Genomic DNA, 59,066 nt, shown 5'->3' with positions numbered 1-59,066 from the left:
GTATAATAGAGATAGGGAAGGCTTCTGACAGGGACATCAGAAGGGGAGAGAAAGAGTGCCTCCTTGTTAATTTTTAGCAAGGCATTTTATGTCTGCTAGCAAGCTTCTAATCAGATAAAAGAAACACCTCAAGGCTGAGGAAGTTTCACCAGGCCCCTCTTCCACAATATGCATTTTTAAGATGGAATGGCACAAGGCGTGTCATCCCTGTCCATAAAATAATTGACATGAATTCTGGTTTGTTGAGCCATTATCACCCCCAAGGTTTGAGAAAAGAAAAAAGAAAAAGAAAAAACAAAACAAAACAAAAACAGTTAGCCTTAGGCAGAATCCATTGAAGAAAGGAAGATTCCAAAGTAAATACATAGTTTCATTACCATAGCTTAAGAAAAACATTTCTATAAGAAAAAAAAAAATTGGTTAGCTCAAGGTTTGAGAAAAGTTAAATTCAGGTGGAACCAGGTGTCCTCAAGAGAAAAGGGAAAAATGTCTTCCACTTGCAGTTTATTTCCTCTTTCTGCTTGGGGACCTCTGGCCTGCCTACTTAGGCTGTTAACACTCTCAGTAGGAGTGGGGAAAAAAAATCACTGGCTATACACTACTATATACCCTTAATCAGTCTATAACTTTATCAGTCTATAGCCTTTATCAGTCTATAACTTCAACAATGATACAACTCCTGAATCAGATGGGAGCAGTAACATGAGTGAGTCATGTTGAATATTATCAGAGCGGGCTTTTAAGAAAAGCTCAAACATTTTCTGCAATGTTTCCTCCTTCATCATCCTCTGTCCACTCCCTTCCCCTCAGCAAACATACATAAACAAAATCAACTTGTCTACATTTGAGGTTTAGTGATTTTGTAACTTTTCTGAGCACTGAATAACATGAAAGTTTGGGTTCTCTGAATAATCAATGCTATTTTTCTTTTTGAATTTTCCTTTTTTTACAAATATGTGTTCCGTAAGCCCCCTGAGTAACTCATGGAAGTCTAGAGGAATAGGCTTCCAGCACTTCCTCTCTAAAAAAATAAATCTTTCTGAAGATTTTTTTTTTTAAATAAAGACTTAATTTTCATAAAAATATTCTTATTTGTTGTAGGTACTCATTTCCTAAATATAATTTCTCCCTCCTGATTTGAGGCTTCTTTTCTTTCATTTCCTATTTTTCTCCATCTTTATGCTTGTTTCTGGTCAAAATACATCCTATCACAAATGAATATTATACTTGTATGTAATAAAATGGATCATTCCTAAAGTGTATAGTTGTATTCTATGCCCAAGTAAGGGTTCGTGACTTATAGGCATACTATTTTTTTTTTTTATCCTTGACTTTGTGTATAAATATTATTAACCTAAAAAATCCAAATGATTTTTTCTGATACAATGTTCATAGTAAAGTATTTAGAAACAGTAATAATAGTTAGCATTTATATAGCCTTTAACAAGTACTATGGAGACATCTAGGGATTTAACATTCAATAAAACAAACAGCCTTAAGAGGCAGACACTATTGGTATCCTCTGTTTCCATCAGATGAAATGATGTTGAGAGAGGTTTATTAAGTTGCCAAGGCCACCTGGATTGTACATAATGAAGTCAGGATTCCAACATAGGCAGCACAGCCCTTAAGCAAACATTACTCATCACTGTGCCATACTCTCTCTTCAAGGATATTTTGGATTTTAAATAGGAGCACACTGGATGAGAAATGTGTAGTCATTATTTGGTCCCCATAATTATCAAATCCCTTTATTGAGTGCTACCTAGCATTTTTAAAGTAACAATCACAAGCATGAAAAGTTTGGCTTAATTTTAAAAATTTGAAGAAAGAAAAAAGATGTCAGCAGAATAGCATAAGGTGGAGTTGCACAAAGAGTATAACAGATAGACTGGGAAGGATTCTAAGATCATCTAGTTCAATTCCTTTATTTTCTAATGAGCATACTGAGACAGACTTTCCATTACACTTAGAAAAGGACTCAAACCCATGCCTTCTCATACTAAGCTCAGATTTTCCCCTTCAGTATGGTGCTTACTGAAGTCCTATTTTTTAGCACTCTCAGTACTTATGGACTAAAAGTCACTATCTAGCTCATCCCAAGAGTTTTGAAAAAAATATTATCTGCTGATCTGTTGGTGTAATAGTTGACAACAGCTGTGAGTTAGACAGCTGAAATATTTTCTGAAATATTGCTATGTACCATATGTGGGTTAATAGCCATGGGACAGGTAAAGATTAAATGAAAATTAATTAAGAGATAGAGGTTGACATATACATACTATTGATACCATGTATAAAATAGATAACTAATTAGAACCGACTGTATATCACAGGGAACTGTACTCAATGCTCTGTGGTGACCTAAGTGGCAAGGAAATTCATAAAAGATGAAATTTATGTATACATATACCAAAGAAAAAGTAAAGAGCCTCTTGATGAAAGTGAAAGAGGAGTGAAAATTTTGGCTTAAAACTCAGCATTCAGAAAACTAAGATCACGGCATCTGGTCCCATCACTTCATGGCAAATATATGGGGAAACAATGGAAACAGTGAAAGACTTTTTTTTTTTTTTGCGGGGGCAGTCTCCAAAAATCACTGCAGATGGTGACTGCAGCCATGAAATTAAAAGATGCTTACTCCTTGGAAGTAAAGTTATGACCAACCTAGATGCCATATTCAAAAGCAGAGACATCACTTTTCCAACAAAGGTCTGTCTAGTCAAGGCTATGGTTTTTCCAGTGGTCATGTATGGATGAGAGAGTTGGACTATAAAGAAGGCTGAATGCCAAAGAAGTGATGCTTTTGAACTGTGATGTTGGAGAAGACTCTTGAGAGTCTCTTGGACTGCAAGGAGATCCAACCAGTCCGTCCTAAAGGAGATCAGTCCTGGGTGTTCATTGGAAGCACTGATGTTGAAGCTGAAGCTCCAATACTTTGGCCACCTCATGCGAAGAGTTGACTCATTGGAAAAGACCCTGATGCTGGGAAATATTGAGGGCAGGAGGAGAAGGGGATGATAAAGGATGAGATCGTTGGATGGCATCACCATCTTGATGGACATGGGTTTGGGTGGACTCTGGGAGTTGGTGATGGACAGGAAGGCCTGGCGTGCTGCAGTTCATGGGGTCTCAAAGAGTCGGACATGACTGAGTGACTGAACTGGACTGAATTGGATAATGAGTCATGTTGAGCATCTTTTCATGCACTTATTAGCCATCTATATGTCTTCTTTGGAGAAATTTTAGTTTAGGTTTTTTCCCACTTTTTGATTGAGTTGTTTGTTTTTCTGGTATTGAGTTGTATGAGCTGCTTGTATAGTTTGGCAATTAACCCTTTGTCAGTTGTTTCATTTGCTGTTATTTTCTCCCATTCTGAGTGTCATCCTTCACCTTGCCTAGAGTTTCCTTTACTGTGCAAAAGCTTTTAAGTTTAATCAGGTCCCACTTGTTTACTTTTGTTTTTATGTCTGTTACTCTAGGAGGTGGATCATAGAGTATTTGTTTTGATTTATGTCATCAAGTGTTCTGCTCTATGTTTTCCTCTAAGAGTTTTATAGTTTTTGGCCTTACATTTAGGTCTTTAATCTGTTTTGAGTTTATCTTTGTGTATGGTATTAGGAAGTGTTCTAACTTCATCTTTTTACATGTAGCTGTCCAGTTTTCCCAGCATCATTTATTGAAGAGGCTGTCTTTGCCCTATTGTATATTTTTGCCTCCTTTGTCAAGAATAAGTTACACATAGGTGCATGGTTTATTTCTGGCTTTTCTATCTTGTTCCATTGGCCTGTATATTTGTTTTTGTGCCAGTATCATACTGTCTTCATAACTGTAGCATTGTAATATAATCTGAAGTCAGGAAGGTTGCTTGCTTCATCTCCATTCTTACTTCTCAAGACTGCTTTAGCTGTTCAGGGTGGTTTGTGTTTCCATATGAATTGTGAAATCTTTTGTTCTAGTTCTGTGAAAAATGCCATTGGTAATTTGATAGGGATTGCATTAAATCTGTAGGTTGTATTTGGTAGTATAGTCATTTTCACGGTATTGATTCTTCCTAACCAGGAACATGGAATATCTCTCCATCCATTTAAGTCATCTTTGATTTCTTTCATCAGTGTCTTATAATTTTCTGTGTACAGTTATTTTTTCTCCTTAGGTAAGTTTATTCCTAGATACTTAATCCTTTTTGTTACAATGGTGAATGGTATCGATTCCTTAATTTCTCTTTCTGATTTTTCATTGTCAGTATATAGAAATACAAGTGATTTCTATGTATTGATTTTCTATCCTGTGACTTTCTAAATTCACTGATTAGCTCAAGTAACTTTCTGATAGTACCTTTAGGGTTTTCTATGTACAGTATTGAGAGGGTAACAGGCAGAAAGGCCAGGAGTCTCCAAACAGAGGAAATAGGCTGCAAGTGTCAGACATTTTTTTTTTTTCTCTCTCTCTTAAGCTTCAGGAGGAAACAAACAAGTGTTAGATTTTTCCCCCTTCTCTATACAAATTTAAAAATGGATTTCTCTTAAAATTCTGGGTTGCCATGACCACCCCTGGCTCCACCTAAACTTAACTTTTTTCATACCTTGGGCTAACCAATTTCTTTTTCTTATGGAAATGTTTGTCAAGCTATGTTAATGAACTATGTATTTACCCTAGACTCTGTCTTCAAGTCAGTTCAGCCTAAGACTCAGGTATAGATGTGAGAGTTGGACCGTAAAGAAAGCTGAGCACTGAAGAATTGATGCTTTTGAACTGTGGTGTTGGAGAAGACTCTTGAGAGTCCCTTGGACTGCAAGGAGATCCAACCAGTCCATCCTAAAGGAAATCAGTCCTGAATATTCACTGGATGCTGAAGCTAAAACTCAAATACTTTGGCTACTTGATGTGAAGAACTGACTTATTTGAAAAGATCCTGATGCTGGGAAAATTTCAAGGTGGGATGAGAAGGGGACGACAGAAGAATAGATTGTTGGATGGCATCACCAACTTGATGGGCATGAGTTTGAGCAAGCTCCGGGTGTTGGTGATGGACAGGGAAGCATAGCATACTGCATTCCATGGGGTCACAAAGAGTCGGACACGACTGAGCAACTGAACTGAACTGATATGTGTACATACAAATGATTCATTTTGTTGTATGGCAGAAACTAATACAATATTGCAAAGCAACTATACTCCAATTTAAAAAAAAAGATTAAATGAAGAAAATTACAGTTCCTTAAAAATCTGTTAATCAAAGAGTCAGACCAAGTAATTACTGTAGGAAAAATATGCTATTTAATTATCTATATTTGGTACAGTTCTTTGATAGAACCAATGAGATTCATGAAAATCAAACAGCGTTTGAGACATTAAGGATTGAATATCTAATAGTGGACTATCATAATATTAAGGGAGTTACTCCAAAAGTTATTTTTGGTGTTACATAAGTCATATTGTAATGGTACTCACTAAGAACACTACCAACTCAAAGGACTGGGTTGTGGTTTGTTGTCAGTATGTCAGTTTTGTTGTTGCTCAGTTGCTGAGTCTGATTCTTTCCAGCCCCATGGGTTGCAGCACACCAAGCTTCCTTATTCTTCACTATAGTTGATTGTCATTACCAGAGAGGAAATTTCTGGGGAGCAGAGATCTTTCACCAGTTTGTCATTGATGGCTTTTGTGCCAAGAACTGACATAATTTCAATAAAGTTCTATTAAATGTATGCTTGCCTGTTAGGCCTTTGATTACTCCTCTCTGTAGAAGATGCTCTAAGACATAGAGATATAACCTCTTGAAACCCCAACAGAATCATCTGAAAAATAACAGAATTCCCAAATGAAGTCTTCATGGGCTCATTGAAAGAACTCAGTAGATATTTACTATATGTGTTTTATGTGCAAACCACCATAGAAGATATAATGATGAAGATGTATTCCAAAATGTAACAGATATGTTTACAGTCCTGTTCACAATCTCAGTATAGGTCTGGTTCTCCTGAATTCTTATTTCTGAAACATTTGCTAAGTTGTGGCTGATTCTTTGTGAACCCATGGACTGTAGCCAGCTAGGCTCCTCTGTCCATAGGATTTTCTGGGCGAGAATACTGGAGTGGGCTGTCATTTCCTTCTGCAGGGATCTTCCCAACCCAGGGATTGAGCCTGTCTCCTGTGTCTAGTGTATTGATAAGTGGACTCTTTAATACTGAGCCACCTACAGAAGACTAAATGGAACATAGTAGCAAAGTAACAGAATTTATTCTCCTGGGTTTCACTCGGGATCCTGAGGGGCAAAATGCATTATTTGTTTTGTTTTTGTATATCTACCTTGTGACAATTGTGGGCGACTTGCTCATTATGGTGACTGTTTTTGCCAGCCCCTCTCTGGACTTCCCCATGTACTTCCTTGCTTATCTTTCACTCAGGGATACAGTTTATTCCACTACCATTTCACCCAAATTGATTATAGACTTAATCAGTGGTAAAAAAAAAAAAAAAACAATTTCCTTCCCAGTTTGCATGGGACAGCTCTTTCTAGAACACTTATTTGGAGGTTCTGAGGTTTTCCTTCTGGAGATGATGGCCTATGATCACTATGTGGCCATCTGTAAGCCATTGCACTACCTGACCATCATGAAGTGGCAGGTTTGTATCCTGCTGCTGGAGGTGGCTTGGGTGGGAGGTCTTGTGCCCTTGGTGGTTCAGCTCCTCTTTGTGTACGGACTCCCCTTCTGTGGTCCCAGTGTCACTGACTGCTTCATCTGTGACATTACCCATTGTTGGACCTTGTCTGTACTGACACTTACGTTGCAGGTCTCAGAGTGGTTGCTAACGGTGGCGCAATCTGTACAGTTATCTTTATCCTCCTGCTAGTGTCCTATGTGGTCATCTTAAATTCCCTTAGAGCTCACAGACAGGAAGGGAGGTGCAAAGCCCTATCTACCTGAAGTCCCACATCACAGTGGTGGTCCTCTTTTTCATTCCTGGTATTTTCATGGATATGAGACCTGTTTACAACTTTCGCATTGATAAATCAATAACTGTGCTGTGTACCATCGACACTCCCATGCTGAACCCTTTAATATATGCCTTGAGAAATTCAGAGGTGAAAAGTCTGGTATAAACTCTGGTATAAAAAAGTTAACTGTATATGGCAAAACTCTGGTACAAAAAGTTAACTGTAGGTAAAAATAAGAATGTGTCACCCACACTGATGTATTTGTTACTAATCCTAAAGCAATAAATGGGCAGTCAATTCTAACAATGGACGATTTAGTCAATTCAACAAACTCTACAAGAAGGTTTTTTTTTTTCATTTATACAAAAGCACCCCAAAATTAGAATCAGTCTAATAGAGAACCAACCTAATAGAGAAATTCTTTAAGATGAATAAAAGGCACAGGTGTTTTTGCCATTAGCAGAAAAAAATAAAGTTCACCTTGTAACTTAATTTTCTCAGTTTTTATTAAAATAACACTGTAGAAGAAAGAATTCTTTATTTTCAGAAGTAAAAAACAAGCTAATCTTGAAAATATATATATTTCCAAATTAATGGGGGAAAGTAATTTTGGCTAATAGTTAGAACATAGTTCTGAGGCAAAAAAAAAGTGTTTTTAAAATTTTAAAGTGTTAAAATTATTATTTCAGCACAGTAACTTTCTGTGGATGCATTATGCATTTGTATTTAAGAAAATTTTTATTCCTCAAGTCAATGTCTATGTGTTTGCAGTTCAGGATATTTAGACAGGAGAAGATGCTGTGTTTAGCTAAAGATATTTGTGTTTCTCCTTATTATATTACTTGATACAGGAAAACCCAAGATAACAATTGTGAAAAAAGGAAATTTGGATTCATTTATAGCTTCAGTGGGAATGCTTGTGGTATTCTTCTATAAAAATGTGCACATTAAATATTATAATCCCCACCTGTATGTCAGTGTCCTGACAGGAACAGATATTAGTCTTCAAAGAAACAGCTGAAAGCTATTGACAAAGTTTTCAAGATTAAGAGACTTTTAAAAATGATGATGTACTTACTGCTAGCAACAGTGCAAAGTCACTACTATCCAATCTATGAAGGGGCCAAAGGAGGATTTTTTTTTTTTTTTTTTTTTTAGAGGATGGTAATAGCTATAGCTAAAGAATAAGGGTCATTGACAGGAGCCTTGGCTTGACTAGAAAGGTATGATCATTCCAAATCATGCATCTTAAGGGAAAGTGCTAGGGGAATTAATATGTTGGTGATCTTAATTTTCACTCTCAGATCTCCTGTTTGCTCCCATGAGTGGGACCCAACCAACAGCTAAATGGAAAGTCTGCTTGACTGATACACTTAATAAGCAGCAAATTCCTAGGGCCCAGAATAATTTGCAAAGATTATAATTGCATCTTTAGGAGCAAATGTAGAATGTATCATTAATGGTCAATCCTTTTTGCTCTTATCATTCACATTTTGACTACTGGACAAGAGGTAAAACCCTGCCCCAAACATGAGGAATGTACAATTTCCTTTAACTTCCTTACCATCAAATAATTTCAACTCAGACATACTCACACCTCATATCTACATTGAAATATGAGCCATCAATGTTCTTCATATGCAGTAGCAGAAGAAAAAAAAGAAAAGTGGAAAGGGCTAAAGAAACAGATGGAATAGAACATGTTTCTGAGTGATAGGGAAACATAAGTTCAGTGAACTTCAGGATTATGGGCCCATTGCTTTGCTGTGATGCAATGTGAGATTGCATTTCTGTTTTATATATCACAGAGTATATGTGTCAATCCCAATCTTCCAATTTACCCCTCCCCAACTATACCCCTCCCTATAACCATAAGTTTATTGTCTACATCTGTAACTCAAATTCTGTTTTGTAGATAAGTTAACTTATAGTCTTTTTTAGATTCTACATATAAGTGATATATGATATTTTTCTTTCTCTATTTGGCTTACTTCCCTCAGTATGACAATCACTAGGCCCATACATACTGCACAAATGACATTTTGTTCATTTTATGGCTTAGTAATATTTCACTATGTATATACATCACATCTTCTTTATGAGTTCCTTTATTGATGAACAGTTTAGTTGCTTCCATGTTCTGGCTATTGGGAATACTGCTGCAATGAACATTGGGTGCATGTATTCTTTCAAATTACGATTTTCTTCAGATATATGCTTAGGAGTGGAATTGCAGTGTCATGTGGTAGCTTATATTGAAAATCAGAGACATTACTTTGCCAACAAAGGTCCGTCTAGTCAAGGCTATGGTTTTTCCAGTGGTTATGTATGGATGTGAGAGTTGGACTGTGAAGAAAGCTGAGTGTCAAAAAATTGATGCTCTTGAACTGTGGTGTTGGAGATGACTCTTGAAAGTCCCTTGGACTGCAAGGAGATCCAACCAGTCCATTCTAAAGGAGATCAGCCCTGGGATTTCTTTGGAAGGAATGATGCTAAAGCTGAAACTCCAGTACTTTGGCCACCTCATGCGAAGAGTTGGAAAAAACTCTGATGCTGGGAGGGATTGGGGGCAGGAGGAGAAGGGGACAACAGAGGATGAGATGGCTGGATGGCATCACTGACTCGATGGACGTGAGTCTGAGTGAACTCTGGGAGTTGGTGATAGACAGGGAGGCCTGGCGTGCTATGATTCATGAGGTCGCAAAGAGTAGAACACGCCTGAACGACTGAACTGAACTGAACTGAACTGATAGCCAGTTAACAATGTTGTAACAGTTTTAGGTGAACAGCGAAGGGATTCAGTCATACATATACATGTATCCATTCTTCCCCAAACTCCCCTCCCATCCAGGCTGCAACATAGCATTAAACAGAGTTCCATGCGCTATACAGATCTGTGTTGGTTATCCATTTAAATTATAGAAGTTTGTACACATCCATCCCAAACTCCCTAACTATCCCTCCCCTACATCCTTTCCCCTGGCATCCATAAGTTTGTTCTGTAAGTCTGAGAGTCTTTTTCTGTTTTGCAAGTTCATTTGCATCATTTCTTTGTCTATTCCACTTACAAGAGATGCCATATGGTATTTCTCCTTCTCTGTCTGACTTACTTGACTCAGTATGACAATCTCTTAGTCGATTCATGTTGCTGCAAGTGGATTATTTCATTCTTTTTAATGACTGAGTAATATTCCTTTGTATATATGTACCACATCATCTTTATCCATTCCTCTGTCATTGGACATTTAGGTTGCTTCCATTTCTTGGCTATTGTACACTAGATGGCCAAGAGGCATATGAAAACATGTTCAATCTTGTCAATTATTAGAGAAATGCAAATCAAAACTATAATGAGCTATTACCTCACACCAGTCAAAATGGCTATCATCAAAAAAAACCACAAACATTAAGTGCTGGAGAAGGTGTGGAGAAAAAGAAACACTCCTATATTATTGGTGGGAATGTAAATTGGTTACAGCCACTATGAAGAACAGTATGGAGATTCCTTATAAAACCAAAAATTGAGCTACCATCAGTTCAGTTCTGTTCAGTTCAGTCACTCAGTTGTGTCCAGCTCTTTGTGACCCCATGAATCTCAGCACTCCAGGCCTCCCTGTCCATCACCAACTCCCGGAGTTCACTCACACTCACATCCATCGAGTCGGTGATGCCATCCAGCCATCTCATCCTCTGTTGTCCCCTTCTCCTCCTGCCCCCAACCCCTTCCAGCATCAGAGTCTTTTCCAATGAGTCAACTCTTCGCATGAGGTGGCCAAAGTACTGGAGTTTCAGCTTTAGCATCATTCCTTCCAAAGAAATCCCAGGGCTGATCTCCTTTAGAATGGACTGGTTGGATCTCCTTGCAGTCCAAGGGACTCTCAAGAGTCATCTCCAACACCACAGTTCAAGAGCATCAATTTTTTGACACTCAGCTTTCTTCACAGTCCAACTCTCACATCCATACATAACCACTGGAAAAACCACAGCCTTGACTAGACGGACCTTTGTTGGCAAAGTAATGTCTCTGCTTCTGAATATGGTATCTAGATTGGTCATAACTTTCCTTCCAAGGAGTAAGCGTCTTTTAATTTCATGGCTGCAGTCACCATCTGCAGTGATTTTGGAGCCCCCAAAATAAAGTCTGACACTGTTTCCACTGTTTCCCCATCTATTTCCCATGAAGTGATGAGATTGGATGCCATGATCTTCGTTTTCTGAATGTTGAGTTTTAAGCCAAATTTTTCACTCTCCTCTTTCACCTTCATCAAGAGGCTTTTTAGTTCCTATTCACTTTCTGCCATAAGGGTGGTGTCATATGCATATCTGAGCCAAATACAAAATAAAAAGTTTTAAAAAATTAGTGTGATCAACTCTTTTAAATGATCATGGCTATGCGGTATCTTGGGATTGCTACTTCCCTCTTTTCTTCTCAGTACTCTCTGCAAGTTCTCTCACTCTCCTCTCAAGCTTGGACCATAAACTCCAGATTTCTCTTCTTGAATTTGATGCTTATTTACTTATTTAGAATCAGTTTTCAATTTGTTTATTCTCAGTGTCTCAGTTATGATAAAGTGTTAGTTATATGTGATCTTATTGCGTATTCAGCTGCACTGTTTGTTTTAATAGACCATGTGTAGAGAGATTCAGATTTAAGGACTTGCCATAGCTATATTAAAGACTCCTGTGTTTGGTTTCTATACTTTATTATAGTAATTTATAATAGTGTCTTTCAAATTGTAAGTTCTAGTTACCTATTTCTGCATTCCTTTTTTTTTTTTAATTTTATTTTATTTTTAAACTTTACATAATTGTATTAGTTTTGCCAAATATCAAAATGAATCCGCCACAGGCATACATGTGTTCCCCATCCTGAACCCTCCTCCCTCCTCCCTCCCCACACCATCCCTCTGGGTCGTCCCAGTACACCAGCCCCAAGCATCCAGTATTGCGCATCGAACCTGGACTGGCAACTCGTTTCTTACATGATATTCCACATGTTTCAATGTCACTGCATTCCTTTTTAAGAAAGATTATTTTCTTTTGGACAATGTTTGATTTGAAATTTTGCATGTGGATGTTATCTAAGTTAAATGGTACCTTTAGTCAATTGATTAGTGAGAATCTTATTAAATACATCTGTCATACACAAAGACAGACTTTTACTTTATTCCAGTGCCATCTTAGACTTGAGAGTTTCAAATATACACTGATTAACTTAAAATAAAGGATTCTTGTTTAAGCAACCATACTGCATGCATGTTAAGTCACTTCAGTCTTGTCCAGCTCTTTGCGACCCTATGGACTTTAGCCTGCCAGGCTCCCCTGTCCATGAGATTCCCCAGTCAAAAATACTGGAGTGGTTTGCCACGCCCTCCTCCAGAAGATATTCCCAACCCAAGGATGAAATCATCATCTCCTACATGTCCTGAATTGGCAGGTGGGTTCTTTACCACTAGCGCCACCTAGGAAGCCCAAATAAGAGGCTTATTCTTTGCTATTAGAAGGCTCTCTTTTCATTTAATTCCCCTAAAATGATTGGCCAGGAGAAGCCTCTGAAAATATACCATGCACTGAAAAACTCTCTCAGTCCTCTAGAGCATGATTCCTCAGTGAATTTAAACTTGAACAAACCTTCGGGACAAACTGTTTTTAATAACTCAATGAAGTGACTTATTCTTCATTGTTGATTAAGTGCCCATTCATATCTTCCCTTATCTGGGAGATTTCTCCTTGGGTATTAATGTCACCATCAGGATGTAAAATAAAATCTGTTAGTTCACTAGCCATGAACCATATTAAAATGGTCAAATAAGTGTTTTAAAATATCCTAAATAAAGTCAATTTATGTAATAATCCAGTGCTCTACAGTTTTGACTAAAACATTATTACAATTATTCAATTACTTTGTTCATGAAGTTTTAAATTTGTTCCTGATATATTTTCAATGACAGCTTTCAAATTCAGTGACATCAACTGTATAATTTTGAAGCCAGTTCTGAGCAATTCTACAATCCAGAGTGTAAAAACGTTATCAAAGTTGAACAAGATGTTCATGTCTTGTGCCAGCAGAGAGATGTATCCTATATAACAAAGCACTTTCAGTTGCAGGCACTAAGTGTGTCCTGATCTTTTCTCTGCACTCATTCCTGCCTCATCTTCCTCAAACTAACCACCCATTTTCAAGAACCAAAGATAAAATTGGAGAAGCCTGAATTTGGAACGAGAGACAAAAGAAGAAATAGAAAATCCAGGTAACACATTCATAAAAACCTTCCTTGCTATGAAAAGAGGGCAAAATAGAGTTATTTGAAATTAATCATGTATATTTCTTAAGGAGCTGTTTGATTTATCATTTGACATTAAGTATTTTATGCTAAAAGTTCCAGGAATAATATAGTATGTACATTTACTCCATTTTACAAAGTACTATTGGAATAAGTCCAATGACAATAATGTTCGCCAATATTTTGTATTGATTGTTTAAATTCAAACTGAAATAGAGTCTAAATATAACATAACAAAATATAACAGGACATGCATATGGTCTGCACAATAGTTTTTTACAATGTTTCATATAATTTAGAAAATCAAACAATTATTTATTTTCCATCTTCATATATTGAAGATATAGCCTTCTTCTGAAGATCGTGATAGCCTTTCCCTTCTCCAGGGCATCTTTCCAACTGAGGGACTTGAACCCAGATCTCCCACATTGCAGGCAGATTCTTTACCAGCTGAGCCACAAAGGAAACCAAAGAATACTGGACTGGATAGTCTATTCCTTCTCCAGCAGATCTTCCCAATCCAGGAATTGAACCAGGGTCTCCTGTATTGCAGGTTCTGAGCTCTCAGGGAAACCCAAAGATTATGATAGTTCTTTACAAACTGGTACCTTGTACACGGTATTTTTAATGTTATTGTTCTGTGTAGATATTTAACTCCTTTCCATAATATTTTTTTTTAGTTGTGGGAAAATATAAAAGAACATTCTTCATCTAACAGAGTTTTTTCATCATCTCAAACTGAAACTATGTGTAAAAAAGTAACTCCCTGTCTCCTCATCCCTCCAGTCCCTGTTGTACTGTTGTACTTTCCATCTCATTGAATTTGACTATGCTAGGTACCTTATAAAGGGGCAGAGAAGGAAATGGCACCCCACTCCAGTACTCTTGCCTGGAAAATCCCATATATGGGGGAGTCTGGTAGGCTGTAGTCCATGGGGTCGCAAAGAGTCGTACACGACTGAGTGACTTCCCTTTCACTTTTCACTTTCATGCATTGGAGAAGGAAATGGCAACCCACTCCAGTGTTCTTGCCTGGAGAATCCCAAGGATGGGGGAGCCTGGTGGGCTTCCGTCTATGGGGTTGCACAGAGTCGGACATGACTGAAGTGACTTAACAGCAGCAGTAGCAGCATAAAGGGGAGATCATAAAATATAAGTGTTTCTGTGTCTGGCTTATTGTGCTTAGCATAATTTCTTCAAGATTTATCTGATACTTTAATTTCTTCATCTGTTACTGTTAATTTCTTCCAGATTCATCTGATAGCATGTATCAGAATTTCCTTCCCATTTAAAGCTGTATGATTCCATTGTCTGTATATACCACAATTTGTTTGCACATTCACTAATTGATGACCATTAGAGTTGTCACCACCTTTTGTCTATTGTGAAAAATGTTTCTATGAACACTGGTATATAAATATTAAAGTCTCTGCTTCATATTCCTCTGTGTATAAACCTCAAATAACATTTTTATATGTAAATCAATAGCCTCTTGTTACAAAGTGAAGTGAAGTGTCCGACTCTTCGTGACCCCATGGACTGCAGCCCACCATGCTCCTCCATCCATGGGATTCTCCAGGCAAGAGTACTGGAGTAGGGTGTCATTGCCTTCTCCGTTATTACAAAAGGGAACTCAAAACTTGAAATGCAAAAACTTACATTCAGAGACATTTAGTTACTTGTTAGACTCATCAATTTGTATTTATACCTAGCTGGAGAGTGAATTTTAGTGTCTGTGGAAATACTATTTATGAATTGTTTTATATACAAGATCTGCTAAAGTCTTAGAGAAAATGTCAGCATCTATATCTTCAAGGGGTTAATGAACTGGATATTTTCTCATTTTTAGGGTCTTATGAATGTTGTGAATGAAACAAGACACATGACATTATGCAGTCAGTTGACCTCATAATTTATGGAAAGAAGATCCCTTGGATTAAATTTAAATTTATTGATACATTTCCAAGAAGAGAGTAAGATATGGAGAAAGACACAAAAGGGAATTTCCACACAATCATGTGAGTAGTAAAACTGAACATCTTCCAAAATTGCATATGATAATGACCCAGTCAATCTCTCCATCCTTCAGGAAAGCATCTTTAGATAGTTATATAAAAGAGTAGATTTTGAGAAAACTCAGGTAAAACTAATTATAGAGATGTGAAACTAAATATAAAAGGGGAAACAAAAGAATAATAAAACATATTTTGAACTTATTTCATGCCTATGATTTGCTATACAATTTTTGACAATTTTGAAAATCTTCATTTATATTATTCTATTTAAACCATAGTGTGTTAGATTCTATAATGTTTCAATACAGAGATTACATTGAATGATTTACACAGGTCACAAAGTTTGTAAGTACAGAAAGATATTTAGGCATGAATTGTGATCATACGTTTCAAAAGGATATGTACCAAACCAGAGTTTAAAACCTGAACTCTCAAAAAGTACATTGCAGGCATTCAGGGTCACAATATTTGTAAAACAAATTTTATATTTATAAAACAAAACAAAAGTTATAAAACTATATACAAGTTAAGCAATATGACATCTCTGATAGTTTTTTTGGTGTGTGTGTGTATTTGTTTCCAAAGTCTGTTCAGCCATACTCAGGGTTTAGAAGTAACACTTTTGTTATAAATAAACTGATTTGGAAAATGTGATATTTCTTTAAAATTTTTCTCTTTTTAACCTAATGAACTGGTTAGGCATTTTTTGAACCTCGAAATTGTTGCTGCATCATTTTAATTGTCACTTTACCTCATATGGGAAGCAGGTTTTACTATGACAGTGACAGTGTTAGTTTCTCAGTTGCAACCAACTCTTTGTGATCCTGTGGATGGCAGCCCACCAGGCTCCTCTGTCCATGGGATTTCCCCGGCAAGGACACTGGAGTGGGTTGCCAATCCCTTATCCAAGAGATTTTCCCAACCCAGGGATCAAACCCAGACCTCCTGCATTGCAGGCAGATTTTTTACTGACTGAGCTACAAGGGAAGCCCCAGGTTTTACTATATAGACAGTTAAATAGAAAGATATTTAGGCATGAATTGTGATCATACGTTTCAAAAGGATATGTACCAAAATTTCAGAAACTGAAATTTCAGTCCATAATTTCGAATATATTGCTGAATGAAAATGTTTCTCAGTATTTTACACTTTGTATACCACATAGATGTTTTGTTTTTCCCCCTTATGTTGTTGAATTTGTCATTGTGTAGACCTACTTAATTTATCTTATCTAATATATCATTGTGGAATAGTTATCATGGATTTAAATGTTCTGAGAATTCTTCAAAGATTTATTTATTCCATTGATTATATTAAGAAGTTTGAAGAATATCACAAATGTTTGAAGCAGATATATTTATTTTAATAAAATACAATATCGATAAAGTATAAAGTATAGAATTCTACACCTGTGCATCTCCTATGATGGTAATCATTTTACTCTTTGTTCCCTGTATATTTCTGTATGCCAGGCCAATCATGGCATTCAGTCCCATCAGTTCATGGCAAATAGATGGGGAAACAAAAGAAACAGTAATAGACTTTATTCTCTTGGGCTCCAAAATCACTGCAGATGGTGACTGCAGCCATGATTATTAAGAGATGCTTGCTCCTTAGAAGAAAAGCTATGACCAACATAGACAGCATATTAAAAACCAGAAACATTTGTTTGCCAAAAAGGTACATCTAGTCAAAGCTATAATTTTTCCAGTAGTCATGTATGGATGTGAGAGTTGGACTGTAAAGAAAGCTGAGCATGGAGGAATTGATACTTTCGAACTGTGGTGTTGGAAAAGACTCTTGAGAGTCCCTTGGACTGCAAGGATACCCATCCAGTCAGTCCTAAAGGAAATAAGTACTGAATATTCATTGGAAGGACTGATGCTGAAGCTGAAACTCCAACACCTTGGCCACCTGATGTGAAGAGCTGACTCAATTTAAAAGACCCTGATGTTGGGAAAGATTAAAGGCAGGAGAAGAAGGGGATGACAGACGATGAGATGGTTGGATGGCATCACTGACTCAATGGACATGAGTTTGGGGAAACTCCAGGAGTTGGTGATGGACAGGGAGGCCTGGCGTGCTGTGGTTCATGGGGTCACAAAGAGTCAGACACGACTGAGCAACTGAAGTGAACTTAACTCAACAGTCATCAAGACAGTATGATACTGGCATAAAAACAGAAATATAGACCAATGGAACAAAATAGAAATAAACCCATGTTCCTATGGGTACCTTATGTTTGACAAAGGAGGCAAGAATATACAATGGGGCAAAGACAACCTCTTCAATAAATGGTGCCAGGAAAACTGGACAGCTACATGTAAAATAATGAAATTAGAACACTTCCTAACACCATACACAAATATGAACTCAAAGTGGATTAAAGACCTAAATGTAAGATCAGAAACTATACAACTCTTAGAGGAAAACATAGGCAGAACACTCAATGACATAAGTCAAAGCAAGATCCTCTATGACCCACCCCTAAGAGTGATGGAAATAAAAGCAAAAGTAAACAAGTGGGACCTGATTAAACTTAAAAGTTTTGGCACAGTAAAGGAAACTATAAGCAAGGTGAAAAGACTACCCTCAGAATGGGACAAAATAATTGCAAATGAAACAACTGATGAAGGATTAATTCCAAACTATACAAGCAGATCATACACCTCAATGCCAGAAAAACAAACAACCCAATGAAAATATGGGAAAAAGACCTAAACAGACATTTCTCCAAAGAAGACATATAGATGGCTAACAAACACATGAAAAGACACTCATCATTGCTCATTATTAGAGAAATGCAAATCAAAACTACAATGAGATATCACCTCACACCAGTCAGAATGGCCGTCATCAAAAAGTCTACAAACAATAAATGCTGGAGAGGGTGTGGAGAAAATGGAGCACTCCTGCACTGTTGGTGGGAATGTAAATTGATACAGCCATTAGGAAAGACAGTATGGAGATTCTTTAAAAAACTAGACCGAAGCCACCATAGGACGCTGTTCATTGCAGCACAATTTACCATAGCTAGAACCTGGAGGCAATGTCATCAACAGATGTCCATTGACAGATGAATGGATAAAAAAGTCAGGTACATATACACAATGGGATAATACTCAGCCATCAAAAGGAACAACTTTGAGTCAGCTCTAGTGAGGCTGATGAACCTAGAACCTATCATACACAGTGAAGTGAGTCAGAAAGAGAAAGATACATATCATATTCTAATGCATATATATGGAATCTAGAAAAATGGTATTGAAGAATTTATTTTCAGGGCAGCAGTGGAGAAACAGATATAGAGAATAGACTTATGGACATGGGGAGAGGGGAGGAGAGGGTGAGATGTATGGAAAGAGTAACATGGAAACTTACATTACCATATGTAAAATAGATAGCCAATGGGAATTTGCTGTATGACTCAGGAAACTCAAATAGGGGCTCTGTATCAACCTAGAGGGGTGGGATGGGGCAGGAGATGGGAGGGAGGTTCACAAGGGAGGGGATATATGTATACCTATGGCTGATTCAGGTTGAGGTTTGACAGAAAACAACAAAATTCTGCAAAGCCATTATCCTTCAATTAATAAAAAAGAGAGAGAGAAAGATCACTAGAAGTCAGTAGAGCCCTGTCTTTTTATCCAAACACATAGCATATTGTAAAATACAAAGTTTGAATATCAAGTAATGAGGGAAAATATACATCTATATTATCTATTATACATTGATTATCTATTATACATCTACATATATATTATATACTATACATTTATATGTATATAATACATCCATAAAAATGGCCATTTTCAAAAACAATTAAAATTTAATCCCTACTTAATATCTTATACCAAAGTGAAGATGGGTCAAAATTTACATATAAAATATATTTTTAAAGACTTAAAAATTAAAAGTCTACAAATATGGGAGAACATTTTGCTAAAATTGTAATAGGGAAATTCTTTCTTAGCAAATCGTAAAAGAAATTAAAATATTGACAGATTTAAATACACAAATGTCAATATAATTCCACATGACCTAGGATATTCTGCATCCTATGGATATAAATCAAATCAAACAAAGCATAAACTGAAAAAATAATAATGCAACACACATGGTAAATGGGATAATTTCCTTGGTATTTAATTAAATCATAAGAACAGTATGGAAAAAGATCAGCAGTCAAATAAAACATGTGAAATCCATTCACAAGCAAATCACAAAAAGGAATTTCCATGATTTTAAGATGTGAAGAAATGCCAAAATTTAAATCTATGTATTTGTATTTAAAGCATAAAAATGAAACACAATAGCATTTTTAAGACTGTCATATACCAGCAATGCTTATCAATTACTGATTGTTAACAATGTGATCAAATATACACATTCCAGAATTAGCGGAGTAGTGAATTTGAAGGTCATATATGTCATTTTGGCAATAAATATGAACATCAATATTTTAAATATATATACTGGTTGACTCAACAATTCCACTTCTAAGATTTCACATTTAGAAAATTTCATAAAGACTTATTGTAGAATTGCTTATCATAGGGAAAAAAATACAAAAATATGAAGAGAACTAGATACATTAGTTTTAATGTATATTTATATAACACTTAAACAGTATAGGGAAACAGAATGAGTTAGGTCTATTTAGCCTGATATGTAAAGATTTTGAGGAGAAGGACTAATGAAATGCAACAAGTATACAGAGAGACATGATCACAAATCCATATATGCACATATATTTATTTTTTCAAAAGTTTTTGCTTGAAGAATTCTAGGAACAGAGTGACTGCGTCTGGAACAACTGGGAGAATTTGATTTGGTGTGTAAAGGAGTTTTTTTCTACACATTCCTTTTTACATGGTTTCTATTTTTAATATTTACTATTCGAAGATCCCATCTGGTCCCATCACATCATGGGAAATAGATGGGGATACAGTGGAAACACTGTCAGACTTTATTTTTCTGGGCTCCAAAATCACTGCAGATGGTGACTGCAGCCATGAAATTAAAAGACGCTTACTCCTTGGAAGGAAAGTTATGACCAACCTAGATAGCATATTCAAAAGCAGAGACATTACTTGGCCAACAAAGGTTCGTCTAGTCAAGGCTATGGTTTTTCCTGTGATCATGTAAGGATGTGAGAGTTGAACTGTGAAGAAGGCTGAGCACCAAAGAATTAATGCTTTTGAACTGTGGTGTTGGAGAAGACTCTTGAAAGTCCCTTGGATTGCAAGGAGATCCAACCAGTCCATTCTGAAGGAGATCAGCCCTGGGATTTCTTTGGAAGGAATAATGCTAAAGCTGAAACTCCAATATTTTGGCCACCTTGTACAAAGAGTTGACTCATTGGAAAAGACTCTGATACTGGGAAGGATTGGGGACAGGAGGAGAAGGGGACGACAGAGGATGAGATGGCTGGATGGCATCACTGACTCGATGGATGTGAGTCTCAGTGAACTCCGGGAGTTGGTGATGGACAGGGAGGCCTGGCCTGTGGCGATTCATGGGGTCGCAAAGAGTCAGACACGACTGAGCGACTGATCTGATCTCATCTCATCTGATTAGCCATTATATTTTCTGTTTCTTACTTAAAAATCTAAAATATTCCATTAAATATCACCCTACTTATTTAACTTATATGCAGAGTACATCATGCAAAATGCTGGGCTGGATGAAGAACAAGCTGAAATCAAGATTGCAGGGAGAAATATCAATAACCTCAGATATGCAGATGACACCACCCTTATGGCAGAAAGCAAAAGGAACTAAAGAGACTCTTGAGGAAAATGAAAGAGGAGAGTGAAGAAGATGGCTTAATACTCAACTTTCAAAAAACGACTGTGGTTTTAACTTTCGTAACTCCCATGTTGAACCTCTTAATCTACACCCTGAGAAATGCAGAAAGGAAAAATGCCATGAGGAAATTTTTGAGTAAAAATGTGACCTTAGTTGGAAGAGGTCATGTAGGACATGATACCCTTTTTTTTTAGAGAATCAAAGAATATTTTCAATATCAGTGGTTACCATTAAAAAATAATTTTCTCTGGGTTACTTAAACTACTTATTCCTGAAACAGCTATATGAACTAATCCTTATCATAGTGGAATAGTTTATAGATCTTAAACACCAAGAGAATTGCGTAGCTTCAGTCTCTTATAGATGTAATCATAGTATGTTAAGATTCTATAGTGGAATCTGATAAAAAAATAATGTAAATTTTCACAGACATGATCATAGCTGCATTTTCAAATCTGTGAAAAATGAAATTTGTTAACATATACTATGATTTTGCCATATGGTTGATTTTATATATTCTGATCACATTTTGAACTGAAAAATTAAATTGTTCAACCCCAGTCTCTGGATCACTTGGCCTCCTTCAATAATTGAAATACATAGTTAAGTCATTTGCATCACATAAGGCCCCGAAGTCGGCCTGCATTATATTAAAATGTCTGGGTACATGTTTTTTTTTTTTTTTTTTTTTAGCACAATGAATGTTTAACATTTTGGAAACAGATGATTTTGCTTTATATAATGAATGCTAATCTGATTCTCTGTAAGTTCTTGACTTAAATGGTTAATTAAAAGTTATCTTTATCTTCACAATTGCTCTATATCAGACTTGGGGATCAGATACTATAATATAAACATCTATTTAAGGCTCTAGAATTACATGTTTCCTGTTAGAACTCAACTTACAGCATAGATACTAAGTCCTAAAATATGCCTTCATCCTTTTCTCAATTCTAATTGGATTCATCTCATGTACTTAGCAATATTAATGCCTCCACATACCTGACACACATTAAATAAAGTTTCTTTTATATCTAAGTGGAAGAAATAAAAAAAGTGCTTTAGATCTTTTAATCAGAAAGAAATCTAGGACACTAGCTTTAGGATCAGGAGATGTGGGTTTTAATTCTCACTATGCCATCATTTTATTCTATAACCTTTAAATTTCTAAAAGTAATTTACTTAGGTGATTTGGAAGCTGTTTCCAAGTTCTGTGATTCTTCCCATGTCAATAATTTGTTATAAATATTCTTATATTTGTTTATACTTCTATTAGAACTAAAATTATCTCATTTCCCCAAACTTTTCTATTTCTGATAGATAACATAAGAAATACCCTCCTGGTATAAAAGTGTCTTAGGACTGGATTAAGACATGTTGCCTTTGGGTGACAGGATGAAATGATTGGATGGTATCACTCAAGCAATGCACATGAGTTAGAGCAACCTCTAGGAGATATTGAAGGATAGGGAAGCCCGGTGTGCTGCAGTTCATGGGGTCACAAAGAGTGAGACATGACTTATTGACTGAACAACGAGACATATAAACTCTGCTCTTGGGCGCTTTGTTGTTTTGAGAACATGTTCTTGCACTATCCAAGTGCATAAAGCTGCCAAGAGAACACTTTGGCAGGTACCTGGTTTTTGTGAAATTAGTCCCTGAGTCTATCAAAGGTCAAAGCACACCTCAACTAGTTTCTGATCAACAGTGATATGATCCATATATAGTCCCTCCTGTTTTCATTCTGTTTTACTTTTCAAGTTTGAGAATCTGTGTTGCTGTCTTTTCAGTATTTTGAACTATTTGGTCCTTGGATTTATATTCTGGGAACAGACTTTTATGGTATAGATCCAAGAAACTCCTTTTTGAACAATTATTTTCATGGACATGAATGGTAGATCAATTAAAAAATAAAATATCATAATGAAAAATAAAAACAAATAGTTACACAACTAACAGTTTATATATATAATATTAAATATTCAGACACCATATTTAAGCTCATCTACTATCAAATACCTAAGTTCATATATGGCCAACTGTTTTTTTTTTTTTTTTTTCCTCTCATCATGTTTTGTTCTCATGTAGACATCAGGATGAAGTTCACAAAGATGTACACTATGAAAGTTCTCTGATATTCAGTTACCTTACTTGAGATAATTGGTTTGTTGGCAAGACCTCGTAATTATGGTGAAATATTCCTTACTTACCTGTGGCTAATTAATATTAATTAATTAATATTATCCAGAGGTAAGTAACTTCATAGACTTTGCTGCCAAACAGGATATGTGGTAACACTTTTAAGGCTCAAGAGAAAGGCCTTGTCCACAGGTACTGTTTATATCTCAAAAAAACACTTACTGTATCTGAATTAGTTGATGCTTTTAATATTGAAATTTACTTCTTTCTTGGTGCACTAACAGCTGCCTAGGGCCCTGGCTGTAGACCTATGTCAGACAAGTTCATGGATGAGATTCTCCCCTCCACCCGCCCCGCTCCAGGAAATCATATAGTCATAGAATATCAGGTTTAAATGATTTTACAAATCATATAATCACCTCTCACCCCCAACAGTCTAAGATTTAAATCTCTTTTAAGCATGTCAAGAATCAAGAAAAATAGGTTCAACTACAGTGCTATCAATTTAGAAGTAAAAATATTGCAGACTTTTTCTTACTGATATTTATTTAACATCTCTGTTAAAACTACACATTATTCAAAAATATGCAATATATTTTAGTTATACACTTCCCCAATATTGAGCATTCTGTGTGGTTTCTAAATTTTCCACAGCTGTTAATAACTGTGCTGGACATATTTGAACACTTATTTTTTTTTTAATTAATTTTATTCTATTCTCAAACTTTACATAATTGTATTAGTTCTGCCAAACATCAAAATGAATCCACCACGGGTCTGTTTTAAAAATATTTTCTATTAGATTATTTCTAGGAGGAGTATTTTGGAGTCAAAGAAAAACAAGACAAAGTAATTTCTATTTTTTCACAGTTATGTCTGAATAACTTTTATTAATTATGTCTAATTCTTACTTTCTATTCACTATACTTTTTATGATCTGCTGAGAAACTCCACCTCAGAATAAGGAAATGCAATGAAGCTGCTGTATTTTGTTTTTGCATATGTATAGAATTTTCATCTTGGAAAAAGGAATAGTTTTTTTTATATTATTATGATGTTTATGTTTTCTCTTTTCTTTGGAAAATTTATGTCTCACCGGTCCTCATCGTATTAGTAATGCAGTATCCTGTAACCAAGAATGATTGATGATGGATGCTGTGGGAAGATGGGAGAAGAAGGCAGGGGAATGCCTGTAGCAGAAACTTAATGGAGTGGGAAGGTGATTCGTATCAAGGATAGATGTCTTGCTGCTGTTTGGTGATGAAATGTCAGGGAAGGGGTTATAAAGACATTTAACAGGCACGCTTTTTATGACTCTATGTGAACACATATACATTACTACACATAGTCATATCCAGTAAATATTTGTTGAATGAATGAACTTGTAATATTAATAATTACTTACACTAACAGATTTTATATGTGTTTGAGTATATATGCATAGTATTTTATCTCATCCAGCAGAGTCTTTCTTTCTATTTTTCACATCAAATCTCTATTTTTAAAACTTTGAAAACAATTATTTTCTTTGCTTGATAGATCTTATTTTACTGCACACCTATGTCACAGTTTTTATACCTCTACTGAAGCTGTAAATTTACTGAATGTAACAATGTTAAATTGTATGTATGTGGAACAGGATTTTTAAAAATTAAAATATTAATTAATAAATATTGTAATTATCCTGAAAGTAAAATGGCCCAGTAATAAACTCTTTCCTAGAGGCAATTAATATTTTCATACCCCATAAAGTGTGTCAGACATTATTAAAATGAAATGCAGCTTCCTTTCAAAGGCTTTTTTATGTTTTTCATAAAGAGTAATGATAAACAGAGCTGGAGGACAAGAAAACTTGAATTCCTCTGGGTTTATAGTCTGGTGAAGAAAACATACTCTTACCCATGAAGAACGGCAACTCGGAAAGCATTTACTCATCATCTAACAGGTTTCAGACACTGCAGACATCCTGCGAGGCACTGTTGTAGGTACAGTGAGTAAACACACTTGAATAGCATGTGCAACCCAGTAGGTAAAAGGGACAGTGTGTTGCCAAGGACTTATGTCCATTTCCCTAAACTGCCTGCTTGTGATAGATTTATTGATGTGTCGTTCTTTCCACAGTTAGATCTAAGAATTCAAATGTAAATTCTCATGGAAAAGAGAATAGCTCTAACCCCTGTGGGACACCTCTCAGCTTTTGGGATACATCTGAGAATTACAATTTGTAACCTCACACACACAAAGGAGAACTTGAAATCAAGGAATACCGAGATGACATGGCAGAGCTGCAAGCAGCTGAAATCAGGAGAATCCAGGTCTCATGTAGGGAACCCAGTGTTTTCTCAGTAAATTATACATCATGTGTTTCCCTTCAGATGTTTTACAGGTGACAGGTTCTGGGTGTCTGAAGAGATGGAAAGCATCATGAAAAAAATAAGAATGATTTGAAACGATTGCTGGGGCAAAAGTGCCAACGACTTGAGCCACAGCTATAGTGACTGCTCTGTTTTGTTCTAAGAAATTCAGGCCACAAACCTTTCATGATTAACAGTTGACACTTTTTATTCCTTTGTAGGAAATTCAGGCCTCAAGAAGGTATTACTTCCTAAATGGATGTTCTTATACCTCCAGAAAATACTCTTCATTGTCTTTTTTTTTTTTTTTTTTCCTATTCACTGTTCTGGCCAACTTGCTTATTGTCATTACCGTCTCCCTCAGCCCCACACTTTCTGCTCCCATGTACTTCTTTCTCACTTACTTGGCCCTGAGAGATGTCTTCTACACATCCGTCACCACCCTTAAATTGATCACTGACCTGCTGTACCAGAGGAGAACCATCTCTTTGGGTGGCTGCTTTGTGGAACACTTCCTGGGAGGATCAGAGATATCATACTCTTCAGCATCATGGCATATGACTGCTAGGAGGCCATCTGCAAGCCTCTGCACTACATGATCACCATGTGACAGGGACTCTGCCAGCTCCTGGTTGTGGTGGCCTGGACTAAGGGGATCATGCATGCCACTGTGCAGATTATTTTCATGGTGAACTTGACCTTGTGAGGTCCCAACATCTTCAATCACTTCATGTGTGACCTCTTTCCACTGTTAAAACTTACCTGCAGTGACACCTATAAGCTCAGTATGGTGGTGGCAGCCACCAGTGGGTCCATGTGCTTGCTCCTTTTTTTCCTGCTGCTCATCTCCAACACAGTCATCCTGAGCTCCCTGAAATCCCACAGCTTTGAAGGACGTCACAAGGCCCTCTCCACATGTGGCTCCCACTTTACAGTAGTGGTGCTCTTTTTTGTCCCTTGTATATTCACCTACATGTGTCCTGTGGCCCCCTATCCTGTGGACAAGTGGCTGGCTGTATTCTTTGTAATCCTCACTCCTATGTTAAATCCTATCATTTATACAGTGAGAAACATAGAGGTGAAAAATGCCATGATGAATTTGATGAAGAGGAGAATAACTTAGACTGTTCATGAAGCCAGTAGTATGATGATTTATCTATGTAGAAAGGATTATATCTATTGTAAAATATGAAAAAAATAATAAATTTTGCAGATCATTGACATTAAAAAAAAGGCCCAGAAATTAAAATGTGTTGAATGCTTAATGGATAGGTACTTTGCTAGGTGCTTTTTATAACTTTTAATGTACTCTGCCAATGCTTTAACATTCATGTGCATAGATTTAGGATGTGCAATAGAATAAACACCTATGAATCCCTAGTGAGATGATTATAGAGTGTGTATTTCTACTGTACTAAATTCTTCATACAAATGCTACTTGGATGAAATTGGCTTTTCCCTAGGGCCTGCCTTGATTTCAGATCTTCTTTTATTTTTACTTAACCTGTGGTAAAGCAAATAGATTCTAGAAATTCTTAGATATATAGGGAAGGGATACTTACCAAGTGAAAGAATCACTGCTGAATTTTTTCACACTATGAATTTATCAAAAGCAAAAAGAGAAACACTCACTAAAGGAGGAAGGAACAGTTCTCAACCTATCTTTAATTCTTTTTGTAGCATAAAAAATAAACCAGAAATTTAAAAATTATTCTTAATTTGGTCTTATTTTCTTAAACATCCTATCACTTACAGTTTTTATTGAATATAAAGGAATTGTTTTCTTTTCTTCTTACCAAGACTTGAGGAGTCTTTTGAATAAAGAAGAGTAAACATTCTTTAATCACATGTCAGCAACATGAAGAAAACATATCTAAGAGTTTTAGCTACAGCATTTGAATCCAGGTGTTCCAAATCTCAGGTCTACTTTCTTTCTTTTTTTTTTTTAAAGTCAATAAAGATTTTATTTTTATTTTTTTTCTTTAATAGAAAATTATTTAATTAGTATACATGTGTTCCCCATCCTGAACCCTCCTCCCTCCTCCCTCTCCACACCATCCCTCTGGGTCGTCCCAGTGCACCAGCCCCAAGCATCCAGCATCGTGCATTGGACCTGGACTGGCATCTCGTTTCATACATGACGTTTCACATGTTTCAATGCCATTCTCCCAAATCTTCCCACCCTCTCCCTCTCCCACAGAGTCCATAAGACTGTTCTATACATCAGTGTCTCTTTTGCTGTCTCGTATACAGGGTTATCGTTACCATCTTTCTAAATTCCATATATATGCGTTAGTATACTGTATTGGTGTTTTTCCTTCTGGCTTACTTCACTCTGTATAATAGGCTCCAGTTTCATCCACCTCATTAGAACTGATTCAAATGTATTCTTTTTAATGGCTGAGTAATACTCCATTGTGTATATGTACCACTGCTTGCTTATCCATTCGTCTGCTGATGGACATCTAGGTTGCTTCCATGTCCTGGCTATTATAAACAGTGCTGCGATGAACATTGGGGTACACGTGTCTCTTTCCCTTCTGGTTTCCTCAGTGTGTATGCCCAGCAGTGGGATTGCTGGATCATAAGGCAGTTCTATTTCCAGTTTTTTAAGGAATCTCCACACTGTTCTCCATAGTGGCTGTACCAGTTTGCATTCCCACCAACAGTGTAAGAGGGTTCCCTTTTCTCCACACCCTCTCCGGCATTTATTATTTGTAGACTTTTGGATCGTAGCCATTCTGACTGGTGTGAAATGGTACCTCATAGTGGTTTTGATTTGCATTTCTCTGACAATGAGTGATGTTGAGCATCTTTTCATGTGTTTGTTAGCCATCTGTATGTCTTCTTTGGAGAAATGTCTATTTAGATCTTTGGCCCATTTTTTGATTGGGTCATTTATTTTTCTGGAGTTGAGCTGTAGGAGTTGCTTGTATATTTTTGAGATAAGTTGTTTGTCGGTTGCTTCATTTGCTATTATTTTCTCCCATTCTGAAGGCTGTCTTTTCACCTTGCTAATAGTTTCCTTTGATGTGCAGAAGCTTTTAAGTTTAATTAGGTCCCATTTGTTTATTTTTACTTTTATTTCCAATATTCTGGGAGGTGGATCATAGAGGATCCTGCTGTGATGTATGTCAAAGAGTGTTTTGCCTATGTTCTCCTCTAGGAGTTTTATAGTTTCTGGTCTTACATTGAGATCTTTGATCCATTTTGAGTTTATTTTGACAAACCGTAACTAGTTTTAAAAAGAGCTTTTTTACCCTCAGTTGTACATAGAGGATAATAGGGGGGTGCGGAGTCATGCAAGGTCAGCAGCCCTTGATCCTTATCAAGACCAGGCTTTCTTTCTGCAAACCTATCATATGCAAAAAGCTTTAGGTGATTTACATCATCTTCTGGCCAGGAGGCCTGTTAATATTTTTCTTCTGATAAAGGTTAGTTAACCAGAAAACTTATTTTCTCCAAAAGTGATCTTTCTAAAGTTTGGTGCCACTCCCTGAAAGCACAAGATAAAGTTGCATTCCTATAGGGCAAAGGTGGAGTGGGCTGTTGCAAGGAAAGAATTTATTACCTCAAGGGTCTAAAGTTGTTAACATCAAGGCTACTACTTATTTTTCCTATATATCAACTATATTAATTAATATATTCACAAGGACACAATGGGTAAGGGATATGGAAACTTGGAAGCAAGCACTGGCTCAACAATGAAATCCTCCACCAGTTCTATTCTAATAATTTTTAACTCCCCGAGAAGCTCTATATTGTTAGAATATCTTAAGCTTCCCATGCCTCTTGTGGTTGGGAGGCTGTAAAAAATCACATGCATAGCTGTAAGAGTCTGGATAAACCTGTCAGACAAGTTAGAAGGCTATCTGAGGGGTTTGGATTGAAACATTCCTATTGTGCCCAGGAGACTTATTAACTAGAGCTCTAAGTTGATGTCCTTCAGAGAAAGGACAAAGGGGAAGTTAAAGCAAATAGGAAGATCTTCTGTTAATCCCCCAAAGTTATAATTGAAATTAATAGGGTATTGATCCTTTGTATAGAAAGCCTATGATCCTCCCAAAAGACGAGGCTGGTTTGCATGGACCCATATAGGGTCACTGTTCCAAGTAACTACTTGGAAGGTTGGAGAATCTGGGAAATATGCCCAATAATTTTCTGGAGTGGGAAAGGAGGTGCTTACCTGGCAAGATAGCAAGGCAAGCATAGCAATAAACACTCTCTCAGGGGAGGTTGAAGAGCCCCGTGGAGAAGCTATCCCCTGTGCCTGGTGACAGAGTGTCTTAATCTGTCCCCAGGTAGGTATGGAGGCTTGTTGAGTTGCCCATGTAGGACATCCTGGTGATTTCCTATGACGTAAAGAGGTAGGGGGAACAATATCTTTTATACGGAGTTGTAACATCTGTTTGGTGGGTTGATCCACTTCCTGTTTATCTGGGATCTCTGATGTCAGTTGTCTCGAGGTCAACTGGACTTCCCATATTGGCGGAGGTGCCTTCCTTTTTTGTGGTCCTGGCAATGGAGGGACTGGGTGCCTGGGGGGCTGCGACATGATGAATCAATCTGTCTGGGATCCAAATAGGAGAATCTGCATCCTGTGGAAAAATACAAGCATATCCTTGGCCACTAGTTAACAATGGGTCAGGATCCCTCCATAGTCTGGAGAAAAGGTCCTTCCATTTTACCAACGGCTTTGTATTTTGTTGTTCTGGACACCAATGAGGAAGCATTGCAGTGGCTCCGGATGAGACAGCATTCAGGTTATTCATTACAAAGAGAGCATGCTGTAGGATCTGATGTGGGGAACTATATTTGAATTCCCCTTCCTGTAATTTTTGAATTTAGATTTTTAATGCTTGATGTGCTCTTTCTACTATAGCTTGTCCCTGTGGATTATAGGGGATGCCTGTGTTATGTTTTATATGAAACTTTATACAAAACTCTTGGAAAGACTTAGAAGTGTAAGTAGGGGCATTATCAGTTTTTAAAGCTTTTGGTAGGCCTAAATATGAAAAACAAGTAAAGAGATGTTGTACTACATCCTTATATGCCTCTCCAGTGCGAGCAGTTGCAATAATGACATGAGAAAAAGTATCTACAGTTACATGAACAAAAGACAGTTTTCCAAATGAAGAGACATGAGTTACATCCATCTGCCAAAGTATATTAGGTCTGAGACTGTGGGGGTTAACTCCCATAGGTAAATTATTTACAGTAGTGGGACAATGTGAGCAGGAACAAACAATCTCTCGGGCAGATTCTCAAGGAATCTGAAACTGGTATCTTAATGCAGTAGCATTTTGAGGATGGAGTGAGTGAGAGGCTCGGGCTTCTTCAAAAGCAGAGGCCATTGTGACCTTGGTTAGCGAATCTGCCAAATCATTTAAGGCATTTAATGGTCCAGGCAGTCCAGAATGAGCTTGAATGTGGCCAATAAAATATGCTCGGTTTCGTTTCCAAATTTGCTGCTGTAGTTTAGTTAATACGTGAAATATTGTAGTTTTGTTTTAGGGCAGAACTGCAGTCTCAATGTACGGAAACAGCCTGACCACATACTGAGAGTCAGAGTAAAGGTTAAATTCCTCCTCTGCAAACATAATGAAATCCTCTATAACAGCTGTGAGTTCAGCTCTTTGAGCTGAAGTTTCCTGCGTTTGTAAAACCTTATGCTGATTTCTTGTAACTATAGAAGCTTTGCCATTAGCTGACCCGTCAGTAAAGGCCATTTGAGTGTCTGGAATGGGGGAGTGTTTGCACCTAACAGGGAAAATAACTGGGTGTTTAGATATAAAATTTAACAAAGCATGTGAGGGTAAATGATGCAGAATTTGACCAAAATAGTTTCCTATAGCAATCTGCCAATTTTCATCAAACATTAGAAAAGCATCAAGCTATTCTTTTTTATATGGAATTACAATTTCTGATGGGTCTTTGCCAAATAAGTCAATGCTTCACTTTCTGCCTTTTGATATTAACGTAGCTATCAGCCCTGGATAAGAAGCCACTACCTTTTTAGCTTGAGCGAGAAGATGGACCCACTCTAAGGGGCTGTTTTGCCATAAAAACCCCTGTAGGTGCAGTTGGGGTACCCAGGCAAAGGAATTGCCAGGCAGCTGCTAATTCAATTCTTTTTACATAACTATCAGATAAAGCCTTTTCTACTTTGTCTAGGGCCTCCTGAGCCTCAACAGTTAATTGCCTTTTTGAAGTTGGATCAGGATCCCCGTGCAGAATGTTAAAAAAAAAAAGGCTTCAACTCAGCAGTAGTTAGTTTTAAACAGAGTCTTTTCCAATTAATATCACCTAAAAGTTTTTGATAATCATTTAAAGTAACAAGATGGTCCTTTCTTAATTGTAGTGGGGCATGAGTCACTGTTTCAGAATTTATAACCCTTCCTAGATAAGTTATGGGTGGATTGATTTGAATATTTTCTGGGCCAATTTTTAAGCCTCTAGCTGACAGTGCCTGAGTCAAATCTTGGAGGACAGTTTGCAGATGAGCTCTATCTGGATGAGCTATTAAAATATCATCCATGTAATGAATCATATATACTTGTTTATATTTAGCCCTAATATCTTCTATAGCGGCATTGACAAATTTTTGACATAAGGTAGGGCTATTTTTCATTCCCTGGGGCAATACTTTCCATTGAAACCTTAAATAAAGTTGTTTAAAATTTTCTGATGGCAGACTAAAGGCAAATCGCTTTTTATCTTCAGCACGTAAGGGAATGGTGAAAAAGCAGTCTTGTAAATCAATTACAATTATATTATATCCCTCTGGAATGGCTACTGGGGAAGGGAGCCCAGGTTGTAAGGCTTCCATATCTTTCATTGTGGCATTAATAGCTCTCAGATCTTGTAAAAGTCGCCACTTGCCAGATTTTTTCTTAATGACAAAAATGGGAGTGTTCCAGGGACTATTGGAGGGCTCAATATGTCACAATTGTAGTTGTTCAGAGATTAACATCTTAGCTGCCAGGAATTTTTCTTTAGGCAGAGGCCATTGTTCTACCCACACTGGATCTTTGGATTTCCATGTGATGGGGTCAGCAGCAAAAACAATGGCCTCCATTATAAATTTGGATACCCCAATCCAAAACGTTGCTGTCAAGGGGTTGGGCAAATTGGCTCAATTATTCCTGTCTGTTGTTTACCTAATCCTTTCAATGAATCATAGCCAATATGGAGCCTTTGGGAGGTTACTTTGTCATCAGGGCTAAAAAACAGCATTCCCATTTGAGACAGCATGTTCCTCCCCCATATGGTAAAGGGGAGTGAAGGAACTACATAGGGTTGGAAAGTTCCACAGGCATCCTCAAACCGCCAGTCTAACATTTTTGCACTCTTAACTACAGCGGGGGCTCTCCCTAATCCCACCAACTCGTTTTCAGTAGTATGCGTTGGCCAGGAGCTGGGCCAGTCTTTCCCAGCAATGCAAGAAACATCTGCTCCTGTATCTAACAATCCCACAATAGCCTTGCCACTGACAAGGATAGTTTTCATAGGGCGTTCCTGAGTAATTTCTGTCACCCAAAAGACCATATCACTGGACCCAAATCCTTTCTCTTGCCTCTCACTTTGAGTAGCAGTGTGCCCTATGGCAGTGTGATAAGGCAAAAGTAAAAGTTGAGCTATTCTTTGTCCTTGATGAATTTGCATAGTTAACTAAAACACAACTAAGTGTGTGAGATCATTATCTGAATCTCTCCTGTATAATCTGAATTGATCACTCCAGGGATAATTGTAAGTCCTTTCATGGCTGAGGAGCTTCTGCCTAATATAATTCCTACCAAGCTTGTCAGTGATGGACCTTTAACCCCTGTAGGGATTTTTATAGTAGGACTATCTGGTGTTAATATTGTTGAGGTGGTGGAACTGAGGTCCAGTCCTGCACTGCCTGGGGTTGTTCGGATGAGCTCTGTGATGGGATGAAGGGTACGAATGGGTTTAGTGTTGCTGGTCAGGAACTAGCAAGGTTCCGTTTTTATGGAATTTTGATCTGTAGTCCTTTGCCCAGTAATATCCCTTCTGACAACTAGGGCTAGGAATCCTAGGGAGATTAGGAGTCACAGCCATAGAGGCAGGATTTGACAGAGAAGAACCAGCTGTTTTGGGGGGGCAGGTGTGGACAAAGTGCCCCTCCCGGCCACAAGAAAAGCAGGTTCTGGGCGAACTAGTACTCTGGCCTCGATTACTGGAATACTTCTTTGATGTGTTGTTCTTGTCTGTAAAAAAGGACTGAACTGCCTGCTGATAAGAATTTCCTTTTATGGCTGCAGCTATGGCAATGCCCTGCATCATTGCTGGTCCTACATCTGCATATTGCCTGATGTAATCTCCTATTTCCCCAGATTTTCTTATTGGATGTAGGATGGCCTGGCAGGTAGAATTAGCATTTTCAAATGCCAGTTGTTTTATCAGTATATTAGCTGCCTCATTACTAGAAATTACTCTGTAAACTCCCTCCATAAGTCATGACATAAAGTCCTCATATGGCTCTTCTGGTTTTTGTTTAATGTTTGAAAAGGAAGAGGTTGATTCTTTTCCTCAAGGCAATAATCACCAGGCCCCAGTGGCGCAGGCTGTTACCTGTTCTAAAGCCCTTATTTTTTAAATCCATCTGATCTCCAAGTGTTCTAAATTCACCAATTCCTACCAACATTTCCTTTATAATATGTCTTGGGCCATATCTGCGGTTAGCATCAGCCTGCTTTTGGGCAAGATCTTCATATTCAGTTCTACAAAGTATATATTGTCCTCCAGATAGACAAGCCTTAGCAATTGTTTTCCAGTCATGAGGTGCCATCCATCTGGCTGTTAAGGCTTCTAACAATGTTAAAGTATATGGGGCTGTAGCCCCATGTAAGGCACAAGCCTGTTTAAGTTCTTTAGTTTCATTGGAAGGGGTTCCCAGAAGGGGACCTCTCCTCCATCCCTTTCCTCAAAAATTACGGGAAAACAAGCCTCAAGTTAGGGATCAAATTCATCCTTGGGGCCAGAGAGAACCCTCCTCCAGGGAACTCCTAGTGGAGGCCCCTTACCCCCATAAGGGGTGGGGGAAGGCATGGGGGGACGGGAGCATCCCATGTTTCTCCTCTCCTGTTCCAGAGATTCTTTAACTGTCTGATGTTTAAACCTTATGGATGGTCTGACTGGGAATGTTTCTCTTAGGGGCATCCTTAGCTAAAAGGGGCCAATCTTCATCAGAATGGTATTGAGTTCTGTTTCCTCTAAATCTTCCTCATCTTGAGGGGAAAGATGGTCTTTCTTTACATCCCTATTTTCAGTATGACTATCAGTGTCCATGACAGCTAACATGGCCCTTAATTGTCGATAGCTAGGTATAGCCTCTTCATCTTCACTTTCATGTACTTTTTCAGATTCATGAGTTGGATCTAAAGCATCTCTAATCATACTCCACAGAGAAAAGGTGTAAGTAGGGACTTTCTCTGGGCCATACTGAGTGTAATAAGTTTTTAGCTGTTTTTCTACCTTTTCCCAAGTATCTAGGTTAACAGTGCCCTCTTCTAGAAACCAAAGACATTGCTCTTATACAAATGTAAAAAAGGATTGAACATTAGCTTTCTTAACCTTAATTCTGCTTTTATTTAACAGTTGCAAGATTACTCCTATAAAGAGTTGTCATTCTTTTGACTCACTATTACCCATGTCAGAAATTTCTGTCTCGTTTTACTTCTGTTTACATAAAACAATTCCACTTCCCCCTCCTTCTCTTATGCAGGGAGGTCTGCAGCACCCTGAGTGGGGTCCTAGCCGTCTGAAAACTGAACAATGGGGAGACTTCTCTTAGAGACTGTTCTGAACACCACTTACTGGGGTCCAGCCCCGGCAGGATCCAGGGATTCCCTCAAGATGACGGTGTCGGCGATAAGGAAAGTAAAGGGGAGAAAAAGAGGCTTGATCTTCCTTGGTTTACACAGAAAGCCAATAAAGCTCTTGACACGGAACTTGCTCTGTTCACAGAGGCCACATGCACCCTCTCCATGGGGTGAAGACGCAGGGCACCCTTCCCCTGAAGACACTAGGTGTCTTCCTGATTGAATCTTAGAAGCCTGGGCAGATAAGTGAACTCAGAGGGCCCCTCTGTTCCAAGGAGTCATCCTGAAAAAGAGAGAGAGAAAGAGAGAAAAGGAAAAAAAGAAAGAACGACACGGGGAGACCAAGCTTTGGTGAGCAAGGCCCATAACTTTATTTTTTTTTTTAAACTTTACATAATTGTATTAGTTTTGCCAAATATCAAAATGAATCCATCACAGGTATACATGTGCTCCCCATCCTGAACCCTCCTCCCTCCTCCCTCCCCATACCATCCCTCTGGGTCGTCCCGGTGCACTAGCCCCAAGCATCCAGTATTGTGCATTGAACCTGGACTGGCATCTCGTTTCATACATGCTATTTTACATGTTTCAATGCCATTCTCCCAAATCTTCCCACCCTCTCCCTCTCCCACAGAGTCCGAGACAGCAAAAGAGACACTGATGTATGGAACTTAACTTTATTTTTAAAAAGAGATTTTATACCCTCAGTTGTACATAGAGGATAATAGGGGGGTATGGAGTCATGCAAGGTCAGCAGCCTTTGACCCTTATCAAGACCAGGCTTTCTTTCTGCAAACCTATCGTATGCAAAAGGTTTTAGGTGATTTACATCATCTTCTGGCCAGGAGGTCTGTTAACATTTTTCTTCTGATAAAGGATGCTGCTGCTGCTGCGTCACTTCAGTCGTGTCCAACTCTGTGCGACCTCATAGATGGCAGCCCACCAGGCTCCCCCATCCCTGGGATTCTCCAGGCAAGAACACTGGAGTGGGTTGCCATTTCCTTCTCCAATGCATGAAAGTGAAAAGTGAAAGTGAAGTTGCTCAGTCGTGTCCAACTCTTAGCGACCACATGGACTGCAGCCTACCAGGCTCCTCCGTCCATGAGATTTTACAGGCAAGAGTACTGGAGTGGGGTGCCATTGCCTTTTCCGTTGATAAAGGTTAGTTAACCAGAAAACTTATTTTCTCCAAAGGTGATCTTTCTAAAGTTTGGCACCACTCCCTGAAAGCACAAGATAAAGTTGCATTCCTATAGGGCAAAGGTGCAGTGGAAAGAATTTATTGCAAGGAATTTGTTGCAAGGAAAGAATTTATTACCTCAAGGGTCTAAAGTTGTTAACATCAAGGCTACTACTTATTTTTCCTATATACCAACTATATTAATTAATATATTCACAAGGACACAATGGGTAAGGGATATGGAAACTTGGAAGCAAGCACTGGCTCAACAATGAAATCCTCCACCAGTTCTATTCTAATAATTTTTAACTCCCCAAGAAGCTCTATATTGTTAGAATATCTTAAGCTTCCCATGCCTCTTGTGGTTGGGAGGCTGTAAAAAATCACATGCATAGCTGTAAGAGTCTGGATAAACCTGTCAGACAAGTTAGAAGGCTATCTGAGGGGTTTGGATTGAAACATTCCTATTGTGCCCAGGAGACTTATTAACTAGAGCTGTAAGTTGATGTCCTTCAGAGAAAGGTGGTCGGGGATAGCCCCCCATTAATGTCAGAGGAGTTGGTGAGAGTCATAAAATAGTAAGACAGATTCTGGTTTTGGGGTGGATGCTCGAGCAGGTCCAGGGGTCCCTCGAGTCCTGATCTGCCTTTGCCTGTCAGGTCCTCTTCGCATGACCTTTGTCATGGGTTGGATCTACCATGGTGGCTCCCGGCATGTTACCCTTTATGCACATCATGAAAAGTGAAGTGTAATGGACTTAAGAAATAAAAATCAAATGGTTGAATTTTGAAAAAGAGTGGCACTTAGATGAAAGAGATATTTGGACAAGAAATAAGCAGCTCAGTCATTGAGGAAACTGATACTTTGTTTGAGCATGAAGGTAGCACCTTGAGCAACTATATAGGTATTGTTTCCTCAGGGCTTTTCACATTGTTATCCCATAGTGTTAACAAATACTACTGGAAAAATGTCTCCATGGGCAATTCAGCTTAGGACATTTTGACATATTTAATTTCTCCAAATAATACTATCTAGTGCCTACAGTATGTGAGAGAGTTATAGGAACTGGGTATATACTTTTACAAATAAGAGTTGTGTTTGTGTGAAAGTTAATTTCCAGTGGGCAGTAGATGCATAATAAACAAATAAATAAATGAAAAATATAATTTTATTACCAATGGGTCTGACAAAAATCATTTTATAAGAGGGTGTTGCAGGAGAAAAGAATTGGATAGAGATTTGTGTAGTTTTTTAAAGTCCAGCTAGAATTGTAGTTAGGGCCAAGTTTAAATAATCACATTATTCTTCTCACCCTTTTAAAAAATAAGTAGGTTGCTCTAACACAGACACTTGAAATGAAAAAAATATCTCCCTGAAGCATGTAGAAGTGTTTTCTTAGAAGATGAAAATGTCAAAGTTTTAGTATATAAAGCACAGATATACATAAACAGATAAGTGGGCAGTATATTTGTGGTTATAATATTTTAAGGGGAGTGATTAAGGAAACAATGTTTAAAACGTGCCTTTAGAGAGCACTATTGATAAAAGAAAGAAGATTAAGGATGACAGCCCTAGCTTATTACTCATGAGCAATCCAAGCACAGAGGTTGGCCCATCATCTGTGCGGATCATATTCAGTAAAACTAAGAGGCTCTTCCTTCTCTTCAGACTTCCCAGAGTATGTTGTCAACTACGTTAACAAGCCAGTTGTAGTCTGAGAAGTATATTATATATGCAACATATTGATATTTTTAATCAAATGTTGAAAATAAGGAAGGCTATAACACCAAATATTTCTAAATTCAAAGGATGTCAATTGAAATTACTGTTATGGAGTGAGAGTTTAGTCCTTATTTTTTCTGGCTTAGAAGCATTTTAGAATCCATTATAATGGCAACTCTCCTGAAGTTAGATGTGATATAATTTTAACAACAGTCTTGAAAGATGTAGAGAACACTAGGTTAGGTGATACAAGAATTCAGTCCTGATACTACCTAGGTGGCCAAGAATAAAATCTATTGACTTTTCTTTATCTGTATTATCTGGAAGGCAAATTATTGTGTGGCTATTCTTCTACTGCAGATGGTCATTGCTGCCATGAAATTAAAAGATGTTTACTCCTTGGATGGAAAGTTATGACCAATCTAGATAGCATATTGAAAAGCAGAGACATTGCTTTGCAAACAAAGGTCCGTCTAGTCAAGGCTATGGTTTTTGCAGTGGTCATGTATGGATGTGAGAGTTGGACTGTGAAGAAAGCTGAGCACCGAAGAATTGATCCTTTTGAAGTGTGGTGTTGGAGAAGACTCTTGAGAGTCCCTTGGACTGCAAGGAGATCCAACCAGTCCATTCTAAAGGAGATCAGTCCTGGGTGTTCATTGGAAAGACTGATGCTAAAGCTGAAACTCCAATACTTTGGCCACCTTATGCGAAGAGTTGATTCATTGGAAAAGACCCTGATGCTGGGAGGGATTGGAGGCAGGAGGAGAAGGGGATGACAGAGGATGAGATGGCTGGATGGCATCACTGACTCGATGGTCGTGAGTCTGAATGAACTCCGGGAGTTGGTGATGGACAGGGAGGCCTGGCGTGCTGCAATTCATGGGGTTGCAAAGAGTCGGACATGACTGAGCGACTGAACTGAACTGAAAAGAGTTTAGCTGTCCAAAAATTACTGAATGGTTAATATTGTGATATGCCTTTGTGTTTGTGTAGTATCAGCTTGGCCTGGCTCCAGTGAACCTCTGCCCCTAGAAAAAGTGGATCATTACAGTGGTGGATTGGAATTGACTGGTATGGTGATTAGTGCCTCAGTCAGTAGAGACATAGCCTCAAAGGGATGCAGTTGAAATGATGAAAGTCTGCACATTGAAAATGGCACTTTGTCCTCTTTCAGCCCAGGTTCTTTTACCCAAAGGAGAACATCTCAATAATGATGTGTCTGCTAAGGTGTGTATTAAAAACTGTTTACAAATTAAACTCAAATATAGCTAAATGGCAGGCACAGTTCCATGAGCAATTTTCTAAACAGCTTAGCTGGTTGCCTTATTTGGTAACCTTTCCTATTTGGATGAAGTCTGAATTACTTTGCCACATGCAAGTGGTTTCTTATGTAAATCCCTGGACACTTAGATCATCTGTTTAAAATCTTTCTTTAAAAACATTAGAAATTCTTGTCCTATCAAAATAACTCTCCATTAAGTGATTGGATGTTTTTCCCCAGTGTGGTCCTGACTTATTTGCCTCTGTGCTTGGATTTGCTAAGTTGTAACTCTAATGTGTCGTGTCTCCAAGCTCCTTTTTAAGAGGAAAGTTCTCATAACTACAACCTGGATGGAGCCAGATCTTTGGTTACCCTGACATTGTCTTAAAAATTTTACTTCCATAACATCTGCCTTGTATTTACTGGAACCATCAGGTAACTGTATTTTAAAGGTCACAGAGATGACATGAGACTGAGTTTTGGAGGTGATTTTAACAAATATTTGAGTATTTAAGACAGAGCATTATTTACTTGAACTATCATTTTAAAATCTTTGAATAACTGAATTACTTATATGTAGACACAATTATATTTAAAATGCATCAGTAGTTCACCTGTTTTGTCTGTATAAACAAATTGTAGCCTCAGGATGAAAAGCTTTGATATATCAACAATTTTTAGCTTAATTTACTTTAATCTCTTTTGGCAATTTACCAAAATGTAAGTGTCTCCCATTGGTCTCTGTCCAGTTCATGAGATTATCAAATAAAACAGTGTGTTTATGTTTCAGAGATTTGTTTTAGAAAAGGGAGGAACAGGAGTAGCTGATATAAGGCATAGGAACCACAGATCATATTGCCAACATCAGCTGGATCATTGAAAAAGCAAGAGAATTCCAGAAAAACATCTATTTCTGCTTTATTGACTATGCCAAAGCCTTTGACTGTGTGGATCACCACAAACTGTGGAAAATTCTCAAAGAGATTGGAATACCAGAGCACCTGACCTGCCTCTTTAGAAATCTATATGAAGGTCAGGAAGCAACAGTTAGAACTGGACATGGAACAACAGACTGGTTCCAAATAGGAAAAGGAGTATGTCAAGGCTGTATATTGTCACCCTGCTTATTTAACTTGTATTCAGAGTACATCATGAGAAATGCTGGACTGGAAGAAGCACAAGCTGGAATCAAGATTTCTGGGAGAAATATCAATAACCTCAGATATGCAGATGACACCACCCTTATGGCAGAAAGTGAAGAGGAACTAAAAAGCCTCTTGATGAAAGTGAAAGAGGAGAGTGAAAAAGTTGGCTTAAGGCTCAGCATTCAGAAAACTAAGATCATGGCATCTGGTCCCATCACTTCATGGGAAATAGATGGGGAAACAGTGGAAACAGTGGCTGACTTTATTTTTGGGGGCTCCAAAATCACTGCAGATGGTGACTGCAGCCATGAAATTAAAAGACGCTTACTCCTTGGAAGGAAAGTTATGATGAACCTAGATAGCATATTCAAAAGCAGAGACATTACTTTGCCAACAAAGGTCCGTCTAGTCAAGGCTATGGTTTTTCCTGTGGTCATGTATGGATGTGAGAGTTGGACTGTGAAGAAGGCTGAGTGCCAAAGAATTGATGCTTTTGAAGTGTGGTGTTGGAGAAGACTCTTGAGAGTCCCTTGGATTGCAAGGAGATCCAACCAGTCCATTCTGAAGGAGATCAGCCCTGGGATTTCTTTGGAAGGAATGATGCTAAAGCTGAAACTCCAGTACTTTGGCCACCTCATGCGAAGAGTTGACTCATTGGAAAAGACTCTGATGCTGGGAGGGATTGGGGGCAGGAGGAGAAGGGGATGGCAGAGGATGAGATGGCTGGATGGCATCACTGACTCAATGGACATGAGTGTGAGTGAACTCTGGGAGTTGGTGATGGACAGGGAGGCCTGACATGCTGTGATTCATGGGGTCTCACAGAGTCAGACACGACTGAGTAACTGAACTGAACTGAAGATAGATTTTGTGTTTCCCTTCTTTCATGCAATTTTCATGTATATGTATATATATACACATATATATATATTCATGTATATGTATACATATATATATTTTTTCATGTATATATATATACATGGGTATACATGGATATATTTTTGTCCTCTTGTACCAGTTTCCTTTAACTTAATTTTTCTACTACTCATCTCTGAGAAAGACTTTTTATCATGATTTTCTCTCTGTTTGAATTGATTAATGATTCCAGTTTTTCAGTGATACTAAAGAGTTGACTTAAGTACTATATCTATCTATGTAAAAATGCATTCCTTTGTGAGCAGCCCTGCCCACAGGGATGGTTTTGGCTTTAGTGCTGATGGTGATGTAGTATTATGAGATTGGTATATTTGTTTAGATTATATATCTCTATATAGACATTACATTGCATGCAATTTAAATTTCTGGAGGCCAATAATATATTTATTCTTTATGTCATTAGCAAATTCTATTAATGAATACAAATTAAAATGAGGTGAGTTTTCACTTAATTTGTTTTAAGTATATTAGTTTCATAATGATAATATTTAGAATTGGCAAGGCTGTGGGGAAAATTTCTGTTTAATACTCTGTGATACACAATTTATGACAACAAAAGATGCTTGAAGACTTTGAGAGAGGAATGTTACAGAGTCTATCAAATTTAAACATATGCATATTTTGATGTGGTGATGATATAGATTTCTTCAACAGAAGACATATTTCAACAGAATATTTCAACAGAAATATTTAAACCACTAAGTAAAGATTTCTGTAAGGGATGTTCCTTATGACCCTGTATGTGAGGCAAAATATTAGAAATAAAATAAATTCCAAGCAAAAATGGACTGGTTAAAAGAACTATGTTGTAACCATAAAATGGAATAATGTTTGTATGTGTGTGTAAGTTTCTCAGTCATGTTTGACTCTTTGTGACACCACAGACTGTAGCCTACCAAGCTCTTCTGTCCATGGGATTTTCCAGGCAAGAATACTGGCTTGGGTAATTATTCCCTTCTCCGGGGGATCTTCCCAGTGCAGAAATCAAACTCGGGTCTCCCACACTGCAGGCAGATTCTTAACCGTCTGAGCCACCAGGGAAGCCCCAAACAGAATAATATGTAGCAATTAAAATGAAGGAGAATTCATAAATACTGACAAATAGTATTCATACAAATTTTAATTAGAATTTCATGTATATTATTACATTGTATGTACTTTCATATGGAGTAAAACACATTAAAGAATGTACATGTACCTACACACAAATGCACATCTGAAGAGGGTGCACTAAACTGTTAATTGAGGATCCATGAGTGCTTACGGTTGGGAGAGGTCCTTTGACTGTAAAGTTTGTATCACTCTGTATGTACTATTTTCCAACTGTAATAACTTACATAAATAAATGCTTTTTATTTAAGTTACTCGTCTTTTGTTCAGAACTATGTTAGAAAATAGTTTTGGCATATTTTTCCTTTCAGATCAATTCAAAAACTTACATTCTGCTAAAGTGTTGAGGGGTCATTAAGCCAAAATCCTGCCAGTAAATGGAACATTTATCAGATGCATATGTAAACACATGATCCAAAGGAGGGGAAGTTTTTTAAAAATATTGTGTTGTCAGTAGCATTCTTCTCATGCTGGGAAAACAAATGACAATGCTGATCTAACCCCTTTACATTCATAAAACCATTCAATCTTTAAAACAACATTTTTGGATGGTAATGTTACTTTCCCATTTTACAGAGAATGAAACTGAGGCACAGAGAGGTTGTCTGACATATTGCAGGTACTTAGAAGAAAGAATCAATTGAAATGTGAAAAATGAAGTATTTACATAGATTTCTTTACATAGAAAGTTGAAAGTGTTACTCAGTCCTGTCTGACTCTTTGTAACCCCATGGACTGTAGCCTGCCAGGCTCCTCTGTCCTTGGAATTCTCCAGGCAAGACTACTGGAGTAGGTTGCCATTTCTTTCTCCAGGGTGTCTTCCTGACCCAGGGATTGAACTCAGGTCTCCCACATTGCAGGCGGAGACTTTACTGCCTGAGTCACTGCTAAAGCTTTTACTAATTATTCCCAGTTGAACTCCAGTCTGCTTATATGTCTCTACCTAAGATACCTCCTACCTGGGATTAGTATGGGTATATGTGACTAACTTTCATGAGACACACAACATATACCAGGACATTATTATATTTAAAAAATAATTAAGCTCTAATTTAAGTTCACATTTTTATCACATTTTAATGTCTATACGGTTGAATATTAAAATTTAAACTATAATGCCAGGAAATTAATTTGCTTAATATAACAACTCTGAAAAAAGCAATTGATAAATGGTTAGTTATTGATACATCCCTGGAAGGTCCATAGTGAAACCCAGGTTTTCTGACCCCCAAATCCATATAATTTTGTTCTACACACCATGTATTCACCCTTCTTTCTCTATGCCTTGACCATGACATTGCCCTTGTTCATTCTCTAAATTATAACTTTATAAATTTAGAATTGTCTAAATTCTTGTGTCAAAGACTAGCTTATATTATCTTTTCTGAAGTCTACATATCATACTGTTATTTTCCCTTCTGAAAGTTATTTTGTACAAGCATTGTTTCAGGAGTACTCATTCTCTCTCCCTGTTTTGGAGAAGCCACTGAATTGTATTCCTTGCACTATCAGACATGCTATTCAGTGAGAAATACATACAGTGTAGGTTTTATGTGAACATCTTATGAGCAATAGTATTTCACAGGCACACTGGAAAGAAATAGATGTTATTTCAAAGAAAGTCTAATGGCAGTTACTGAACATTGAACTTGGAATTCTAAGGTATGAAGAAGCTCTTGATTTTTGCTAATGAATGTTTGGGAATAAAACTAGCAAAGACAAAAGAAAGTTAATGGGATTCTTCAACCTGTCAGGGGAATAGGCTCTGAGAGCAGCACTCTCTCATTTCTGGAAGCAAGGGCTGGAACCAGTTTGCCTGGGCCCCAGGGTTCAATGCAGTTCCCTTTGGATGGATTCAGTTTTATGAATGTTATTAAATTTAATTAAATGACTTTACACACAGCATAGCATTTGATATTTGGTGGAACATGACTTACCTAACCTGGAGGTTTTTCAGTTAACACATTCTAGGCATTCAGGAAGTATCAGTTCAGTTCAGTTCAGTCACTCAGTCATGTCAGACTCTTTGCAACACCATGAATCACAGCATGCCAGGCCTCCCTGTCCATCACCAACTCCTAGAGTTCATTCAGACTCACGTCCATCGAGTCAGTGATGCCATCCAGCCATCTCATCCTCTGTCGTCCCCTTCTCTTCTTGCTCTCAATCCCTCCCAGCATCAGAGTCTTTTCCAATGAGTCAACTCGTCACATGAGATGGCCAAAGTACTGGAGTTTCAGCTTCAGCATCATTCCCTCCAAAGAAATCCCCGGGCTGATCTCCTTCAGAATGGACTGGTTGGATCTCCTTGCAGTCCAAGGGCCTCTCAAGAGTCTTCTCCAACACCACACTTCAAAAGCATCAATTCTTCGACACTCAACCTTCTTCACAGTCCAACTCTCACATCCATACATGACCACTGGAAAAACCATAGCCTTGACTAGACGGACCTTTGTTGGCAAAGTAATGTCTCTGCTTTTGAGTATGCTATCTAGGTTGGTCATAACTTTCCTTCCAAGGAGTAAGCGTCTTTAAATTTCGTGGCTATAGTCACCATCTGCAGTGATTTTGGAGCCCAGAAAAATAAAGTCTGATACTCTTTCCACTGTTTCCCCATCTATTTCCCATGAAGTGATGGGACCAGATGCCATGATCTTAGTTTTCTGAATGTTGAGCCTTAAGCCAACTTTTTCACTCTCCTCTTTCACTTTCATCAAGAGGCTTTTTAGTTCCTCTTCACTTTCTGCCATAAGGGTGGTGTCATCTGCATATCTGAGGTTATTGATATTTCTCCTGGCAATCTTAATTCCAGCTTGTGTTTCTTCCAGTCCAGCGTTTCTCATGATGTACTCTGCAAATAAGTTAAATAAGCATGTAAGTATACAGAATAAATTAATGACAATTTATAGGAAACCTTCCAAATTATTGGCTATTAGGTGTGTCTAGTGATAATGTAAGTTCAGATTCCTAACTTGAGATTTCTAAAAGGCAGCAGCTGAGAGAAGGGCTTGTGGGTAAGTGATTCATTAGGGAAAACAGAATGAAGTCAGTAAATGGGGGTGAGCAGGACAGGGAATCAGAGAAATCAATGGCACCCCACTCCAGTACTCTTGTGTGGAAAATCCCATGGTTGGAGGAGCCTGGTAGGGTCCAGTCCATGGGGTTGCTAAGAGTCAGGCACGACTGAGCAATTTCACTTTCACTTTTCACTTTCATGCATTGGAGAAGGAAATGGCAACCCACTCCAGTATTCTTGCCTGGAGAACCCAAGGGAAAGAGGAGCCTAGTATGCTGCCGTATATGGGGTCGCACAGAGTCACACACGGCTGAAGCGACTTAGCAGCAGCAGCAGCAGCAGGACAAGGAATGAATGTAAGTGAATCTAAGACTGTGATAAGATGGCTACCATTGATCCCTTGGCTCCTATCTACTGATGATCTAGGTTTTCCTTATAAAATAATGTACCAATAAAGGGCTTTCCTGGTGGCTCAAAGGGTAAAGAATCTGCAATGCAGGTGACCTGGGTTTGATCCCTGGCTCCAGAAGATCTCCTGGAGATGGGAATGGCTACCCAATCTAGTATTCTGGCCTGGAGAATTCCATGGACAGAGGAGCCTGGTGGGCTGCTGTCTATGCAGTTGCAAAAAGTCTTCCTTAAGATATGTTAATTCTTTAAAATACCATGTGATTGATGAAAGAGAATCTTCTAAGTGTCTCAACCAGCAAGTGTGACAAAGGTAAGCAGGAGATACACCTGTGAGAGGTGTTGTAGAGGGAATCACAAGGATAAAGCTATTATCAGGATATAATTGTTAGCAGCTGGTTGTTGTGCAGATGGCTGGAGAAAAAGGTAGGTCAGGAGGGTGTACAATGCAAATAATGTCCAACACATTCAATGATAACTAACTAAAAATAATATTATTTTGTAGACTTTTCAGCTTAGAGATAAGCTTATATCAGTTCAGTTCAGTCACTCAGTTATGTTTGACTCTTTGCAACTCCAAGAATCGCAGCACACCAGGCCTCCCTGTCCATCACCAACTCCCGGAGTTCACTCACACTCACATCCATCGAGTCAGTGATGCCATCCAGCCATCTCATCCTCTGTTGTCCCCTTCTCCTCTTGCCCCCAATCCCTCCCAGCATCAGAGTCTTTTCCAATGAGTCAACTCTTCGCATGAGATGGCCAAAGTACTGGAGTTTCAGCTTTAGCATCGTTCCTTCCAAAGAAATCCCAGGGCTGATCTCCTTCAGAATGGACTGGTTGGATCGCCTTGCAGTCCAAGGGACTTTCAAGAGTCTTCTCCAACACCACAGTTCAAAAGCATCAATTCTTCGATGCTCAGCTTTCTTCACAGTCCAACTCTTATATCCATACATGACCACAGGAAAAACCATAGCCTTGACTAGCGGACCTTTGTTGGCAAAGTAATGTCTCTGCTTTTGAATATGCTATCTAGGTTCATCATAACTTTCCTTCCAAGGAGTAAGCGTCTTTTAATTTCATGGCTGCAGTCACCATCTGCAGTGATTTTGGAGCCCCCCCAAAATAAAGTCTGACACTGTTTCCACTGTTTCCCCATCTATTTCCCATGAAGTGATGGGACCAGATGCCATGATCTTAGTTTTCTGAATGTTGAGCTTTAAGCCAACTTTTTCATTCTCCACTTTCACTTTCATCAAGAGGCTTTTTAGTTCCTCTTCACTTTCTGCCATAAGGGTGGTGTCATCTGCATATCTGAGGTTATTGATATTTCTCCTGGCAATCTTGATTCCAGCTTGTGCTTCTTCCAGCCCAGCGTTTCTCATGATGTACTCTGCATATAAGTTAAATAAGCAGGGTGATAATATACAGCCTTGACATACTCCTTTTCCTATTTAGAACCAGTCTGTTGTTCCATGTCCAGTTCTAACTGTTGCTTCCTGACCTGCATACAGATTTCTCAAGAGGCAGGTAAGGTGGTCTGGTATTCTGATCTCTTTCAGAATTTTCCACAGTTTATTGTGATCCACACAGTCAAAGGCTTTGGCATAGTCAATAAAGCAGAAATAGATGTTTCTGGAACTCTCTTACTTTTTCCATGATCCAGCGGATGTTGGCAATTTGATCTCTGGTTCCTCTGCCTTTTCTAAAACCAGCTTGAACATCTGGAAGTTCATGGTTTACATACTGCTGAGGCCTGGCTTGGAGAATTTTGAACATTACTTTACTAGTTTGTGAGATGAAAGCAATTGTGCGGTAGTTTGAGCATTCTTTGGCATTGCCTTTCTTTGGGATTGGAATGAAAACTGACCTTTTCCAGTCTTGTGGCCTCTTCTGAGTTTTCCAAATTTGCTGGCATATTGACTGCAGCACTTTCACAGCATCATCTTTCAGGATTTGAAATAGCTCCACTGGAATTCCATCACCTCCACTAGCTTTGTTTGTAGTGATGCTTTTTAAGGCCCACTTGACTTCACATTCCATCAGCCCGTAGTAAATGGGGAATCCCAACAATGTGAAGGAATTCATTATTTTGGGCATTATGAAGAATCCAGAGCTGCGGAAAATCCTCTCTGCTGTGTTTCTAATCATGTATGTATCCACCATTCTGGGAAACCTCCTCATTGTGGTAACTGTGGTCACAAGTCAGAGTCTGAGATCACCCATGTATTTTTTCCTTACCTTTTTATCCCTTTTGGATACTGACTACTATTCTGCCATTGGCCATAAGATGATTGTAGACTCCCTTTCTGAGAGTGCTACCATCACCCTGGAAGGCTGCATGGTCCAGCTCTTCACTGAACACTTCTTTGGTGAAGTGGGCATCATCCTTCTCACTGTGATGGTCTATGACTGCTCCATGGCCATCTATAAGCCTCTTCACTATGTGACCATCATGAGGCCTTGGATGTGCTGCCTTTTGCTGGGAGTGACTTGGCTGGGGGAGTCCATACATGTAACAATACAACTTCTCTTTATGTATCAAGTACCCTTCTGTGGCCCTAATGTCACTGATCATTTTATGTGTGATTTTCTCCCACTGTTGAAACTGGCCTGCATGGACACCCTCACCCTGGACCTCTTACTCATCCTCAACAGCAGAATGATGTGTGTTACCATCTTCCGGATTCTCATCACCTCCTATGTGGTCATTCTCTGCTCTGTGAAGTCCTGCAGCTCCAAAGGGTGGCGTAAAGCCCTCTCCACCTGTGGCTCTCACCTCATGGTGGTCATTATGTTCTTTGTGCCTTGCATTTTCTTGTTTTTGAGGCCTGTGGTCACTTACCTAATAGAGAATGTGATGGCTGTGTCTTTTACCATCATTGCTCCCATGTTAAATCCCCTGATCTATACCTTGAGGAACACAGAGGTAAAAAATGGCATGAGGAAACTGTGGATGAAACAAGGAGCCATGTGTGGTCATTAACTTACAGGCTAAGAGAAATTCTTTCCTGAAGGACAATGAGGTCTTACCTCCCATTCATTATAACCCACTTGGGACACAACAAATAATGTAAATCTGGTTAAGAATGAAAATCAATTTAAGGTAATAAAATTAGGTATTACCTACCTCTCAAGTACATTTTATATTTCATCCCTTTTCTTAAGGTTCTTTGTGTGTCTCTCTGTCTCTCCCTTCCTTTTTAACCTGTCTTCTGCATAATTCAAGTCTTCCTAAATTCAGAACTTTTGTTTATCTGATTCCATTTACTGCTGGAATTCTCTTCCCAGAAATTTTGCTTGTCTCATTCCATCTTATTTATTTTATCTACTTTCATAAGAGTTAGACAAATTTTCCCTGATGACTTTTTCTAGTCATTCCCTTCTATTATTCCCTAATTCTCCATCTGGTTATATCCTTCACATTAATGATCACAAGCTGTACTTTAAAAATTGTTTCTTTATTTTTATTTTCTCTGTTTCCCCCGTAAGATTATAATCTCTGTAAGGGCAGGCATTGTGTTTATTCATTCATGCTGCATGTAGAGCACTGCCAGTCACTTACTAGGTGCTAAATAAATATTACTGAATGAATATAAGCCTAAAATAAATAGATTTTAAAATATCTGCAAATTGGGTACAAAGTAAGGGAGAATACATAAATATTAACTTTTTAGGTGATTGAATCTTCCTAGATTTTTTGGAAGATAGAATCTTTCTATGGTTTTCACACTGTCAAATGTCCTTTTAAGAAGTTCTAGAAGGCAGTGTAATTTCAAATTAGTAGTTTATTGTTTAATATGGAGGACACCACTACAAACATTCTCTACTACTTTTTTTTTTCTTCCTTTAGATGAGCTGAATAAGAAATAGCCATGTCAGCATAATTCAGAATCTGTTGTCTATATCTTGAAGTTATATAATTCTTTATGAGAAGAGAGCAACTATATAGACATAAATTTTTCTTTAACTATGGGAAGAACTATCCTTGCTGTTAAATCCAAGAGTTTAGTTTCTAAATCCAAAAGATGTTATTTTCTTCCAGATTTTGCTTTGTTTGTCACTAGAGACACATTGATGCTTTTCAAAACTGCATTGCTTAAATAGGTATATGGGAAGATTAAGGTTTTAGTCTAATAAGTTCTATTATGGTTTTCTTACTTTTAAAAAATGTATGATGTATATGATGATAATAATTACAGTATCAGTTTAGTATTTCATAAAAGCTTGACATATAAAACAGTATTTTTATCTTTAAACATAGAATGTGTATGTGCAAAGCCATTTCACATTAATTGTGAACTATTTTCAATAACTATGAAGTACATATACTTTTTGAAGAATCTTTGCCAAGTTTGTATGAAGCCTCAGCTACTCTTATAGGATTGGGGTATACAGTAATGACTAAGAAATTAAAAGACGCTTACTCCTTGTAAGGAGTTATGGAAAGGAAGTAAGGAAAGTTATGACCAACCTAGATAGCATATTCAAAAGCAGAGACGTTACTTTGCCAACAAAGGTTCATCTAGTCAAGGCTATGGTTTTTCCTGTGGTCATGTATGGATGTGAGAGCTGGACTGTAAAGAAGGCTGAGTGCCAAAGAATTGATGTTTTTGAAGTGTGGTGTTGGAGAAGACTCTTGAGAGTCCCTTGGACTGCAAGGAGATCCAACCAGTCCATTCTGAAGGAGATCAGCCCTGGATTTCTTTGGAAGGAATGATGCTAAAGCTGAAACTCCAGTACTTTGGCCATCTCATGCGAAGAGTTGACTCATTGGAAAAGACTCTGATGCTGGGAGGGATTGGGGGCAAGAGGAGAAGGGGACGACAGAGGATGAGATGGCTGGATGGCATCACTGACTCGATGGATGTGAGTCTGAGTGAACTCCGGGAGTTGGTGATGGACAGGGAGGCCTGGCATGCTGATATTCATGGAGTCGCAAAGAGTCGGACACTACTGAGTGACTGATCTGATCTGATCTGAAGGCAATACATTTGACTTTTGTCCTGGAGTTGACTTCCTCCAGAAGTCAAGAATACTAAAGATACTAAAGAAGACAAGGTATTAAAATGAAAATAAGGCCATAAGTTGATAAGTGATATTCAGAAAATTTTAATGAAGTGGCACACATGTGACTGAATAGCTCTAGTTAGGTGAACAAAGGGGGCTTTTCTGAGAGTGTATGTCAAAACTGAGGTCTGAATGATGAGATAGAACCATCCTTAAGCACACTAGTGGGAAGAACATTCAAGGAAAGAGAAAAGCTTGGGGCTAAACACTAAGATAGTAACCACTCTGAAGTGAAGATCAAGGTAATCTATATACAGAGGACAGGAGAGAATTTGGTAGAAGGTGAAATGTAAATGAAATAATTTATTATTTTCTAAACCTCATGTTCAAAAAGAGCATGGACTTCAAAATAACTCTATTAATAATAATTAAAAATCAAACCCTTCATGAGCTTATGGATGACATAGAATATTTCTGTCAAATGTCTTTGCACAGAACTTCCATTTGAATTTTGCTGCATCAATGGCAGAATGTAACATTTACTGCCTGCTTACAATATCTAAAATTTGAATTTCTATATTCACTTTACAACTCTTTTCCCTGCTTCATGTCAAAGAAGAAGAAAAAAATTCATGGCAGTGTAATAACCTTGAACTGTGTAAGAACATTTGAGGATCATTTTTTTTCCCCCTCTGTTTTAATTGTGGAATTAAACAATAGGGAAGATAACAATGAGATCCCTAACCTTAAATATTTGTAATATTTTGGTAAGTTTCTAGCAGCAAGGTTAGATATAGAATTTATCCCTTCTATTATTGAGATAAGAGCTCTTCTGGCCATTCTTGTAGAAATTATTTCCTGTCATTTAGATGCCACAATATTTTTCTCTAACGTATTCTATAGGTCCCCCTAATTATTTCACATGAAATAGCTTTACTCAGTAAACATTTATTTAGCAGCTCAATGGATGACTTTTTTTGTCTTTTGAAATAAGCCTTGGTCTTACTGCTTATTTTTATAGAAATTTGCTGTTGCTAATATTAGATTGTAAACCATATGATATCTATATCAGAATTGAAAATTTCGATATTACTCATGATACAAAAATATCAAAGTGTGGGAATAAAATGGTGTTTTAATTTGAAAGAGTATTGGTAAAAAAAAAAAAAAAAAAAAAAAACTTGCTGCAAGCATCAAACTTACTGGGAAACATTAGATGAACTTATTTCCTATTTCAATTAGAAAATATAAGTCATCAGAAGAAATTTCTCCAGACTTACAATTTTATCTACTCATTTGCCAGCACCCATTCAGTTACATACAGGCTTCCCTGGTGATTAAGATGGTAAAGAATCTGCTTTCAATGCAGGAGACGTGGGTTCAGTCCCTGGGTAGGGAAGATCCCCTGGAGAAGGGAATGGCTACCCACTCTAGAATTCTTGCCTGGAGAATTCTAAGGACAGAAGAGCTTGGTGGGCTATAGTACTTGGGGTTGCAGAGTCGGACACAACTGAATGTCATATAACATTCAGTTATATGATAACCTCTTGATTCTTCTAAATTCATTTTCTGTTCTATCTGAAGGCAACCAACATCATACGTACTGGACTTCATCTTATACTTCACAAGAAGACATTGGTCAAAAATATCTTCTATCTCTATTAATTCATCTGCATTTCCCTTTTCCTGAATCATTTTATGTCAGCAAAGAACTGATCTATTATCTAGCTCATCCTTAAAAATGAAATCTCTTGATCCCATTTCCTTTATCATCTATGACTTCATTTCATTCTCTTTGCTTTGTAACAAAAATCAGAGGATTCTATAATACCTCTCTCCAATTTCTCTACTTCTATTCTATTTAACTATATTCAATCACACTTCAGTTATTATATTAACACTGAAAATGCTCTTTTAGATGTTTTCTGTGACCTCTATGCCACTAGATACAGCACTCATCACTTGCTTCTCATATTACAAAATCCATCAGCAACATTTCATCCAGTCTTCTTTGGCACACTCTATTTATTTATTTTTACTTTATAGTATTGTATTGGTTTTGCCATACATCAACATGAATCCACTATGGGTGTACACATGTTCCCCATCCTGAACCCCACTCCCACCTCCCTCCCCAAACCATCCCTCTGGGTCATCCCAGTGCACCAGCCCCGAGCATACTGTATCATGCATCGACCCTGGTCTGGCGATTAATTTCACATATGATATTATATTTTAAAAGACCACAGTTCCCAAATTAACTCCAGATCAGATGGCTTTCCTGAGGTTGAAATCTGGGAATCCAAATTCCTCCATAGTATTCCTCCTGAGACTAACAGATTTCTTAAACTGAATAAGGCTAAAGCTATGCCCTGGTTCCTCCTTCATCCCCAGACCTACTTCAGTTACAACATTCTCTGTCTCAGCTGGTGGCATATCTGGTCTCTCATTTTCACCCCACGTCTATCAGAAAATCTTTTTGGCTCGAACTTCAGTGGTGGTAGTGGTGGTTTAGTTGCCAAATCATGTCCGACTTTTGCAACCCCAGTGACGGTGGCCCACCAGGCTCCTCTGTCCATGGAATTTTCCTGGCAAGAATACTAGAGTGGGTTGCCATGCTCTCCTCCAGGGGATCTTCCTGACCCAGGGGTCAAACCAACATCTCCTGCATTGCAGGCAGATTCTTTTCTACTGAGCCACAGGGAAAGCCTTTAGACCTGTTACCTAGTATCAAACTACTATCATTTTTCATCTAAATTATTGAAATGCCTCAAAGCTTTTTGCTGTTGTTCAGTCACTCGGTTGTGTTTGACTATTTGTGACCCCATGGACTGCAGCACACAAGGCTTCCCTGTCCTTCATCATCTCCTGGAGCTTGCTGAAATTCATGTTCATCAAGTTGATGATGCCATCCAGCCATCTCATCCTCTGTCATCCCCTTCTCCTCCTGCCTTCAATCTTTCCCAGAATCAGGGTTTTTCTAATGAGTTGGCTCTTCACATCAGTTGGACAAAGTATTGGAGCTTCAGTTTCAACATCAGTCCTTCCAATGAATATGCAGTGTTGATTTCTTTGGGATGGACTGTTTTGATCTCCTTGCAGTCCAACAGACTTTCAAGAGTCTTCTCCAACACCACAGTTCAAAAGCATTGATTCTTTCATGCTTAGCCTTTTTTATGGTCCAACTCACATCCATATATGACTACTGGTAAAACCATAACTTTGACTAGATGACTCTTTGTTGACAAAGTAATCTCTCTGCTTTTTAATATTCTATCTAGGTTTATCACAACTTTTCTTCCAAGAAGGAAGCATCTTTTAATTTCTTGGCTACACCCCTCTGCAGTGATTCTGGTGCCCAAGAAGATAAAGTCTGTCACTGTTTCCATCATTTCCTCATATCTATTTGCTATGAATTGATGGGACCAGATGCCATGATCTTAGTTTTTTAAATGTTGAGCTTTAAGCCAATTTTTTCACTCTCCTCTTTCACTTCATTTCTACTCTTCCTGTTTTTATTTTGGCATCTTCTGTTCTAGTACTCTATCCTCAACACAACACTCATTATTATCCATTAAACTAGTAACTCAGATCATATCACACTTTACAAGTCCTCTCCATGTCACTCAAGGTAAAAGCTAAAATTCTTACAATTAGTAAATCCAGGTAGCTCTAACTGGCTGCCCTGCTATCTCTCTGAACCCGAGTCTTATGAGCAATCCCTTACTGGCACCAGTCTGTTCCTCATACTGGCCAGTGTGTTCTTGCTGTAGAGTCTTTACATGGGCTCTACATTGTATATTTTTCTCTGCATGGTATAATTTGTTCCAGTCATCAGCATAGCTAATTCACTTTACATTTATAAATGGAAAGAGCTGATATTTTAGGTAGTACTGCCCTTGAACCCAGGCAAGCAGGGCCATTATTCTTCTCTCCATATGTTGAAGGTCTTCTGAGAATTTTTCAAAACTCTCTTGTAGTATCTGGGACTAGGAAATACCTTCTAGTGGGATGTTCCAGCCAGGGTTAGACTGCACCATTCTCATATCTCTCTTTCCCCTTCTGGGTTCTCTCTGATGCTCTATCCCACCCATGGGGTCCACCAAATATTCTCCAAGGCTCTGTGTTCTTCACCTATGAAGCTATATAGGGCCCCATGGTCAGGACCTTGGTTCCAGAAGGGCAGTTTAGCAAGCAAATAGCTTCCACTAGCCGGTTCTTTTTTTTTTTTTTTTTTTAAATTATGATATTGTATCCAATTGATTACTAGAATGGTGTTCACATTGCTGACTTGGGGGACACAAGACCAATTAAGGATCTAAACTATACGTGGTCCCTTTCTGACCCTTGACTTGGGGCAGATGTCTGGCCCTTCTCGGCTCTCACCTGTCCATGGCTGACTGCAGTACCACCATATAGAGTGGTATAGGCACACATCCTATATCCTGTTCATTTTTCCTACTGACACCCAAGAAATTCATCACAGTGCTTCTTTAGGCTCTATGCTATGCATCTGTCAGTTGTTCAGAGGTGGCTTTGCTTAACCTCTGCAAGGGCTTTACATTGCTCTATATTGTGGAACTGGTTCTCTCTTGCTTCCATGGATGTGGTGGCACTGAGCTGATGCTAAGCCATGAGTGATGATGAATATAACTAGCATGCATGGTACCACTTTTCTTTGTCTACAGTCAGGTCTTTCACCTATTGTGCCTACCGGTGGTGGTGAGTGGAAGGCAGGCTGTGGTCAGTGTTGAAAAAATCACCTTCTAGGAATGCAGTGATTATAGCCTAAGGAATTTAAAAGATGACATGGTTGGAAGCTGAGTAATTCTTTACTTCTGCTGTGCAATTCCTAGTATGACCAGGAAATGAATTAGTGTTCGCATTTTACATCAGGCTGTATTCCTCAAAATTTGTTTGTGCTCATTAATAAGGAAATAATGTTGAGAAAATAATTGGTCAGCAATAACTGTGGACAGTGCAATAAACAATGCAGCTTATCAGTTATGATATAAAGCATAATAAATATATGGTAAAAAGGAACTTCAGAGGCATTATTCCAAAATACAAGGTTTCTAGAGAGAACAGGAGGAAGTGGGTTCTATAACTGAACAGGAAGAGATGCTTGGACACCAGGAAGTTTCTTTCTGTGCTCTTATTGGATAAAAAACAAATACATAAGTACATTTTCTTTACCTGTGATTCTAAGTTCTCAGCACTAAATCACTATATCTCACATACCCATTAATTTTGTATTATATTTTAGTAATATTATTATAGTGGAGGCCTTTACAAATTATATGGCTTATTCTGTACAGCCCAAGAGAAACCCGGATTTAGGAGACTACTGTTCTGTGATGAACTAACAGCACATCCCTAAATGACAAAGTATATTTTCATGGAAATTGATAATCCAGCTCTAATATTTATAAGGGAGTATGCCTGGACTTGCATAGACTTGAGGATAAAACAATATGAAAAGAGTAGAGATAGGGGACTAGACTTACCAGACAGACATTTCATAAAACATTTTTTTTTTGTAATTGTTTTGTGTGCCCAGTTAAGAAGAATTCTAAAGAACAGAAGAAATGACCCCAAATTGAGCCATCTATATTTGGAGATACACATTTTGTAATTTAATTAATGATGACAGTGGAACTTTAATCTGTCAGGAACTTTGATCTGTCAGGAAGTGTGTACTATTGGATAAATCCCAGAAGGGCATCTTGTCACTTATCTTCCCTCTGCCTCATCCCCTTATTTTTGTGCTTTTCTCTGTACATATTTCTCACTTTCTTTGATTTTAAAGATTTTTAAGTTCACCTTATTTTTTTTTCATAGATAACCTCCTTGTTATATGATATTCCCCACTCCATCTTGATGCTATTATTTCAGTGTTGTCCCACTCACTTCCTCTAAAAGAAGCAAATAATAAAAAATTAAGCAAAGGAGAATATGGAATAAAGTAGAAGATGCTAAGTGTGCTTTCACATAAGAACTAGGGTTCCAGGATTAATTGCTGGAGTCCTGCAATTGAGTCATAACTTCAAAATATCATCTCCTTCAGGAGTGTTGCCCACTGTCAGATGGTTAACACTTGCCCCTTAACACCATAGTCAAATGAAACCTAGGCACTATGGACTTTCACTTTTCTGATGAATCATTTCAGAACTGCTTCTTTCTATGATGTAGAAGAGTATATAGGGCAACAAGCTCCTCACTGTGGCCTGTCTCTGCAGGGACCTCATGAACTAAGTTTAGACTTTCCCAATCCTAATGTTGCATTCCATCAGAGTAAACAGACCTGTCATTCCTCCCACCTTTTTTTTTTCCTTAAAAAAAATGAAAAGAGAAAAATTCCTTTAGTCTCTAGAAATTGTGCACTTTGTTTTAAACTCATGGTGTATCAGGGTCAGGTACTGAGAGAAGAAAATAACATCTTGGATTAATGTACATGTTTTTGTATATTTATAAAGTTTGTTGTTCTTTAATCAGTACAATTACATTCTTGTCCTGAAATGGTGTGTGTCTTCATTGTTTGATGCTTTACCTAGTCCCAGAACTCACCTTTTTGCATTTAGTGCACAAAAGCATTTCATCTCAATTCTGCAGAGACACTATTGCCGGGAGCCGGTGAGGCATTCCACTCGTGACAAAGGTCATGAGGAAGGAGGCTCGACATACGCAAAGGCGGGATCGAGCCTCAGGAGTCCGCCCGGATATTCTTGAGCATCTTCCCCCAAAAACCAGAGTCTGCCTACTTTATTGCTTTGTGCTCTCACCTCTGACTTTACTGGGGGCTGTCCCCTACCACCATCTCGCTCTCTCTGTCAAAGAGTTAACTTACAGCTCCAATTAATAAAGTTCCTGGGCAATTACGAGTGTTTAAATCCAAACCCCTCAGATGGCTCTCTAACTCGCCTGACAAGTTTACCCGGACTCCTATGATTGTTTACAGTCTCCCAGTCTCAAGAGGCACGGGAAGCTTAAGATATTCAAATAGCTTAGAGCCTCTCAGAGAATTAGAAACTGTCAGAATAAGACTAGTAAAGGATTTCATTGATGAGTCAATGCTTGTTGCCAAGTTTTCACATCCCCTGAATTGTATCCTTGAATATGTATTAATTAATAGTTAGTATGTAGAAAAAATAAGTAGTGGCCTTGGTGTTAGTAAATTTAGACCCTTAAGGTAATAAATTCTTTCCTTTGTTGTAAACCCATTACACATCCACCCTATAGGAATGCAATTTTATCTTTGGAAGATGGCGCCAAACCTTAAAATAATTACTCTTAGAGAAAATAAGTCTTTGTTGATAAGTCCTTGTCAAGAGTCATAAAATGTTAGTAGGCCTTCTGGCCAGAAGATGATGTAAATCACAAACCATTTGTATACGATAAACTTGCAGGAAAGAAACCCTGGTTTTTGATAAGAATCAAAGACCGCTGATTTTGCATCCCCTATTATCCTCTATGTGTAACTTAGGGTATATAAACCCCTGTTGAAAATAAAGCTACAGGCCTTGCTCACGAGCGCTTGGCCTCCCCATGTCATTCTTTTCACATTCTGGCTGAAGTCTCCATCTGGAGCGCGGAACCCACCATGCTTACTAATTATGCCTGGGCTTCTAAGACCCACTCGAGAAGGTGTCTAGGGTGAGGCACCTTCCGCTATTCGAGAGGGTGCCTGCGGCCTATGTAAGTGGTGCAAACTTCTTGTCTTGAAGTTTTATTGGTCTCCCGCGTAAACCAAGCTACTCAGCCTCTTTTCTCCACTGAATTTTCCTACTGAGCTATCCTCATTCTATTGTTCTTTATATCTCTAATTAGCATATAAATAGTCGCCTAGGCCATCTCTCCTTCGAATACCCTGGATCAGCTGGGGCTGGACCC

General features: G+C 38.1%; 2 protein-coding genes and 2 pseudogenes across 2 annotated transcripts; 3 read left to right on the top strand and 1 right to left on the bottom strand.

The window, feature by feature from the left end:
* Positions 1 to 6,210: 6,210 nt before the first annotated feature.
* Positions 6,211 to 25,798, top strand: LOC139179053 (putative olfactory receptor 4A4; annotated as a pseudogene).
* Positions 25,799 to 25,802: 4 nt separating this feature from the next.
* Positions 25,803 to 26,666, top strand: LOC139179052 (olfactory receptor 4C3D-like; annotated as a pseudogene).
* Positions 26,667 to 32,656: 5,990 nt separating this feature from the next.
* LOC139179051 (endogenous retrovirus group K member 6 Pro protein-like) lies at positions 32,657 to 33,208 on the bottom strand. The gene has a single exon (XM_070778329.1). The coding sequence runs from the start codon at positions 33,206 to 33,208 to the stop codon at positions 32,657 to 32,659; it is 552 nt and encodes a 183-aa protein (XP_070634430.1).
* Positions 33,209 to 48,222: 15,014 nt separating this feature from the next.
* On the top strand, positions 48,223 to 49,152 carry LOC139179049 (olfactory receptor 4C6-like). Its single transcript, XM_070778328.1, has one exon. It carries the CDS (start codon positions 48,223 to 48,225, stop codon positions 49,150 to 49,152), a length of 930 nt encoding a protein of 309 aa, XP_070634429.1.
* The last annotated feature ends 9,914 nt before the right edge of the window (positions 49,153 to 59,066 follow it).

Source organism: Bos indicus, chromosome 23 (assembly GCF_029378745.1).
Source record: "Bos indicus isolate NIAB-ARS_2022 breed Sahiwal x Tharparkar chromosome 23, NIAB-ARS_B.indTharparkar_mat_pri_1.0, whole genome shotgun sequence".
NCBI lineage: Eukaryota > Metazoa > Chordata > Mammalia > Artiodactyla > Bovidae > Bos > Bos indicus.
Note: the sequence above shows the minus strand (reverse complement) of the source record. Positions and strands in the feature narration are given on the sequence as shown.

What these genes read in the sequence shown, in the direction of transcription:
- LOC139179051 (XM_070778329.1), bottom strand. Translation starts at nt 33,208, where the DNA reads ATGCAAATTCATCAAGGACAAAGAATAGCTCAACTTTTACTTTTGCCT.
- LOC139179049 (XM_070778328.1), top strand. Translation starts at nt 48,223, where the DNA reads ATGGGGAATCCCAACAATGTGAAGGAATTCATTATTTTGGGCATTATG.